Source organism: Phodopus roborovskii, unplaced genomic scaffold (genome assembly GCF_943737965.1).
Source record: "Phodopus roborovskii unplaced genomic scaffold, PHOROB, whole genome shotgun sequence".
Lineage (NCBI taxonomy): Eukaryota > Metazoa > Chordata > Mammalia > Rodentia > Cricetidae > Phodopus > Phodopus roborovskii.
Window position 1 is genome coordinate 16,361,216 of NW_026126549.1, and position 60,948 is coordinate 16,422,163.

At 40.9% G+C, this 60,948-nt stretch overlaps 1 pseudogene; it reads left to right on the forward strand.

Moving 5' to 3' along the window:
* Positions 1–30,354: 30,354 nt before the first annotated feature.
* LOC127234290 (S-phase kinase-associated protein 1-like) lies at positions 30,355–44,991 on the forward strand (annotated as a pseudogene).
* Positions 44,992–60,948: the final 15,957 nt, after the last annotated feature.

Here is a 60,948-nt window from a genome sequence, read left to right on the forward strand (position 1 = left end):
ATCTATCCACCAATGTAAAATGGGTGTATATGTTGGCACAGAAGTGATATGCAAATATATAAGTAAGATGGTGTGTGTGTGTGTGTGTGTGTGTGTGTGTGTGTGTGTGTGTTGGAGAGAGAGGAAGGGAGGGAGAGAGTTCTCACATACTAAAGCCCCAGAGGTCAACATCAGATGCCTTCTTCAATGTCTCTCCACCTTAATTTTTAAGGAAGTATTTCTCACTAACCCTGGAGCTCACCAATTCAGTCAGACTTCATGGCCAACAAGCCCCAGCATCCTCCAGTCTCTGCCTCCCCAGTGCTAGGATGACTGGCATTTACTGGCACACCAAGCTTTCAAGTGGGTTTCCATGCACACGCACACGCATACACATGCATACCTCCATACATATATACAACTAAAAATAAGTAAAGCTAGTTAATACTTTCAAGACTGTTTTCATTTCTTTCCTAAGTGGATTTAGCATGAAACCTCAATTGACTATGGGTTTCAGCCAGTGATGTCAGATCAAAGCAGAGACTTAAGATTCAGAAGCCAAATAGCTCTGAGTAACTAAATTCATAAGTATAAGCAAATATAAGATCTATTTGAATCAATTTATATTATTTCCTTTAATACTGATACTATCCTAAAAAGACAACATCCTCATCTTCATGTTCCTATCGAGGAAATTAAGCCTAGTGAAATGAAATGACTGTCCTAAAAAGCACATAGTCCTTAGCCAGCAGAACCAGAATCTGGACCTTTGTTCTCACCGATGAGTCTCTATGTCCATACCATAGCTTGTCCTGAGGCAGATCTTATCAAATCCTTAGCTACATTTTGTTTTGTTTGTGTTTTTGGTTTTTCAAGACAGGGTTTCTTTGTGTAGCTTTTGGAGCCTGTCCTGGAGTTCACTCTGTAAACCAGGCTGGCCTAGAACTCACAGAGTTCCATCTGCCTCTGCCTCCCAAGTGCTGAGATTAAAGGCATGCACCACCACCACCAGACTTTATACCATATGGATACATTTGAGAATTCAGTAGGATTGTATTAAAACTCCAAATTAACTGATTTGATTCAAAGTGTGTCCAACCATTCAACATTGTGACGTGATGTGGTCACCAAAGTTCAAGCCAGAAAACATCATTATCATGTTACCAAAAACAATGACTAAGAAAAATCTCATAATGTGTGGAATAAGTTTAACATTTTGTGTTGAGTTGCATGCACAGGTATCCTTGGCTGCATGTAGACTGTAAGTCACAGGCTAGACATGCCTGAAGGCTTAGAAGAAAGCTGAAATGAACAGAAAACTGTAGGTACCATGCAAAAGTAAAATTGTTTTTCATAGCCTAAACTGAAATCTATGTCTCGTTCCTAGGAGACAGGTGTCATACATCAGTCAGGAGTTAATTATCACATCTTATTTTGAAGACAAGTCACAAAATCCTATGAGCTTCAGACACAGTGTGTTTTCATATATTGGGGGAGGGGGAACAAAAAACTGTGACATGCCAAGGAATGGGAAGAAATACAGCACTAGTGTGGCATAAAGCAAGACCCCCTGCACGTGAAGATGACCACAAACAGGCTGCCTGTGAGAAGCCATTGACTACCCTGGTTACAAAGGTTACATTTCATTTACTTGAAACACTGAGATTTGAGGTATCTGATTTTTAAATTCACAAACACATAATGAGGTATCTTGGGGATTAGAACCCAAGATTCAACATGAAATTCATTCATGTGTCATATGTAGACTTTATACGGTATATTTTGACTGTCACTTGTCACATGGCAGTGTCAGTCTCTTCGCTTACAGCACTGTTCAACACTCCAAAAGAGTTTTAGATTTTAGAGCATTTCACATTTTCAGTCTAAAGTTCACAGCCAGCACCATGAACCGCTGTACCACAAAGGAATTGAAAATGTCTAGCAGAAAGCATGGATAGCAGTGACCCAGAAATGCTCTTCCATCCGCCACAGTAAGATAGTTCTCTTTAGATCCAGAGGGGTCTAGTGGCAAAGAAAAGTGCAGAGTCCCCATTGAAAGGTGGCACAAGTTTCCCGAGAGTCGAAGCAATGAGCTAAACCAAATATGGGGCCCTCACACAGCTGATCAATCCTACGTGACTGAATTGATCTCATACACAACAGTTTGGCCCTAACCTTCCAACCTACATTCCTGCCAACACACACAATGCCTGCTTGGAAAAGGACATTTTAATTCCATTTTAATACTGCTTCTGAAATTTCTTTTGCTGTGTGTGTGTGTGTGTGTGTGTGTGTGTGTGTGTGTGTGTGTGTGTGTGTGTTCCCAAGAGCACTGGAGTGTACATGAAGGTACGTATGTGTATACATGCAGGCCTGTCTCTATTCACAACCCAGAAGGTTCGGATTGTAAATGTGCCCCATGTCTGGTGTCTTATGCTGGTGCTGGTGTCTCTCTGTACCGCAAGCACTTTACCAATCCAGTCAACTTTATCAACCCACTCATCTCCCCACCCTTCTTTAGTGGGTTTGCTCTGTTGTTTTGTCTTGTGTTGTTTTGTTTGAGGCAGTGTCTCTCTATGTAGTCTTAGCTTGTCTGGAGCATTCTACATAGACCAAGATGCCCTTCAACTCACAGAGAACTGCTTGCCTCTGCTCCTTTGTGGGATTTTTTGTTTTGTTTTGTTCTATTCTATTTTGTTAACATGATTTCCTTATTGATTCTTTGGGAATTTCATATCATGCACCCCAATTCCACTCACTTCCCATTCCCCTGCAGCATTCCGCCATAAGAAAAATTTTTGAAAATTCAAAACAAAACGAATAACAAACTAACCAAAAGAAAAACCTCTTCACACCTCTTCCTTCATCCTAGTGGCACTGGGAACCTCCGTGTTCCCTTTTATCTCATCAGCTTTACTTGCCAATGCCCATTACAATGAGTTAGTCTGGTTCAAGGTCTCTGGTTTCTAGTATACCAGTATCGGTATATCCTCATCAAAACTCCTCTCCAGCATCCTGTGGCTGCTAGAATTGTGGAGATCCTTTGGGTATCATCCTGCAGGACCAGTCCCCTCATGAGTTCCAGAAGGTCCTAGATGGGGTAAATATTAGAATGGGCCAACCTAAGGCCAAGCTGTGGGCCTAGGTAGTAGCTGAGCTGGACATTTTAGGCCACTGACACTGCTCTCCCCCACCCCAGGCAAGGGGTAGAGCCAGCTCTCCCATATCCATGCCATCAGAGCCAGCTCTCCCATGACTGTGGTGAGGGATGTGGCCATCTCTTCTGAGTGCAGGGGGAGGGTATGGTGTTCAGTGAGGGTCAGGACCAGCTTTCTCAGGGCCAGCGAAGAGCAGCAAGGCTAAGCATGGCCCTCTGATTTCATCAGAGATGGTTCCTATGACCCCTATGGTAACATGGGCCACAGACATCAACCCAGACCCCAGCTGTGGCAGGACCATGGACCAGGAGATGGTTGTAAGCAGCAGCTCAGCCCAAACAACATTATGGCTCCGGGTGGCAGCACAGGCCACTCAAAAATCAGCATGGATCCAGTGACACAATCCTTGGATACCAATAAAGCCACAGGTTGTTACCCAGATCCTGGGCTTCCATGGGACCTTTGGTGGCATCATGAACCTTGGAATTCAATACAGACCCTGGCTGCAGTAGGACAATGGTCCCAGACATAGTCTTCGACAGCAGCCAGGACTGGATGTCACCAATGCACCAGGTGGCAGCACAGGTCACTCAGATTGGCATGGCTCCAACAGCAGCATGACCCTCAGATACTAATATGGCCCCAGGTGGTGGCCCAGACCTTGGGCATCCACATGGCCTACAATGGTAACAGGAACCTGGGACATTAACGCATAGCTCTGTTGCAGTAGGGTCTCGTCCTTTGTGTTTTTGAAGTGGACATAATTGTGGAAAAGCATGGGCACCTTAGGACTCCATGGGGCCCTCACTCAGCAACTGTGCACCTAGCTCTGAAACCTCTGCCTTCAACAGTCAATGTCAAAGACTCATTCAGACATCAGAAACCATGCTTATTCAGAAGTTGGTGTTACAGCATTGCTCCCTGAACTGAGGGGGTTTTTTGTTGTTGTTGTTGTTTTGTTTTGTTTTGTTCATTTTGTTTTGTTTTGGTTTGGTTTTTAAACCAAGCCCTTGAAGACCAAAAAACGCCTTCCTTAAGGCTCAACTTAATTTAAAGCCCAGAGGATCCACTACCCAGCCCTGTGCCTGCTTGCTTTCTCAACACTAAACACATGTTTTAACCAAAGGTACCAAGGCAATATGGCTATTGATTCTCATCTGCTCCTGAGTTCAGAAACCGCCACAGCGTGTACTTTAAGTGTTTGGTCCTCTCTGGGCTTCAAAGGTTCCCCACCAGCCGGCTGTGTGATCCTGGGCACCATCTGTGCCCGGGAGAGACATGTATTATTATCTGAGCTAGTGCTGAAGGGTTTCCAGCAAGACAGGAACCAGCTCAATGGAGAAAGGTTATACAGAAAAGCTCCTGCCAGCAAACTCACCGTTTCCCTCCCCCTCATTTGAAATTCATGAAGATGGAGCGGAGCTTTTGTTTTCCATCAGTGAGATGAGCCTTAATACACTCTTGCCAAAAGCAAGCTAACACGGGGTAATTGTTTTTCATCTAAATTGCATGTCCAACCCGCTTAGTCTTCAAAGAACATAGCCGCTAAAGCGTTGATACTCAACTGCTGAGTGACAAAGGAGAGGGCACGGAGCCCATGGGCATGATGAGAATTTTTAATCACCACCTATCTGTCAGTGAGCCCTGGAACTTGGGGCAGTGGGGGTGGGGGGAGCAGGTTATTCTTAAGGTAGATAAAGCTCCACAATTCATTTGAGACTCTCTCCTCTCTCTCTCTCCCTCTCACTCTCTCACTCTCATTAAGGGAAAGGGGGAAAAAAGAGATTTCGAAGGAATTAAGATTCCCCAAGGTGTTTTTAATATCTTCGCACTCCAGGGCCAGGTACCTCATGTAGCACTTTAAAGATTTCAAAAAATGAAAGGAAATGCCTAGAACACAGAAAACGAGATCTCCATCCACAGAAAGCATCTGCCTTTGTTTAACCAACTCTGTGAGCTTCACATCTAGACTGTTTCTAATCCTGATGCCATCTAATCATTCTTACAGATGTTTGCTGGGCATACACTACAGCCAGGACATTAAAAAAAAAAAAAGGCATAAACCATCTATGGCCCTACTTCTTTATATATTTCAAACTTCCCTGTGTCAATACATGAGTTCACTTAATTGCCTGTAGCCGCTGGATTTGGGAGAGTCTGTGTTCTGCAAATGAAAACCGTCCAAAGAAAGAGGATGGATTCAACTGCTGCCACCACCATCCTTCAGAGGTGGAGATGCGTAGAGGGCTCCCTGCCTTTTGTTATTGATCACTGTGTAAGCACATGCCCAGACAAAAGATTTGATCCTATTTATTGTGTTTGTTCTAGTTAATTTGATTCTTTTTTGCCGGGTTTAAACTTCTATTTTCTAATTACATTCCTGAGCACCTCCGATTCTACAAACACCTTTACCTGAACTTAGAAAATGTGGGTATAAAGTAAATTACATTAATGACTGTCAGTAAATTGCACTGCTCTCCTATACCACTGAAACCTCCCATGTTTTCTACCCTGGGCAGCCTGACAACTGACATATGCCCAGCATACTGCCAAGTGAGAGGAAGGGGGTCAGGGAAGCCACTAAGTGGGGATGAGGGGGATAATGTCAGCTCCCTAGCCCAATGATGAGGCCAGTCCCCCAAACATGAGGGCCTCAGAGCTAGCTATAGGTGACAATCTCTGATCATCTCTAACGTTTTTCTTCCAGTGTTAAAAATCTGTCATTTCAACCCTTATGCTTTCCTTTCTATTTGACCATTTCATACAGGTATAGACTAAATTTAAATCTGTGGTTATTTCCATGGCCAAATTACCCTCTCTCATGCCCTCTACCTTCTGAAATCACTTCCTCAACAAAGCCCCTCCTACTTTGTTATCTGTTCCTCACCCTACACCACCCCCAACTCTACCACTCAATATAAATGAGGTGGCTTCCATGAACATGAGTGAAGGGTTAAGCACTGAAACACAGGCAACAGAAGAATATGACTGACATCCCTCTCCTCAGCACCCATTAACTGCCCATGGTCCCTCAGTGACGGGGAGGGCCTCATGAATCCCCATGCACAGTGAAATGATGATGAACCCAATCTCATGTGGGTCTCGTGCAGATAACCACAGATGCAAAGAGTCTGTGGCCGGGTCTCACATAGCCCTGGCTGGTTTTGAATTCATCATGTTGCCAGAAATGGCCTCGAACTTCTAATCTTCCTGCCTTCCATCTCCCGAATGTCTGGATTACAGGCATGAATTACTACCATTCCTGCTTCAAACTCAGGAGTTCGCTTATGTTAGGCAAGTACTCTATCAACTGTACCACATCCTCAGCCCCTGTACATTCCTTCCAAAAAGAGAATTCATTTTCAGCTTAAGAATTGTTGGAACTGCCTTCCTTTTGTGGGTGGAGAACACAGAAAGAGCACCATGAAAGCCTCAGGCACACTTTGGGTGCGAGGTGGTAGGGAGTTGCCTGTCCACCAGGAGAGCCACCATGTACCACTTTCGTATTTTCACACCTAACAATGTGGTGACCACTTCCGGTATTTTGTGTTGCAGCTGAAGAATAGGAAGTTGTCACGGGGAGATGCTACCGGCCAGTGTTTGAGAAGTAGCCACAGCATATGAAGAACCATGGTGTCTGTACTACCACAATGGCACAAACGACACGTACCACAAGTACCAGGACATGACCAAGGCTGGCACCATCACACAGTGCTGCTGAGACACGGGTCCCTGGTACTGTGCTGGTGAGCTCTTCTCCATCAGAATCATGAAGGCAGAAGAGATTACAGTGGGCAAGAGCAGACAGACAGCTGTCAAACAAGTTCCCATTGCCCCACTCTGCAAAATTTCACCACCAAGAGGTCCAACACTTTCTTCTGACCCCGGAGATCCGCTGAATGAGACTACGGAGTAAGCATAAATAAATAAAATTCAAAAACAGTGCGCCCCTCTTAGTTAAGTCTGGTAAAGAACTAAATGAACTATGCTTATGAGTAAAGTAGGTAACCATGCCAGAAAGCGGTGGTATTATGTGAGGACTGGGAGTATAATACATAGCGTACTGTTTTCATTCAGATCTTCATTAGCCTCGCTATAATCTAAAGTGAAAGATTTTGCTCACTACTCAATGGTTTTAACTTTTTATGGTTTTTAGCCAGATCTTGCTGTGTGTGCCAAAGTAGCTAGGATGGCTTGTATATGCTGTTTTTTCCAACCCCACCTATCCCTTATGACACAGTGAGGAATGTCACAGCCATCAAGACCCATGTGCTCTTCAAATGAATAACTCAGCTTGCATCCAATCAGGAAGCTGATGCTCACAGATGTAGTGTCAAACAACTCAGACAAACAAAAATTATTTGAGTGTCATAAATTTTTGTGAGGCACCCATAGCTTTGGACACAGCTTGATGAAGAAGATATGTCGTGTTGCCAAGGCTACCTGTTGGCTGTTTTCCCTCAAACGTTTCCTGACTCCATAGGCTGTTTTTGAACACAATGGCAAAGATGGCCCCTTGGAAGCTCTGGTTTTAAGTGGAGGCCAAGCAAGAAAAGACCATATACCAACTCCGAATTATGATCGCAAGGTCATAGTTTCTGGCTATCTTTATATCAAAGTAGAGTAAATTAGGAGCAGAGCTAGCATTGCCTAGTGATTTAGGGAACCAAGATGAAAACTCCCAGCTATTGTGACCATGACAGCACTATGGGGGCAGAGCCTCCATTCAGTCTCCAAAGGATAAGCTATTTCATGACATTTTTAATGAGTATAATTCCCAAATCCCCCTGCAGAAAGTTTGCAGAAAGACAAACTTACTAGACTTTGATATGTACAAGAAAAAGAGAGTATTTGGAAACCCAGTACTGCAGATCCCACCCCGGTGCTTCAAAATTCCTTTGAATCCTGTTACGCCACCAATAAAAAGAGACCGCAGAAGAGAGCAGTCCTCGGGCTCATTTCATTTCAAGTGTTGAGCTGTAATGGGTCCATGTAATGCTGTCTTTGCTGTCAGAACCCTGCATAGAGGTTGTTTGTCTGCTTGAGTTTAAGCTTGCATGATCTGTTTTCCCACAACCCAGAGACAGACACTGACCACCAAATAAGTTGAAAACACTCTGCGAGTGATTAAAGCATTCAGTTTTGTAGAAGGCAAGTAGGGGAGCTAGTGGGTCATTATCCTGAATCCATCGACTTCTGCCAACAAATCAGCAAGCATGCAGGAAGCAACCCAGCCCAGCTTCAGTAGGAACCAAGTGACCGTGTATTGATCTTCTGTCCACCTGGGTCACAGGAATACCTGTACACATTAAGTAGGGGAAGGACTAAAAATTACATTAATTCAAATGGCTAAATCAATATTTAACAACACAGTTAGTGGTAGTTGACCTTAAATGCACCCTTAATCAGACAAAGGTGAGCCAGGCCAGCCTCCAGTGTCTGCCATTCAGAAATGAATTAATGCGGAAGAGATACATTAAAGATTCCTACTAATGCAGGTGCCTGTTCAGCTCACTCCAACTACAAGGAGAAGGTCAGAGCTGCCCTCTTCACAAAGACAACTGGAATTTTACCCATGTGGTGCCGGGTCTTGGTTTGTCACCTCTCTCCTGGTCTCTGGATTTCAACGGCCTTGATCTCCACAAGCTTAAGAGCCCAGAAAAAGATCTCTACCATGATTTCACCAGCAAATGATTGGTAAATATCAGTGCTAGCCCTGCACCCTCAAGCATTGTCTTCATAAACAAGTGTAGATGTTACCAGTTGTCACCCAGCCTACTGCTTCATAATGTCTTTCACATATACTTGCACATAAGCATACCATCTACACTGTGCCAGCATCGAATATGACTGAGCTAAGTTCAGCTACATTAAAGGGAATGCAGAGAAGGGGTAAAAATCGAGGCAATCTTTTCAGGATGTCAGGAAAGCATTGCAGATGGGGTGTGTTCTCAGACTCCCAGATGTGAGACTGTTTTAAATTGTCTCAGTGCCCATAAAATACCTTAAGCGCAGCAGCACTTTAGTTTTCACTACTAAGGAATTGATGGTAACTCCAAGAAAAAGGTCAGTGTAAGACTCTATTTCAATAGACTGCAGGCAGCGGCGGGCTCTGTGGAGTTCACAAAGAGCTCAGGAGAGTTTACAGGATAAGGTGACCTAAACAAGCCAGGGTCACTGGTGTGTTCCCTTTGCATCCCAGTTTGGCTGCGAGGACAAATGTGTGATAATTAGAAAGCTCTCCTGAAATGCCTCCCTTTGATTTGTTATTGGGTTGTAGCTACTGTTCCTCTGCAGCCTTGCCTCTCTCAGGTCTGTCTGCTGGTTGCCATGGTGATGGGGTTCAATGTATCCTATGAGCTAAATCAGCATTCTGCCACCTCCAAGCTGCTGGCAACAGAACGTCTGAGAATTGGGCAGCAAGTGTTGAGGTCGAATGTAAAAGCAATCGCTTGAAAATATGATCATACACTTGAAGGGGATGGGAGACAGTCCACAGAAAAAGATCACAGTTTCTTTGTCACTGAAGTATGGAATAAATATCTGATCTCCCATAGGGCCAACCATAAAAGCTCTAGGCAGGGAGAAAGAACTGGCAATATGACAGGCTCTTTAGCTAATACACAGACATAAAAGGAAGTTTGTAACTTGACGATAGCCTCAAAATGCACAGCTTCTGGGAATTCCCTCTGCCCAGGGAATCCCACACACAAACCAGTAGGCATGCTCTCCTATTCACACAGCCTCAATCTAAATATTTACTGAGTTCAAGACAGCCACACTGTAAAAGAAGTAAAGCTATAGTCACAGATGGCATGCTATTGAGTACAGAAAGTCTTAAGACATTCTCCAATAAAAGCATTCCAAGTATTAAGTTCTTTCAAAACAAACAAATGCACAGCAATAAAATTATGAAAGTGATCTCTATGTACAATTGTTACATTTGGAATAAATAATGTAACAAGAGAAACAGGAGAGATGGCGGAGATGGCTCCATGTTTGTTCAAATGCTTGTCCCACAGCATGAGGACCAAAGTTGGGATCCCTAAAAACCACGTGTCGGGTAGAAATGGTAGCCTGCCTGTAATTCCAGCCTAGGAAGACAGAAGAGGGAGTCCCCAAAGAGAACTGGCTAGTGAGTAGACTATCCCACATTGCTAATCTCTGAGCTTGAATGAGAGGGCTGTCTTCTCTAAATAGGATGCAAGAGTGATCAAAGTTGATTACCAACCTCAACCTCCATATCCCATACATGTATACCTATACACATATATGCTCATACGTAGGCAAACATGCTATACATCAAAAAAGAACAAATGGGAGAAAGTGAGATCAACAAATCATTGAAAGAAACTAAAGGATGCACAAGGGAAAGGAATTCCATGGTCATATAGTAAAAGGGTTAATATCAAACTAAAGGTCAGTTCTCCCAAGTTGATGAGTGCTATGCCCACCAAAATACTAGCTGCCTTTTAGGGGGACATTGGCAAGCTGACTTTAAAAACTACATGGAAATGCAGGGGACCCAAAATATCCTGAACTAGAGATATGGTTCAATTGGTAGAATGTTCTATTATGCATGAGACCCAGGGTCCAATTTCTACCACAGAAATTGGTACAGTTACATAAAACTGTAATCTGTAGGAGAATTAGGAGTTCAAGTTTACACTTGCCTGTACATCAGGTTCAAGGCTAGCCTGGGCTACATGAGACAGTGTTTTTAAAAATAAGTGTATAGTACCAAAGAAGTGGCAATAGTCAAGGAGGTGTAGCACTGAAGCACTGACATTAGGACAGATGTACAGATGTTACAAAATGGCAGCTCAGAAGTAAATTCTATCTTTAGGGCCCATTAATATTTTTAAGAGAAACTAATACAATCAACAGAGGAAGCATAGGCTTTTATCTCTTTCAGGGATGGGGGCAGCATTACTATGTAGCCCTGACTGGCGAGTGGCTTGCTGAGTACACCAGGCTGAACTCAAACTCACCGGGATCTGCCTGCCTCTGCCTCCTGAATACTGGAATTAAAGGCATGCACCACCACATCCAGCAAGAACAGGCTTTTCAGTGGATCGTGCTGGGCCCAAGAGGCATCCATCATTTTTTAAAAGTGAATTTAGACCCCTATTTTAAAACAGAAACAAAAATAATCCAGAGTAGTTCAAAAACCTAAATTAAGAACTTAAACTATACGTTCTTAGGAGAAAATATAATCCCCCATCTCTCTGAATAGGGCAATGGTTTCTTTAAAATGGTATTAAAAACAGAAGGTACTACAGACTACAGCTAGGATATCTGAATCTTCTTCGAATCCCCCAAGACAGCGCCCCTTACCAGCAGGAAGTAGTTTGGAAAGAACGACGCCCAAATTCCCAAATATTGTGTATAAATGTTTGTTTTCATTTAATTGGACTTTGTTATATAAAATTAAATAAAAAAATACTCTATATGCATAAAAAAATAAAAAAAAAACAGAAGGTACAGATTAAGAGATGACAAATTGGTTGTCCAAAGTGGGAACATTTATGCTTCAAAGGACACCATTAAGAAAGCAAAATGAAGGACTAGAGAGATGGCTCAGTGGTTAAAAACACTGCTCTTCCAGAGGACCCAGGTTCAATTCCCAGCACCCACATGGCAGCTCACAACTGTCTGTAACTCTAGTTCCAGCATATCCAATGCCCTCATACAGTCTATATGCAAGCAAAACACCAATGCAAATGAAATAAAAATATATTTTTAAAAATAGAGAGAAAGCAAAATGACAAGTTGGGTGTGGTGACATGTGTCTGTAACTCCAGAATTCAAGGGCTGAACCAGGAGGATGGCTAGTTTGAGAGCAGCCTGAGCTATGTATCAAGAATCTGTCTCAAAAGATGGGGGGTTGGATTAAGTGAAAAGACAGCCTATAGATATAATGGGAGGAAATATTTGCAAATGCATGTCTGACAACTTGAACACTGTAAAACTTTCCATACAATGCGATGCTAAAAAGACAAAAATATCTAAAAGACTTGAATAGGAATTTCCTCAATTACCCAATAAAGACATAGTGAGATGTTCAACATTGTTAGCCCTGATGGAAAATAGACAAAAAGAAACACACACACACACACACACACACACACACACACACACACACACAAGAATAGCTGCAATCCAAAACAATAGCAAATTTCACATAGCAAGGCAGAGCTTCATATATTGCTAGTAGGCCTGAAAAATACTGTAGTCAGCTTGGACAACAGTTTGGCAGTTACTTAAAATGCCAACCATGCAGTTAGCACATGTTCCAACTCTCTACTTCTAACAGAAGTGTTTAAGACCATTAAAAATTTGTACATAAATGTCCATTGTAGTATTATGTGGAAGTGCCAAAGTAGAAATAACACACCCGTCTACCTAACTGATGGACAGATAAACACCACTTGGCATAACCATATGTTGGAATATTACTAGACAGGAAAGGAGTGACTTTCCTCTGCTGCAATATAGGCAAACCTTAAAGATAGGCAACCTCTTCTAGAGGTTGGATCTGGAACACTGCACGGAAGGGTGCTGGAATCTTTAAGAGGCAGGGCCTTTCTCTCGTTTGTTCTCTGTTGCTGTGATAGACACCATGAACAAAGCAACCTGGAGCCATGGAGCTCTTATTTCAGCTTACATGTCACAGACCACCATAGAAGGAAAGCAGGGCAAGACCTCAAGCGAGAACCCAAAGGCAGGAACCAAAGCAGAGCAGGGAGGAGGCTGTTTACTGGCTTGCTCCAGGCTCACGATCACCTGCCCATAATGGCCTGGGTACTCCTACAGCAATTAGCAATAAAAAAAAAAATGCATCTCTCCCACCCCCAAGCATTCCCACCAGCAATTATTTGAGATTCCTCTTCCAAGTGTGGCTAGTTGACAACCAAGATTAGTCATCCTAAGCCTGATGGGAAGTTATCAGGTCAATGGGCATTCGTCCTTAAAGGGGACAAGGAGACTCAACCCTTCCTCCTTCCCTTCTCCTCCTCACTGTCATGTGCCTATCATAGGCCCCAAACAACAGATCCAACCAATCACGTGAACTCAAACCTAAAAAAAAATCCTAGGCAAAAGAATCCTTCCATACTTTGTACATACGTTGATTATCTCAAACATTTGTTAGAATGACTAACTCAGATGTAGACCTGTTAGACAGTGCAGAAAGGAGGCTGATGGCTTCCTGGAGGTAGGGAGCAGGAAAGGAGAAATGTTAACTGCTAATATATTATTGCATTGCTTGGAGGTGGAGAGCATACTGATGAAATACCTCAAAACCAGACATGTTGACGATGATGGTTGCTCAGCTTTGAATCCATGAACAGCTCAGAAAGGCATCCTTTCCAGGGTGAGTTGTAGAATGTGAGCTGTATCCTAATGACGTCATTAAAATCTAATGGACTTACACTTACTCTTCAGTAATTACAGGGATCAAGATAAACTGGAAAAGGCTAGTGACACTAGTTCATCTAAGAGCTCACGCAGAATGCAAAGAGGGGATTGTTAAAGAAAGGTGTTTCTGCTTATTTTCAACTCAAATATATTCGAATGCCAGAAACCACAAGGACTTCATTTCTGTTCAGCAGCTTAGAAACAGTTGTTTTCTACCAAGTTCTCTTTTCTCTTCTACAAGCACAGTGTTACCATCTTCAAGAAGGGAAACGGTCCTCTCTCTATCTGCCTTCCAACACAAGATAATTGACGAGTCATTTGGGAGTCGCTTAAGCTAATTCGTTTAAAGATGAGTTGTCAGTGCCTTCTCTTATAGTCATTTCCAAAGAACAGCCTAACTCCTAACCGGCTTTGAATTTGAGAAAGAAACAATTAAATTGAAATCTAAGTTTCTGAAGCAAAAGGCATTTCTGCGTTGTCTTGATGGGAGCATGAAGGTCCTTGTGCCTACAAATCTCCCAGGAAATCAAGAATGTTAAATACCCAGGATTTTCCTTTCAATGGGAAGTTTCAAAGAAACTTATAACCTGTTTATTCCAGAAGGCTTGGGATTGGAGGTGATTAATAGCCTGGTGATCTGCATTATATATTGGACCAGGTCCTATCAAACTCCTACAACCAGGACAGAGGTGGCTTGTAATCTAAATGACACTTAAATTACCTCTCCATCCAAAGGCTCATCTAGGTTCCCACAGTCAGGACCAGAGATGCCTAATAGTTTAAAGGATCCTCACATTATCTGTATAGCCAGGGGCTCCCCCAAGCTCCTACAACCAGAACCAGAGGTGACTAACAGCCCAAATGACCTCTACACTATGTGTGTGACCAAAACCAGACCAGATCCTCCCTCAGGCTCTTAAGCTAGTACAAGTCACCTATCTCTAGAACCCATCTTCTTGGAAGAAGTGACATGAACTTTGAATTAAATTTTAATATAATTATTGCCTCCTTGTGTGCCACAATTTATGTTACACAAGGAAACATTTTCAAAATTATATTGTGTTTAAATATGCTGGCAATAAATCTCCTGGCATCAGACTCGCCAGAAGTTTGGTCCAGCCTAGTAGACCAAGTCATGCTGAACTGAGTTTTCATTTTCACCTCTTTATGAATAATTTTGCTGTGACATCTCCAGGAACTCCCCGTTGTCTAAACAAACTCTCAACTCACATCATGAACTGCAGGCTTGAATTCTTACAAGGCCCAAGCAAGATCCCTGGAAAGGGGAGCTTGCGGAGTTCTAAAAATATGGGGAGCATGACCTGTATATTAAAGGGGCAGCTATCACTAGTCATAGCAGACAGTCACCCTGCAGAAGTGTCAGTCCAGAGCCATCAATTTAGTTTATAAGCTACCAATTCAGATATTTAAGTAAGAAACTTAGTACTTAAAGAATTACAAATGTTTTAAAGTACAAGTGATCAAAATATACCTACACATGCCAAATTCAACTGTCTTCAATTTTGCATCTCTGTATACATACACCACTGTGCTAAAAAAAAAAAAATCACTCATATATCTAAACCAATACTAGATCTTTATTTTTCTTTTCTTGTTGTTGCTGTTTTTTTTTTTTTTTTTGTTTGTTTGTTTTTGTTTTGAGACAGGGTTTTTCTGTGTAGCACTGACTGTCCTGGAACTCTTTTTGTACACCAGAGACCAAGCTGGCCTTGAACTCACAGAGATTCACTGACCACTGTCACCTGAGTCCTAGGATTAAAGGAATGCACCACCACACCCAGCTTGGATCCTTTTTTTTGTAGAAATATCCATATGCAGTATGTATATGAAAACACATATTGGCATAAAAGTTCAAATAACATAGCTTTTAGCTTTTGATTCAGATTCTAAAAGAATTGTTGGAAGATATTATAAAGATTAAAACAGAATAGAGACTGATAAGGAGGAAGATGTTCACCATAGCATTAATATTCATAATTAAAAATTGGGGGAAATGCCAAAATAGTTGTGATTAATTGCATTTTATAAATCATAACATGGACCATAGAGAGGCCATTGAATTTTAATAGTACAGGAAAACACAATGCATTGCTGAATGAATAAAATCAGATATAGTAAACACAATGTGTTCTCAATTACATGAACAGTTACATATTCTTGTGTTGGGGTAACATGTGAGCACATGTGTATGCAAGGGTATGCACACAGGCCAGAGAAGGATGTCAAGTGTCTCTCTACTGCATTCTCTTGAGATAGGGTCTCTCCCTAGACCTGGAGGTAGGCTGATAGCTCTAGGGATCCTCCTGCCTCTGCCTCCCACTGCACTGGAGTGACAAACATCTGGCTAGGGGGTTTGAACTTAGGTTCTCACATGTGCATAAACAAGCGCTCTTACCCACCAAGTCATCTCCCCAGCCTCAATAGCATATTTTTAAAAAAACTAGATGGTAGTTATGCTAAATGTTGAAAAACAGTCAAGGATTACTTTCTATAAGACTATTTTTTCCTAATTTATTTCCAGATTTCTTACAATTACAAAAAAAAAAAAAAACTAAAACTCAAGGACTACTACATTTTTTATCTTGTTGGTAATGATGTCTAAAATAATCAGAAATTATTATAATAATTATTTCACATTCATTAATTGATCTGGCTAACAGGCAGTTGAAGATGTCAGGGGTAATAATGGTAATAGTAATATGGTCATGTAAGTCATGCACATAGACCATAAGCAACATGTAAATTATGCATTTTACCCTTATCACAATTATGTCAGTAACCTAATAACCCCTACTAGACACTTCATAGGGGAGGCCTTGGTCAGTAGGAGAGGAAGTAGCCATGAATTCATGCAAAATGAAAAACAGACTGTCACTAGAAAAACAAATCAAGGGCGGTAGGTCTACAAAACTTCAGCATAGTGTTTTACAAACAAGTCCCAACATGTGCCAAATAAACAGTCACCTCTGGCTGTTATGTATAATCCAGAGGGTCACCATTTCACTCTTAACCAAGAAGTAGCACTGTGTTATTCTAAATGCAACTAAAAGTTAATAGTATCAAGAGACTTCAACTTCCAATAATGTCATGGCATGAAGGCTAGTAGGAATTTTCTATAAAAAGCTAGATAATATTTTTTGCTTTGTAGGCCATATGGTCTCAGATATAACTACTTTTTTAACCACAGAAACAGCCTTGTTGGGAAAAGAGAGAGCAAGAGGGAGGTAAGGGGTGTATGAGAATATGATCAAAAAACAATGTGTACCTGAATGAAATTATTGTGAGGAAGTGCATTATTATGTATAAATAATATATGCTAATAAAAATTTTAAACCCTTAAAATACCTTTATGTATGCATGCAACTATTATTACATACAAGGTTGTTCATATAACATCAAAAACTAATGCAAACAATAAAGTTCCATGACTAATTCAAACAAATAACTTTATTTGGGATATTATTCATGCTAAAAAAGGATAAACAAGATGGATATTGTTGTGTACTTATCAAACTGTATCTGCATAAACAGGAGATGAGCAGAAGTTGGCTCACAGAGCCAAGGATGTTTTCATATTTAATACACTAAATCTCAAGTAACGAAAGCAAGCTAACTGAATATAATCATTTCATCCCATGAGGTAGGTTGTTAGGCAAATCAATAAGCTGACACCCAATGAGGATAGAGCATCTGGAAGAGAAAACAAACCCATGCAGTATTCCATCTCTGGCAACAGGGGAAAGATGAGGAAGCTCTCACGGTTGTGAGTAAGAAAATGGCTGAGGAGTTTGCCAATTTTCTATAAGACTGATAGATATCAAAGTGTGTGTTTTTGGTGGTGGTGGTGGTTATTGTTGTTGAGACAAGGTTCCACATCTGTCTTCCAACTCCATATGAACCTAGAGGGCTGTGAACTCCTAATCCTCCTGCCTCCACCTCTCGGGTACAGGGAATATGCTTATGCCACAGGTTTTCCAACCCCTCCACACCTTCCCAGGAAATTCTGTTTTCCTCTAATTTTGTGTGCCATATGCAGATGTTAAGTTAATTACATTGTATGAAAATTATTCATTCTAGAAATTCAATATTGACTTTCCTGGCAACTAAGAGATTAATATTGTCAAACACAAAGCACAGAATGATTGATTTTGATTGATTTTGATTTTGTTGCTCTGTTTTGGTGATTTGAGGAGGTTGGATTTTTTTTTTCTTAATGAAAACTGACCTGTTCCTCTATCTATTCATTAAGATCTTGTACTAACTGACATGTGTTGCAAACAAATCTTTTGGGGTAACTCCTTCAAAGTAAACATTTATTGACATGTAGAAGTCATGAGTCTAAATGCATAAACCATAACACTTGTGCACATCACATAGCTTGATGAATATTCACAAAGTAAATATACTTGGAGTTCCTAGATCTTAAACCAGGTTGTTATGAGCTCCTCAGAAGCCAGTCTACACCCTTTCTCCCAGAATTATGTTCTTTCCTTCCTTCACCCTGTAACCAGTGTAGCCACTCTAATTGTGGACACCTTGGACAAGTTTTGCCAGTTTCAAAGCTTCCTGTGAGAAGGCTCACACTGCTTATCATATGTAGAACTCCTCACAGTGGAGAATCCCCTCATACTGCTGTCTTAACTGTTCCTCCACTCGAATTGTCATGTGATAATCCATTGGTTCAGTGCCTCGACATCACTATGTCCATTCTACCACTGATGGGCATTTGACCTAAGCAGTTTCCAGTCTTCAGCTATTGTGGACTATGCCACGATGTACAAGGACCAAAATGCCTACTGGGTGCACATAACATACATTTCCATCATAGGGACATGTGAAGAACACTGGCTGATTCTTTGGCTAGCATCATGAATTTCCTATGTGCAAAACAATTTACTTCAATCTGGGTACTATGATAGCATTCACTTTCAAGTCATGAATGCAAACAGGAACCTTTTCTTCAGTGTCAAGCTTTGCAGTTGGGCTATGTAATATCATTCCCAACAAGGTCATCTATTCTGAATTTTTTTAAGTAACAGAGAAGTCCCACTAACTTTCATTCCACAAATGGGAAGAAAACTGAATGAAACACCTAGAACTAATAGATTTTTATTTGCAACATATGATAACACTTATAAAACATTAATTTAACAAAGCTATTGGCAAAATTCTTCTGCTAATGGAGCCAGTACTATAGAAGCCATTGGTGAACTTTTCTATCTACCATTAAAAAAACACAATTGAAAAAGACCAGATAAGTTCAATGACTCATTTGACCTGAGAAAATTCTTTCTCCTTAGACCAAGGACAACTCCAGGCTTCCAAAACTGCCAGTTCGCGCAGGTCTGTGATTGTCTGCTGGCAGGTGAGACCTTCTGATTTGCTAGTGGTCAATGGTACCACCTGTAGCATTTGCCACCTAGACAATATTAAGTTTCCTAAGAAAATTTTAGCATTTACCATTTAGTACAACTATGCTCCCATTCCCTGGAGCTCCTTGATGACTTCAGAGTTTGCTGCACAATTGCTTATGGAATTATTAGAACACCACATACAGATTTATAGAACAAAATGAACAACAAACAAACTCCCTGTACAAGACCACCCAGGACACTCACCAAATGCACTTCCTATTTTTCCAGTACCAGTTTCATGGGCACCTAATTCATCATTTCCTGCTGGGCAACAGACTAGTGACTTCATGCTGTCCCAGATGAATGAATCACTGTCATTGCCTAGCTTACTAATTATCAAGTAAAAGGTACAGCCCCTAAATACTTCCCCTACCCACATCCAAAATAGCCAACTGCTCCTGGTCACAAATAAGCAAGGACACTTCACTTTTAGCAGGGCTCCCAGCATGCTTCTCTCAAGGGGAAACATAAGACACGTTGTTCCACTACTCTCTGTACTTACTGGTTTTATGCATCAACTTGACACAGGCGAGAGTCATCAGAGAGAAAGGAGCCTCAGTTTAGGAAATCCCTCCAAGAGATCCAGCTGTAAAGCATTTCCTCAATTAGTGATAAAATGAGGTGGGGCCCAACCCATAATGGGTGGTGCCATCCCTGGACTGGAAGTCCTGGGTTCTATAAGATGATAGGCTGCGCAAACCAGGAAAAGCAAGCCAGTAAGCAGCTCCTGTCCATGGCATCAGCTCCTGCCTCCAGGATCCTGGCTTGTTTGAGTTCCTGTCCTGACTTCCTTCAGTGATGAATGGCAATGTTGAAGTGTAAGCCAAATAAACACTTTACACCCCAACTTGCTTTTTGGTCATGGGGTTTCATTCAAGCAGTAGAAACCCTAAGAGTCTCCAAGCTGGATGGACCCTTTAGAAAGCTTTCACAGAGGCTGAAGAGATGGCTCAGAAGGGCATAGCAGAGCCAGCTTCTGTGTGCTGTGGAGCAGCTTCAAAACCTGAAATGTGTCCCCATCATTTTCAGCAAACATCTCCATCCACTGTGCTGTGTAGCCACTCCTATTCCAGACACGCAACTAACTCTTCCACAGTAGGAGCCAGGATGACTTTGTCAGAGCTAAGCTGGTTGTTTGGATGAAATATTTAGAAATACACATGAACAAGCTTTCTTAATACATTCACTCTCTTTTTGATGTATTGACTATTTTCTCCAGGCTGCCTGCTATCTCAATCCAAGGTCAACATCACCTTACTGAAAAGTCCTTGAGAATACCAAGATCTGCTTTTCCTGAGAATATTCAGAAAGGCAGGAGAGAGCCTGCACCTGCCTTTGCCTTCATGAGCTCAGAAGCTGTCTGAAATGCCTTCTAGAAGCTTTCTGTTTTCAATGTTCCTCAATACTCAAATATCTCTGGTTCCTAGCTTGAAAGTATTCTTTCTTTCTTTTCTTCCTAGTTTTGCGTAAGTTGAGTCTCACATCCTCTGCTAAAAAAGAAGTTGTAACAGAAGTTTATTGGGAAGACATCAGCTTTCAAATATCTAGCAGAACCACATGAAAGAAAGAAAGAAAGAAAGAAAGAAAGAAAGAAAGAAAGAAAGAAAGAAAGGAGGGAGGGAGGGAGGGAGGGAGGGAGGGAGGGAGGGAGGGAGGGAGGGAGGCGAGGGCGAGGCAAGGCAAGAGGAGGAAGGAAAGAGCATTTCAGTCTCCCTAAAAGAACTTTTCGCTTGCCTGAAAGTAGATGCACTTTTTTTTCTCTTTGAAATGGGGTTTCTTTGTAGATTTGGAGACTGTCTTGCAACTTGCTCAGTAGGCCAAGCTGGCCTTGAACTCACGGACATCGACCTGCCTCTGCCTCCCAAGTGCTGGGACTAAAGGTGTGTGCCACCACTGCCCAGCTTAAGTAGAATCACTTTTAAGTGAGGTGCCCGGAGATCACTGAACTGCTCATGGACTGTATTACATTGTTTCCCAAGATGTACTTTTAAGAAGCATCTTGTGATTTGTGTACTTGTGACCAAAGTAAAGATGCCATGAAGCATTTTCTTCAAGGGTAATTTATATTCCATTTTACATACCTAGGCAAATTGTTATGAACACAGATGAGGATGGGCAATAAAGAAAGAAGTAACATCAGACCTGAGAACTGGAATAGACCAGCTTTATAACTTCTAAACCATTTAGTTAACCATGAACTTATTTGTTGGGATCCACTTGAAAATTTTGCACTGACATCATCTTTCTTCCCAAACTAGACTGGGCTACTTGGCAGGATGTGTGCCCTTTACATCATTTTGTGTCTTTAATGCATGGTAAGCTTCTGGGCACAGAGTTGGAATGGAATTGAATCTGAATGATTGACTTATACCTCACAACTTGATAGCTATTTCTGGAGAATAAGCCCATACAGTAATAGCAAGGAGAGGCGAGTGTGTCCTTAGTTCCCTGTGTTTGTAGGTTCACATTTAATAAGGGCAACCTCTCAAGGGCATCTCTCTCCACTTTGAAAATCACTTGGAAAATATTTGGCACCTGCTTTTGGAGTCAGTATTTGACTTAAAGGGAAAATGCTAATAAGTTCTCTCAGATTCATGTTGTGGATTTTCACAGATCTATTATGCTGCCATTAAAAACAAAACTACCTCACACTTTTGCAATTGGCACCTGTGCATTGAATCAGCCCACCCCTCACCTTGACTCCACACAGCCTTACCATTAAACACCTAGGTTACTCTGTAGCTGTAACTATTTGATTGCACCAAATGCCCCAAGGTCTATAATCCCCAACAATTCAAGTTTCCTGGACTCTACCTCATTTGCTTTTTATTCATCTTTGAAAACACCTCCCAAATGCTTCATCATCTGTCATTTTCCAAAATGGGATATGAGCTCATCCACTATTCAACCTCCTTAATATCTTGCAGTGTCTCGAGCTTTTCTATGTAAAATATTGAGGAATACTTTAAACAACACAGAAAAGGAAAAATACCATATTTTACAGGGCAAATGTGCCTGAAAATGCTAGCTATTCTCATGCCATCATTTAATCATCTCAGCAACCCATTCTGTTGCTCCCTTTTAGAAGGGGGCAAAGAGCTGGATGGTAGATATGACTGGGGCTTCTCATGAAAAAGATGATGCCCTGGTGGGGAATATCCTTCTATTCATTTGTTTCTCTTAATGGTTGGCCAATAAGGCAGGAAGATAGGTGGGGCTAGGAAATGAGGAGAATTCTGGGGAATGTAGGCAGAGGAGTCACTATGAGGGACTAGGAGGATAGGATGTGCCAGGCGTTCTCCAGTAAGATAAGGCCATGTAGAAATACTTAGATTAATATAAATGGATTAATAATTAAGACAGAGATTGCCAATAAGAAGCCCTAGTCATTGGCCAACAGTTTTTATAACTAAAATAGTATCTGTGTGTTTATTTGGGTCTCAAAAGAGTGGCAAGACCAGGCAGGAAAGAAAATTTCCTCAACAATGCCCAAATGGCTTGATTTGCCTGGGATGCTGTGTCTCAGTCAATGCTCTATTGCTGTGAAGAGACACCATGACTATTAGCATCTCCCATAGAGGAAAACTTTTTTGTTTTGTTTGCTTGTTTGTTTTGAGAGAGGGTTTCACTATGTAGCCCTGGCTGCTCTAGAACTCACTCTGTAGACCAGGATGGCCTCAAACTCACAGAGATTCATCTGCCTCTACCTCTGAGTGCTGGGATTGGATTAAAGGCATGTACCACCACTGCTAGGCAGAAGAAAACATTTTATTGGGGCTGGCATGCAGGTTCAGAGGTTTAGTCTGTTAGTATCATGATGGGAAGCATGGTGGTGTGCTGATAAATGTGCAACTGGAGAAAGAGCTGAGTTCTACATCTGGATTGGCAGACAGCAGGAGGAGAGAGAGAGATGCTGGCCCTGGCTATCCAAAACTACCACCATGGGTTAGCAAACTCTTTAGCTTGCTCATTTCTGCCCAAGTACACTGATGAGGAAGTATCAGTCAATCTTCCCATGCTAGGGGGACTGCTTAGTCATCCCAGTATTGGCCTTATAAGCATGAGGACTTTTGTTCAATCTCTCATAACTCATTAAAAAAAAACCCTGAGCATGATGGTGTTCACTTATGACCCCAGCAGCTCCCTTGGGTTCACTGACTGATCACCACCTATATGATGTCATGTATTCAAACCAAACCCATGTGAACATGCACACATACACACACACACACATTTACACTTTACTTTTTAAAAAGTTATCTCTCCCCAGTACCCTTGTGTCTTATTTCTTAAAGGGCAAGAGCTACAGAAAGCTCTCCTTTGGAGGACTGAACTGACATCATGCACAATAGTCAATTTCTCATAGACTGTTTGGTAAGAAGAGATCAAATAGCCTAGGGCTGCAGCAGTGTTGGGTTAGCTATGCCAGTGTGGAGGAGATAGATGGAACCATGGATTCTGTGTCACCCTGGGTTGTGCAGACATAGGGGGCTGTGTTCAGAGAAGATTCTCCAAAGCAGGCATTGTTTTAGCTCTGTGTGTGTGTGTGTGTGTGTGTGTGTGTGTGTGTGTGTGTGTAAAACACTTACCAAGGGTAAGAAAGTGACATTACATTTTTTTCCTTTGTGAGTGGCATATCACTTTGAATATTCACACATACACACACATATCTTTGTTTGGTGACATAAGGATGATGCTGAAGATGGTCATTTACTTGGTAGAGTTAGTCCTGGAATATTGGTGTCAATTTCAATATATTGCTTATCCAATTTCAAATGATTTATAGGAAAAAAAGTCTTTTGAGTCTGGAAACGTTGTGGTCTAAATTTTCTAACATTTTCTTTTTAAAAAATTATCTTGATCAGAGTACATAGTAATTATTTTTCCCATGCTGCATTAAAAGTGACAGTTTAAAAATGTTGGACAGGAAGATAGGATTTAATGAAGGGCATCTTTCCTCACACTGACATGGATGTTAAATCTTCTTTTTTTTTTAATTCTAATATGGTCTAATTACTCTAATTTAAAATTCTGGGTATGCATGTTTTATTCATGACTTCCTGCATGATTGGGAAAGTTTGTGCAGCTCCTCCAAAGCCCTAACTTTGGAACTAAAACAAATAATGAAGCTATCATATCCTCCAAATGCTCAGATAGATGAGACTTTTAAAAGACTGGGTAATTGTGAATCAAGGCCTAATCAGCTGCTGTGAAATGAGTTTTTAATTATAACATTTCACCTGATATGCTGGAGTCCATCAAGGTTAAGAGTGACCTCACTTAAGCTCTGTCTAAAAGGGTAGAAATGTTTTTCTTTGGGATGATACATCACCTTCAGTATTCAGACGCTAAGTTGTTCCGCCCAGGAAAATACTCCTCAAAAATGCTCAGCACCTGGTCCTACATCCCATGTAAGAAATACAAAGTGCCACTTGTTTTTCTCCCACCACAATGTATCATTTAGGCAATGGGAATGCTGGCCTCTGAATCAAAACATCCGCCTATGGTCAATGGAAAACAAGCTCACATTATCTGAAGCTGCTTACAAATGTTTGAAGACAGTAAAACTGGGTTGGTGCCCAAAGTGTTGGTATTTAGATGGCAGAAATCTGGACTAGAACAACCAGTTTTGTTTCAAGTGGCTAAAGATAATAGAGATTTTCTAAACTGGAGAACGTGCTTGCACAGGGCCTTGTGAGCTGCCAGACTGATTCTGATTGATGTCAAGTTCAAACAAACTTCCTTTTAGTAAGAATGAGTAAGACACGGTATAGACTGTTGGCCAACCTCCTGCCTTGAATGGAGACTCACATGTGCATAGTCTAATCTCTGATAGATTCACATGTGCATAGTCTAATCTCTGATAAGCTCACATGTGCATAGTCTAATTTCCAATAGCTAAATAAGAAGGAGAATGTTACATGACAGAGCCAAAACAAAAGAAGACCACTTTTTATTTCAACTCTGTTGCCACCATCTTTCCTTTGAATAAAAGAAACCAAAGTCTGTGTTCTGCTTAGAAATAAGCATTAACATTATGGCCTCAGCAGAGTTTCTCTCTGAAATGACTTTAAACTGATTCTAACAAAATTCTTAAATGCAAAACAGGGCTAATGCATTTAGCCCAGCTGTGATGCATTTGTAAGGCAAGCGTAAAGACCTCAGTTTGAGTCCCCAAAACCCACCTAAGACTGGATCTGCTAGCACACTTCTGTAATTTGAGCACTCCTATTGCAAGATGGAAGCAGACAATGAAGACACCAGGGAAGCCCACAGGCCAGCTAGCCTACATGCCCAAAGTGAAGAGTAGACTGTCTCAAATAAGTTGGAAGTCAAGGACTAACTAACACTCTGTGTTGTCCTCTTACCAATACCATGTATGTCATGATACGTGTACTGGAGCACACATGCCCTGCATACCCTCCACACACACACCAAAAGAAAATTTTTTGAAACTTGAACTGTCTGCTTCCTTAACGTGTATGTGAGTGTGTGCATGTATATGAAATCAAACACAGTAGTCACAGATGTGTGCATTATGGTTCTGTGTCTATGCCAGGTTTTCTCTGTGGGGAATATAATGCTTGGGCCCTTTTAAAAACAGCAAGCTGGACCCTAAATCAGGAGTTACCTGTAAGACAATTGTCATTAAAATCCTGCCCTAGAGGATTGAGCTACATGAGATCTGATTGCATTTAGTAGCTTGACATGTCTCTGCTGAATCTGTCATCTCATCAGCATGCAGGTTATCTTCTCTACTCACATCAGAGTGGGCTTGACCTCTAATTGAGAAGTGTGGAATTGTGCCTCCCTTGTGCCTCTCTGTCACATGCTTAGATTCAGCTATTAGAAAGATCACCTGAGCCTTACACAGCGTTTCCAAAGCAGAGCCAGCCCTTGGTGATTTAGCTCTTAAGAATTGCTATCTATAAGACTGACATCTCTTCCATGGGAGATAAATGACAGCAGAGCCAATAGACTTACTAGAGATAAAAATAATAACAGCTAGCAATTATTGAACAGTTTTGAACTGCCAGAGCCAAAGCTAACTGCTATCTGAGAGTTTTAACCTGTCCGTTAACCTTAGGCAGCTAGATGAGGATGCTACGGTTATTAACCCCACATTTACAGATGTGGAAACCATGGCTCAGTGTGGTTATTTAACTTGAGAAGTATCATAAGCTTCATTGATTGAGTCAAGACTTAAATTTTAAGGGTGGGGATAATGGTTCAGTGGGTAGGAGTGCTTGCTGCACAAGTATGAGAAACTGAGATCAGATATCCCAAACCCATATGGGAAGCCATGTGTAACTCCAATTCTAAGGGATCTGACTCCCTCTTCTGATAAACAAGGGTCCAGGCATGCATGTGGTGCACATACATACATGCAGGCAAAACATCAATAACCATAAAGTAAAAATTAAAATTAAAAAATAAAATACATTCTCTGGTGTGCTCAACTTGCCACATCAGCTAAGACCATTCCTCACAGACATGCCCACGGACTAACCTAAGATAAACAACCCCTTGCTAATATTTTTACCCAGGTGATGATTCTGAGTGTGTCAAGTTGACAAGTATATCATTGGGTGGGGGGGGGGGGACAGGGAGTGACTGAAACTCTAAAACCCATATTTAAACCATGTGGACCCAATTTAATCACAACTAGAACACTCCCCTGTAGTTGACATGCAAGCTTCTAAAGCAATTAAATTGCTACCTCGTCGAGACAAAAATAAATCAGGGGTGATTTCACTAGCTTGTCATGACACCAAGCCCAGGATGGGTCATGACCGGTGTCAGTCTTTAGTGCCCTTAAAACTATCAGAGTTAACTGGCTATGTTACAGTTGCTATTTTAACGTAAGACCTGAATTTCTAACAAGGAAGAAAGACTGACCTAAAACCTGACTGAAGTTTTTTGCATTCTGTTACTCTTTGTCATGCACTGATGCCAAGTTCAAGCTCAGAATTTCTATGATAGAACTGATAAGGATGTTATAAAGCCAGCAACAATAACAGAATTAAAGATTGTAGGTAAGCCATACTGACCACCTATATAATTTAATAGATATTGCTAAATATACTGTACACAAAGATATACCTATGTACACAACACTGAGCTACTAGGGTGAGGGGTGGTTCACAAGTACAAACCAACATACAAACAGAAGGCACCTGCTGCTAAGGACCCAAATCTGTCCACTCTGTTGCAATGTATGTATATTGCCCTACTCTAAGAAAAACTGTAGACTCACATGCCATCAGCTCTAGCTTTTGTCAGCATCAGCCCGTGAAGGACTCTTTTGCCATGAACACTGAATATGGTAGTAGTTTAAACTGATACCAGCTGTGCCCTGCTGAAGCATACCTAGTAAAGACAAGAAAAATCCATCTTAAAATGGAGATCACTTTATGTAGCTAAAAGGTATTTGTATGGCTGAATCAGAAATCCATCAGTCCATATACTCCATAAAATACTCAATGGAGACTATTGCTTCTTGGCACAGTGGCTAAGCCTCACCAATTCAGTCAATTAATATTTACTAAGTACTCCCTATAAGGAAGGGACAAGACAAGGGAAATACCAAACTCAGACAGGTTCCCTATTCTCAAGGCAATTTCTAGAGGATAGCCCATCATTAAATATTATTGGATTTGCTCTCAACATTAAACTCAACTATGTGCTAATTCATCTAGATTTCTGCAAAAAGAAAGATGGCTGCTCCCTTTTTGGTCATCAGAAAAATACAAATCGGAACCTTCAATCAACTTCAATCAACAACCAAAACAGAAAACTCCTGTTATTCACAGGATAAGGACTAAAACTAAAGATCACTGTGCTAAGCAAAATAAGCCATACTCAGAAAGACATATCTTTTGTCTTCTCTCTTCAGCGGACATGGAGGCCATTAGAAAGGGGGATATGAGGGAATAGGAATGGGACAGGAAGAGAGGAGAAAGTTGAGTATGAAGAATGCAGAGGGGGTTGGCAAAGAGAAGCTGAAAACCCACTAGTAGGGGCCAACTAGGAGTGGCTGGCATGGGTTCAGAGACGCTCCAGCACAAATGAAGGTGACCTGATACTCATAATAAATTGGACCTATCAAAGGATAAGCCTGAGCAAACCCATATTACACAATGATGCAAATGCCTATGATACAGGATCTGGATTACACAGCATTATCATTGGTCATCTAAGCTTTTCCTGGTCTTTTTACTCCCTACCCCTTGAAAATGCACTCTTCTTTAAATATTATTTTATTATTTATTTGTGTGTATATACATGAGTATGCAAGTGTCAGAAGAAGGCACCAGATCCCCTAGAGCTGAAGTTACAAGTGGTTGTGAACCCACTGGGAACTGAACCTGGGCCCTCTGGAAGAGCAGCCCATGCTCTCAAGTGCTGAGCCCTCTCTCTACAACTAAAACTGCATTGTTTCTTAATAAAAATTCTTTGAATTTGCTTACTTTAAAAAACACGTCTACTACAAACCCTTCACAGGCTTTAACCATTTTTGTACTTAAACAAAGAAAACAAATTTTTAAAATTGCACAACAATCCACACTAGAGTATTTTTAATGTCAACTAAATGAAATTACTGCTTCCTCCCCAAATCTACCTCTTTGTGGCTGAGTGAATGGAATTGCCTGAAATTCAGAAGAGTGTTGATTTCAGAACAATAATTAATATGCAATGGAGTTAATCAGTTTCCACAGAACTATAAATTTCATCCTAAAATAAGTTGTTGAATAAAAATATCTGACTGCTCAACTGCTCAAGATTTTAAAATTTGGATTTTGTTTTCTGTTATTCATCTTAACTGAGAAAAATATATTCTCTCAAGTGCTAGACACTTTGAGATGAGGAGGAGCAAATGGAATCATTTGGATCTTTACAGGGGTCAAATTATACATCAAGCCAAGCATGAAGTCCCTTCACCATACATTTCATAAAGTTAAATGGCTCTTTCAAGATTATGCTGACAATAAAGACTTCAGTCTTTGTTATAATATAGTCTATGACCTCACTAATAAGGATAATAATGTATCATCAGAAAATGCTGTTAATTGAAAACTGTAAGTCTAATTAACCAGGAATGTGACCATGCAGAACACATTAATAGAATGAGAAGATTGCATTGTACCAACTGCTACCAAGAAAAGACTACAAGGACAGTCCACCAGCTCAAAGATGCATCAGACCCATTTCAGCAAAGGTTATGGATCTTATTTTCCTTTCACAGCAAAATGACTTGAAACTCAAAGAAGAAATTCAAGCTGGATTCAAAAGATGGGTCATAAGACAGCTACAAGGAATCTGATCTATAAAAGGCTCCTCAACACAGTTGAAACACATCAGAAATGTGCCATTTAACTCATGTTTGCAGGAAAGTTTACATAATGGTCTCACTCCCAATGAATTAAACAGTTGCCCTCTAATAAAAATATAAATGCCCTGTCCTAATACTCAGCTCCCTGGGGACTGTCTTGTGATGGAGACATGCATGATTTGACTTGGGGCCACTACAACCCTTTGCCTCAAATCCAGAAACAATCTGCTGATGGTTACCCAAAGTTGGCAGTTATGGCCAAGTAAGAGTCAACACTAGAAGAACATATGGCTGAGGATATTCTATGGAGAAAGATCAGTCTACCATCTGAACATAACTTCTATGCCTCCCAAGAAGTCAATTGTATAGCAAACCCTTTTTAAACCTAACAAACTTCACTGTAGGAAAATGAAAGACACATTACCAATTTTAATTGAATGTTAGGATAGCATACTGACAGCACACACTAAAACCCTCTCTCTTCCAGTAATCAGCACTTAACATAGTAAAATGAATACAGTTGAAATGGGTAAAATATATATATACATATAATTTACTTAAAATCAAGAAAACAAGATCTCCATGAAATTTAAAGGAGAACTAAGTAATGCTCTCAAAGGATTTTGGGAATGCCCATGAGGTATTTAAAGTAAAGCCTTGGTGATCTAATAAGATCACTAGCAAACTTCCACAAAAGTCAAAGTGTGTAATTAAAGCTAGCAGGCAGATGTGTGCTACTTGTTCTTCCTACATATCCTCCATTGTGGCTGTGAAATAAATATTCCCACAAGGCATAAAACCCAGTCCTGGCCTTTGTAGAGTTTGGAAACCATGGTCACATAAGCTGTGGCTGAGATGACAAGGATTTGGACACAGCATTATATAAAGTGATTCTCTTCATTGAGACATACGTATCTAAATTTGATTCTATTAAATAAAATTAAATTAAAAGATAAAAGGCAGGTAGTGGCCTTCTCTTTGGTATTTCTCAACTTAACTGAGTGCTGCTCGTCAGCCTTGACCCAGCACCATGCCTTCAATAAAGTTGCAAAGCTCTGATGGAGAGATATTTGAAGTTGATATAGAAATTGCCAAACAATCTGTGACCATCAAGCCCATGCTGGAAGATCTGGGAATGGATGATGAGGGAGATGATGATCCTGTTCAAATGTTAATGCAGCAATTCTAAAAAGAGGTCATTCAGTGGTGCACCCATCACAAGGATGACCCTTCTCCTCCTGAGGATGATGAGAACAAAGAAAAGCAGACAGATATTTCTGTTTGGGACCAAGAATTCCTGAAAGCTGACCAAGGAACACTTTTTGAACTTATTCTGGCTGCAAACTACTTAGACATCAAAGGTTTGCTTGATGTCACATGCAAGACTGTGGCCAATATGATTAAGGGGCAATTCCTGAGGAGATTCGGAAAACCTTCAATATCAGAAATGACTTCACTGAAGAGGAAGAGGCCCAGGTACACAAAGAGAACCAGTGGTGTGAAGAGAAGTACTGCGCCTGGCACTGTAACACTAGAAGGGTTGTTCTAAACGCTAGCTGCGCTGCTTTGTTTATATTGTTAATATTAGAGACCAGTAGACAGACACAGCCTTGTTCTCACTGCATGTGTAGTTCCAATACAGATCTGACCTATGGCTGAGTTTCTTCGATGAGCACAAGTTTCTTTCTTTTTTTTCTTTCTTTCTTTCTTTTTTTTTTTTTTTTTTTTTTTTCCCATGATTCTGAATAAAACTGTACTTTGGGTTCTCTGTGAAGAAAAAAAGATAACACAAAAAAATATATATAAAAATCAATTCAACTACCTTTGTTCTCTATCGTTAAGTAATGTTTGAGTAAGATTCTAGTGTTGCCCACTAACTAGTGCTTGCAGAATGTGTTTTGTTTCAGATACTAAAAAAGAAATGGACACAGGTATTCACCCTAAATTTACAAAGAACTAGGATAGCAGGTCTTGCACACAGTCAAGAAATGGTTTCAAAATGGAACAGCATTCAAATCTCACCCTCACTCTATACCAAGGCAGGAGTAATAGGTTTTGACAACTCAGTGTTAGTTACAGCATGTTCACAAGCATGGCTGTGTACCCTGTCAGACAAAACAAAGCTGGAGCCACTGTTAGAGAAAAGAATTTCTTCTTTCTCTGTTTTTTTTTTCTGGCATGTGCATGACATATGCATGTGTACATGTTGGTGTGGGTCTGTATACACATTTATGTGAATATGAAGGCCAGAAGTGTCTTTCCCCTTCAGTGTCCTCCTCACCTTTAGAGGCAGGATCTCTCACTGAATGAAGTCCATTGACTTGGCTAGATTAGCTAGCCAGAAAACTCCAAGGGTCTTCCTGTCCATACCTCACCAAAATGCTAAGATTAAAGGTATTGGACTTAACTACTTATGCAGTTGCCAGGATCCAAAGTCAGGTCCTCATAAGCTTGTACCTTACCAAATGAATCATTTCTCAGCACCTGAAAGAGAAAATACTTATGAAACTCTTAAATCACCATGTTTTTGTTAAAATGTTTAAAATTTATATTTTGGGTAAAGGTCCAAAAGTCTTACCAAGATAATCATCAGCAAAATAACGAATTTTTACACTACATCTATCTGTACAAGAAAATATATAGAAAGATTGCAAGAAGCTTCAGGGTTTCTAACATTTATCCAAAGATCCTAAACAATCCACCATTGTTTTATGATTCCTTCAGCAATGAGCAAAACTCATACCAGGAAAAATAAACTGCTTACCTAATAACTAAAATTAAAATGAGTTTTCCTAATGGGCTAAAAGATTAAAATAAATATCTCTAAAAGATATGAAGATTAGTAGGGAAAGGGCTCATGAGCTCCTACCCCCAATTGAGCAGCTATCTATGAACAGTTAATGTCTGCTAGAGGAAAGAGAGTCAGTTTTTAAGGGTGTAGCCCCTGATGGGTTGAAAGTGAGCTGGTGGATGGCCTCACATGGTCCATAGGCATCACAATGTGGACTCGGTAGGTTGTTTGGAGGAGGAAAGCAAGCTGGAAGAAGTAAGAATTTGGGTGGGGAGATCCAAGAGGAGTTAGAAGACAGAAGGAGTAGAGAGTGAATATGATCAAAATGCATTGCATTTGTGCATGAAATTCTCTAAGAATGAAATTATCAGGGGGGAAAAAAAGGTTAAAGATAGACTTACAGGCTCATAAATTAAAACCCAAAATAGTAATCAGTCAAGATTTTGTTTTCGAAACAGAGTTTCTCTAAGTAGCCCTGGTTGTCCTAGAACTGACTTTGTAGACCAGACTGGCTTCAAACCTGGAGATCCACCTGCCTCTTCCTTCCAAGTGCTGAGATTAAAGTTGTGCACCACCACCACCCAGCTGTGTCCGGAGTAATTTTGTGTCAGTTTGATATAAGATAGAGTCATCTAAAAGGAGGGAACCTCAATTGAGAAAATGCCTTCATTAAGATTCAACTGTAAGGCATTTTCTTAATTAATGATCAAAGGGAGAGGGCCCAGCCCATTCTGGTCCTCGGTACTATTCTGGTCCTCGGTACTATAAGAAAGCAAGCTGAGCAAGGCCTTAAGAGCAAGCCAGTAAGCAGCATGCTTTCATGGCCTCTGCATCAGCTCCTACCTCCAGATTCCTGCCCTGTCTGAGTTCCAGTCCTGACTTCCTTCAATGATGAACATGCTATGAAAGTGTAAGCCAAATCAACCCTTTCCTCCACAAATTGTTTTCACTCATGGTGTTTCACCATAGCAATAGAAACCCCAACTAAGACAGACTATTTTAATAACTGAAATGTAAGACTTCAGAAATGATTCTGTGGACACAGTCAAACAGAAAATTATTAAAGTGAAAGGTAACACTGGGGAAATCTCAAGCATATTGTAAGAGAGGAGGTAAACTCTTCAGCATATACCCAAAGCACTCAATATGCTCATACAGAGGTGTTTTTCTATCCTTGTTTACACTCATAATATAACATAATATAATAATGTTCACTCATAACAGCCAGAAATAGAAAACAACATAGATGAATGGATGATGAAAATGTGGTTCATTTACACAATGGTATACCAGCCAGTTGTTAAGAAAAATAAAATTCTCAGGTACCTTGGTGGATCTAGAGGGGGGAAAAATGATCCTGAGTAAGATAATACAGACCCAACAAGACAAATACTGTATTTTCTCTTACGTGCCTATGCTAGCTTTTCAGTTTCTTACATGTGCACTACAATCTGAATAACCTCAGAGGTGAGATACCCAGGAAGGGACCAGTGGGGTGGGGAGATATCTCAAGGAAGGAGAAGTAGACTATAGTATTATAGAAAGATAAAGAGTAAACTAGAATAGAATTAAGTGGGAGAGGAGATGGGAAACTAGGGTAAAATGAGAGAATATGAGGAGGGACAACTACCACTAAGGGCTTTTTGAAAAATCATATGAAAACCTACTACTATAGAAGCTGCCTAAAATATACATATAGAAAAAGAATGCAAATGAAATCACCATATGATAGGAGAGATAGTGTCCCAACTAAACATCTTATGCTACCAAGTAGAACCTCCAGTGCAATGGGTTTTATCTTGTTGAATTATTAGCTAAAGGGGTTCCATAGACACCACCACCACCACCAAACATCACAAACTATTGCCAAATCTATTGGTTCCTCTCCACAACCTGATTGTGATGCCCTATTGCTGAAAACAACACTTCCTTGTGTCATCAAACACAGAAATCACACTGGTATCCAACTAGAAATTTCACACCTATTGACTAGTGTTCATGGTATAAGAAAGTATTCTGCATACTACCAGAAGAGAAAGTTAACCATCAATACCATCCAGTTATAAAACCTACAACCCACAATAGCAACCTGCTTGCAAGATACATTGTTGTAATAGTGGCACAAATGTTAAAGTAATAACCAACACCCATTCCATGAGCTGGAACCAACACGTGATATTGCTAAAGTGGCCAAGAACTTAACACCAAATAGGTCATGGACCTAAAGGAAAACCTACTTCTATTATTCTGTTAAAGAAACATGTCAATAAAATGATTCCTGATGATGTTTCTATTACCATTGATGAGTGCATTGCTCAAGCATAATCAGAGAAGCTTTTCCTTGAAGTAGATGGAAATTTATCACTAATACCCACAACTGGACAACTTGCATAGAAGGAGAGACTTTGGAGCACTCAGTTTTAAGAAGGACTTTGCCAAACCCCTCCCCAAGGTTCAGATATTTAAGTAGAAGAGGAACAGAAAACTCCAAGGAACTAGTGTCTTCCTACACAATAGGACTGATACACATTTGAATTCACGGAGACTGTGGCAGCATGCACAAGACCCACACAGGTGTAAGCCAGATAGTGTCCCAGCACTGAGAGGGGGGAGTAGACTTGGGATGCCACCCCAAACCAAGAAGTTATTTGCAATTGATACCTACTGGCAAGTGGAAAATTAGTTTTCTCCAATGGAATGTTACTGGGTAGATAAACCACACTCTAGGGCAGGCCCCAGGCCCAGTAGTTGACCAACACAAAACAAAATCCATGGGTTAGAGGATGGTTGGGTGGTTGGGGGGCTCTTTTGGTCTTGGTGGTTCTTTATTTTGATTTTCATTTTTGGTTTTTTGTGGTGGATTTTTGAGAGAGAGAAAAAATTGAATAAGTAGGAAGATGGGCAAGTGAGAAAGATCTGAAAGGAACTGGGAGTGGGGATAACATGATCAAAATATATTGTATGAAAATAATAATTATAAAATAAGAAGGTAGATAGAAAAAATATTTTAAAAAGTCTTAACATTAGATAGATAGATAGATAGATAGATAGATGATAGATAGACAGACAGACAGATACATAGATAGATACATAGACAGCACAAAAATATGCAAGGACTAGGGAGAGGACTCAATGGATAAACCATCTGTCGCACAAGTATGAGGAACAGAGTTCAGGTACCCAGATAAAGCCTTGTGTCCCATAGCTTGCATCCATAATCCCAGCACAGATACAGTGAGATAGGCAACAGAAACAGAAAATTCCCCAGGATCTCATGGTTCAGGCAGCCTGGTGAACAAGACTTTGTCTCAAGCAAGGTAGAAAGAAGGTCATGAGTGACCTTCCATACATGCACCATGATACATGCATGTCCACATGCACACACAACAAGAAGATAATCACACTTGGTATATATCCAAGGGACCCTGTATCCTATTAAAGAGACACTCGTTCAGCCATATTCATTGACACTATTCACAACAACTAAGAAATGGAAACGACCTAAATGCCCATCAACTGTTGAATGCATAATAAAAATGTAGTACATACATACTCACAATGGAATTCTATTCAACTATAAAGAAAGAGGAAATCATGAAATTTGCATATAAATGGATGGAACTCAAAAATATTATGCTGAGGTAACTCAGACCCAGGAAAACAAGCCATAGTCCCAGATCTTGAGATTTGAGTAAGTAACCTAAAGTAGTCAGAGAATACAGGAAAGTAAAGGGGTAACATACTAGAGGGGTATAGAAAGGTAGATAGCCAGACAGAGGTGTTATGGGAGAGCTGGGTCTTTAGCTACGGACGGGATTTTAATTGGAGAGTGGGGAGGGAGGGCATTAGAGAGGGAGAGGAAGGAGGAAAGATAAATAACAATTGGGATGTTTGTAAAAATCATAGGGAAACATTCGTTTATAAGCTTATTTAAAGTGTAAATAATACAAATAAATGCATGTTCGAAGTTTCTTTTTGCAGCTGATGGAGACCACTACAGAGATCCACAACTGGTCAAAAGGCAGAGAATAAGTGACCATGAGATGACCAGCTCTAATGAATATAGCTATAAAATAACCCCTACAACTAAAGCTTAGAGACCATCACAAAGTGGGTGCAAAATTTCTAAGATCCAAGGGACCAGGATGCCTGTGGCTACATAGTACCTTCTAGGCATGACAGGGAAGCAGTACCCATACGAGCCAAACAATATAACTGCCTAAACAAGACCTACATTGTGACAGCACCAGATGACATCCACATGTGGATGTGGAAACTTTTATAAGGTCTAACCCCTGGATTAATAGCTACATGCAATGAATGGCTGCTGAGAGATAGAGGGCCAGTTTTTCTCATGAATGAGCCACCAATATTATCAGATCCCAGGTGGTCAGCACTAAACACACGTCTATGAGAGTAACACCAAAGGCACTCAGAGTTATAGATAGACGATAGCTAGATAGGTAGGAATATACATATACATACATATATTTATATTCATACACACAAGTCTATATGTAATAATAAAGAACAAGAGGTCAAATTTGAGTAGGAGTGGGCTAGGGACAAGGGAGGAGTTGGAGGAAGAAGACGGAGGAATAGAATTTGATGTGAAACAGTACTCATGTGTGAAATTCTCAAAATATATATAATCTACATGAAAAGATAATTACAGAGAACTACATAAAATTAAGAAAGATGTGGCTAAGTGACAGGAAAAATGAACTTCATCTCAAAGTCCATACCTGAGCGCATCATTAACAAAGCAAGATGTTGCCACCCTCCCGACTGTTCCCATGCTCTAGCACATGGCACACTGGTGAAAATGCTTCTTTTGAAGCCACAGCTCTTACTGAACAGCTACTACATGCCCCCTCCATCTATGGAGGGATGGGAGGAATGAGAGCACAGCCCTGACTTAAAAATTTCCACATGCTTTCAATATGGAAAGGTTTTGCCAGGCAAATGGCCACCAGCTAGACTGCACACATCTTAGAATATCAGCATCAGGAAAAGAAAGATATCAGTAGCAGAAGTTAATGGAGTATTTCCACACTTGTACAAGGAAATACTGTGAAGAAGATGGCATTATAAAGTGAAGACAAAATAACATATTTCAGATTCAGAAGGGCTCACCAGAGAAATTTTTACTATCTACAGACCTTCATTAGTGGTGCTCTCTGCCAGCAAAAACAAGAAACTTAGAAGTGGAAATGGGAATCAACTGACCAAGAAATTGATAAACTATAACTGGAAATTAACTGTATTGACTCTTAAAATAACACAAGTTTGTGTTAGGACTTAAATTTTACCCAACAGTCCTATACAGTGCTGGCATCTAGTGGCCTGTAGAGACTATAAGACTTCATGCTGTCTATAAGGGGCTGGGACTAATAAATAACTTTAGAATTTAAAGGAGAGCATACTTGTATTGGACTAATTAGAATTCAATGTAAAAATAATGGAAGATGTGAAGAGGGAAAACCACCACTGAAAAAGTAAACTGACATGAAATCCAGAAAGAAAAAACACACACACTTTGGACAATGAATGTGGGTGTCTTCTGCATGTATTCAGGATGCCATCTGGTAATGAGCAACTTCACAGTTGTGATTAAAAGGTGGTTCTGGATAAATTAGAATGTCATACTGAGTTCCTATAACGAGTCTTTTATTTTGAGTATATGGGAAAGTTTATTCAACTTTCAATGGAACATAATCTGTTGATATTCACAGTAAAGAGTACTAGGCTCTTCTTCCTACATTCCTGCGAACAGGGTGCTTGCTTGCTTTTGTACCTTTGGACATCCCTTCTAAAGTACATGAAGAGCAGTTCACTTCACCTGTCAATGGAAACCAGCACCTTGTGGGAGTGAGGTGAGTTTGGACTGCTGATCTGCATTCCCAGCCTGAAACTCTTTTCTTGTCTAATATCATGAGTCAAGACAGAATCCTTGTAAAGCCTCCTTATACAGCCCAAATATCCCTCATGCGATACCAAGTTTTAGGACTCGGGATGTAGCTCAGTTGTAGTGCTTGCCTAGCATGTGCAAAGCCTTGGGTTCAGACCCCAGCAATATCGGTATGGTGGTGCATACCTGCAATCAGGAGACAGAAGCAGAATCGGAAGTGCAGAGTCACCCTTGACTGCATAGTGTTTGAGAACAGTCTGGGGTATATGGGACAAAGAAAAGTTAAAGGGAAAAAATGGAAGGGGAAAGGAAGGAGTGAATTAATATACCAAGTTTCTGTCAAAAGCAACTTACAATTTAAAACCTCCTTTGTTTTATCAGCCGTCATTGCTGGCTGTGTTTGCACCCACATCCTCTTGTAGTTCCCAGAGGTCTTAATGTCCAGCTGTATCTCCAGTACTCTCAGTGAGTTATAATACAATCTCCACTTGCACAGTCACATGGAATTCAAAGCTCCTCCCAGACATGAATTAATACAGCCATTCTTTGTGACTGACTCTTCCCTAGTCAAATTTGAGAATGAAAGAAACAAAAGAGGTTCAGGAAAATAAGATAAGTATGTTAAACAGCTTGAGTGTTATCTTAGTTAGGGTTTCTATTGCTGTGATGAAGCACCGTGACCAAAAAGCAAGTTGGGGAGGAAAGAGTTTATTCAGCTTACACTCCCATAGCACGGTTCACTGAAGGAAGTCAGGACAGGAACTCAAATAGGGCAGGATCCTGGAGGCAGGGGCTTATGTAGAGGCTGGGGAGGGATGCTGCTTACTAGCTTGCTTCCCTGGTTCATTCAACCCCCTTTTCTATAGAATGCAGGACCACCAAGCCAGGAACAACCCCATTCACAATGGCCTTGGCCTACCCCCCATCAATCACTAATTTTAAAAATGCCTTACAGCTGGATCTAATAGAGGCAGCCTCTCACCTGAGGCTCACTCCTTTCGAATAACTCTATAGTTTGTCAAGTTGACGTTAAGACCAGCCAGCACAGATATATATAATGGATGTCATGGTCATACCCAGAGATTCCCATGTCCTACAGTTTAGAGAATATATTTTTTAAAAGCAGAAACATAAAGAGCAGTTCCGATTCCTCGTGCAAAACAATGTCTGTTGAAGAGCTCAGGAGGGAAAGGTTTCACATGCTTGGAGGAAAAAGTGCAGCTAGAATTTGACTTTTGAATAAGCTCTTCTGTGCAAATTGCATCTGTGCTTTGTTCTAACTGAAAATGGTGGTGGTAGTGCACACCTTTAATCCCAGCACTTGGGAGATAGAGGCAAACTGGTCTCTTTGAGTTCAAGACCGACCTGGTCTACAGAGCTAGTTCCAGGACAGCCTCCAAAGCCACAGAGAAACTCTGTCTCGGGAAAAAAGAAAAAAAGAAAAAAAAGGAAGGAAGGAAGGAAGGAAGGAAGGAAGGAAGGAAGGAAGGAAGAAAGAAAGGAAGGAAGGAAGAAGAAAGAAAATCTTCCATGGAGAGAAATATGATGGAACCCAGAGCCCATGTCTTCATTCACAAGGTCATTTCCAGCAGCAGCATTTGCATGGCTTCAGAAAGCAGAAAAACAAAGAAAATTTGTTTATAATATGAAATTAAGTTCATAAACTTTAATGGTGATTTGGTGATTCTTCTGGGGACAGAAAATAAATCTGCTTTCAACAGAACATGTCCAAAAAAAAAAAAAAATTACCTGCCATTATGAGGATTACCTACCTGGATTTTCAAAGCACTGGCTTTAGAGTTTTAAAACTTGGCAAGATGCATCCGTTCACAACACACCATGTTGTAAAAGGATCAGAAAGGTTTCCCATGTTCCATATGGAACAAAACAGAACACAAACTTGTTTCCTATTTTTTTTTTTCATCAGCCTTCATAATCAAAAGGAGTATAGCTTTTCTAGTTGTCTGAACAGATAGCATGAGAATCTAGAATCAGCTGAAAAACTTGCTTGGGTTTTGTTTTTGTTTTTGTTTTTTGGGTTTTGGGTTTTTTGCATATTTAAGAAAATAAAAGATTAGCCATCTTGGATTTGTGTGTATTTATCCATATAGTTTGGGAAGATGTGCCAGGGTTAGCAGGTGTCACCTACCAGGGTCAAGCCTGACTTTTCAATGGGAATGAGGCATGGGCCAATGAACTCTCCTTTCCTACTGTTCTACTCTTTGAGTACATAAACAGTTTCTGGAAAAGGAAACATCAAATGTTTCTCACAGAAAAGTAAAAATCATTGGAGACACCTTAATTAAAAAGATCCAAGTCAAGATTTCAAAGGCACTGTCTATTTAGACCTTGTTTTATGAATCATAACACCTATTTAAAAAACTAAAATAAAATAACAGGCTCCAAACAGTATATCATGAGGGAAATCACTACATTTACAATTTAAATGAAACTTGAGTTCTGTGTTTCCAGCATGAGTTCAGTTTCACTATGATCGTATTCCAAGCCTTGTTCACCTCGATTTTGTCAGTGAACCCTAGCCTATTCCTTTGATTCAGTACAACTGTTCTGTTCAGAGCCCACCAAACGCAGTGCTTCATTAAGGGGCCTTTTTTAATCAGTCACCAAAAATACCATCTGCAGAGAGCTGTCCTTCCTCACCGCCATCAACCCTGAAGTCTCTGTTTCTCTGACATTCTCATTGAGCTATTAAATTTGATAAGCGTCAGTTGTCAGCAATTCAATTCTATTAGATGATAATGCAAAAAGTATGGTACCCTCTTTCAGGAACTTGCAATCCAGGACTACAGTGTCCTGGTGACCTTGCTGGTGGAGCCAAAGGACTTGAATCCAAGGTGGCCCCTCTATGTGCTAAGCACAGTAATACTAGCTTGCTCTGGGGCTGACCTCAGAGCCTTGTGCACACTAGGTAAACTCCCTACCAATGACTCGGTTCCTGGTTCTGCCTTACTATTCTATTTTGGTTTTGTTTAGGAGGTTTGTTATTGTTGTTGTCTCCTTCTCCTTTCCCTCCTCCTTCTTCTGACCTTCTTCTGATCTTGTGCTAGTTTTTTGATGACAGGCTCCATTGAGAGCCCTTGAGACATGGCGACCATCAAAAGTGACCGAGGAGAGCAAGGCAGAAGCCATGGTTTCTTGCCTTTCATTGTCACCCAGAAGTCACATGCTTCCATTTCTGTCACACTCTGTTCTTTAGAAAAAAATCAAAATCTGGCCTATAGGGGGAGATTTGTTTCCACCTTTTGAAGGGACAAAATTGAGAAGAATTTGTGAACATATTTTTAAATCACCCCAAGAGAAAGTTTAAATGTATATTCATGAAGAACTGGTTAAATTAAGTGTGGCTCTTATCTCCAAAAACTTTTATGGCATATATTTCACCTGGAGAAGGAGATTTTAATTTTCTGTGTATTTACTTGATCAACAAAATGCATGTTAAAGAACCATTTTTTTTTCTTAAGTTTTAAAAATAGATATGGTTGAAAGATGACCTGTATGTTGCTCATTCCCTACGACATCTTGAGGTGAATGTAGTTAAGACATCAGTATGCATATATGTAATTATTAATAAAGAATTGACAGCAGATGATATCCAGATAAGAAACATAAACTGAACAGAATGGCAAGGCTGGCCCCTACTTTGTAAGGGACATGTGCATTATATACAGACATTCGTAAATACAAAAGAAAGGCAGAAACTGTGATACCTAAAAAGAGTCAGAATGATGAGAAAAACAAGTTTATGCATTTTTATCTATAACTTAAATTCCATATGTACATGTTTTCATTTTTATGTTAAAGAAAATAAATACAAATTAACATTAATAAAAAGCAACAAAAAATGAGCAAAGAATATGAAACACTCATTTTCAAAAGTCAGTAAGAATATAGTCGCGGGGCTGGAGAGATGGCTCAGTGGTGAAGAATACTGGTTGCTCTTCCAGAGGACACAGGTTCAGGCCCTATCACCCACGTGGCAGCTCACAACTGTCTGTAACTCCAGTTCCAGAGGATCTGACACCTTTACATCAATGCACATAAGTAAAGATTAAAAAAGAAGAAGAACCAATAAAGGGGAAAATAAAGGTATATAGTCAGCTGCCAGCTCCCAAATAATGACAAGGAGACTTTTTAATCAATTGTGAAAGCTTGGTCTTAGCTTAGGCTTGTTCCCAACTAGCTCTTAAAACTTAAATAAATCTGTTTATTTTAATCTACGTTCTGCCGTGTGGCTTTTTACCTCTCCTCAGTGCCATCTGTCTGACTTCCTCCAAGTCTGACTGGCAAATTTCCCACATCTCAGATTCTTTCCCAGAGTTCCTATCTCTTCCCAGAAGTCCAGCCTATCCTCTTCCTGCCTAGCTATTGGCCATTCAGCTTCTTATTAAACCAATCAGAAAATGGCTTAGACAAGTGAGGAAGGACATAGACACCTCCTCACAGTGAATAAAAAGATTATCCCAATACAAGAATATTTCATGTTTCACAAACAGGCTGGCCTCAGACACAAAGTGATCCTCCTGCCTCTGCCTCCCAAGCACGGGAATTAAAGGCATATGCCACTCTGCCTGGCTCCAATACTTTTTCCTGTTCAATTTCACTCACAGAAAAAGAAACATAAAATCAAAACTATGTAGTGACCACTTTTCACTCCATGTGGTAAATACACTAAAGTCAGATAACATACTGTTTTAGGACAAAAGGCAACTTTCAAAGTTGTGAAGACTGTGAATAGAAGCCTGTGGAAGGACATTTAGCAATGCTTAACAAAACAACCATGAACACACCCTTTGACTCAGTTCCCCTTTTAGAAATTTATCTTCAGATGTATGCAAATAGCATATGCCCAGGATATGATAAATAACCCAACAGTAACAGAAACTTACCACCAGTAAGACACAAACCTGGATGACTGTGGAACAAAGTAAAAAGACTTCTTTCTGCACATCATTGTTGCTTTTGGCGCATGTTAATGCATTGCTTACTAAGCTCAGGTAACATGAGATGATGATGATGCCCTGTGTTGGATACCATGCTTTTTTCATGTTATTTAATTCTTGGTTTGCAGCTGAAGACACTGAGACCCATATACATGAGAATAGCTAAAGTCTCTAGTCAGTAGCTAAGCTGGGCTAGTTGCGAGCAGTATGTACCAGATGCTCTGCCATTTGGCGACTAGACTATGAGATAGTGATGTTGCTGTCAGGCAACACAAGTGTGGGTGTACATTCTCCAGGGGAGTAGGTAACTACTGGTAAAAGAAGCAGTCTTTTCCAGTGGCACTGTCTGGAGACCAAAACTAACTGTACCCATACAGTCTTTAAAAGTCCATTAGGATTGTTGCCAAAAGAGACGGGTTCTAACATGGCTCTATGCACCACTACTTTTAGTTTCTCAGGCCTTCATGTCTATGTACAGGAGGTGAACTGAGGAAGTGCCTGTTTCATCTTTGAAATCCAAGCCCATCTAACCACCCAGTTCACCTGAAACATCACTACTTCTCCAGTATTTCTGGGTTGATGTGTTCACTAAATTCAAACCAAAATATTTATTTAACAGGGCATAACATATTCATCTTTGCCCTCTCCAAAGAGAAAATCCCTAATATATTTAAGACAGCAGTGGTTCAAGCCAACCTGATAAAGATAACAAGTTTCAGGCCAGCCACAGCTACATAATAAGACCCTATCTCAAACAAAGTCATCAGGGCTGCTGACTACCCTATCCTACAACAAGCCTTTTTCCTCACTGTCATACACTCTACATGCTGCATCCTCAGCCTCCTGCCTGATGGTCACTTCCAAGGGCCTGGTACCTAGCCACCTCTTCATTCATCCATCCACTAATTCATCCAAAGCACCATTAACTCATCTCCAATGTTTCCACACACTACCCAGAGTATTTAAAAGGAGACAGAAAGTGTCTCAGAGCTAGCCAGCTCAATACCCTTGAAGGTCATTGAGGACAGACCCCCTCCCCTTCGTCAGCAGCAGCTTATAAAAGATAGGGCTGAGACTGAAGAGCTCAGAAGAACAGGCTGTGACTCCATGGGGTGGGGAGAACCAGCGGGGAGAGGGAGATTAATCTGATCAAAATATATTACATACATGTATGAAAATGTCACTAATGAATTCCATTATGTATGATATATGTTAATTTTAAGAAAAAGAAAGTAACAGGATCTGAGTCGGTCCCTTGACCTGGGTAGAAAGAAACACATCATGACCAGCCTAAGATTAGTAGAAATGATATGGGTCTGGTCAAGAAGACAGGAATATCACCTTCACAGCTGGATGTGGTGGCATGCTTTTTCAATCCCAGCAGACACAGAGACAGACTAATTAATCTCTGTAAGGAAGAAGCAGCCTGATTTACATAGTGACTTCAGGCCAGCCAGATATTCAGAGAGAGTCCCTGTCTCAAAACAAGGTTGTATTAAAAAAAAAAAAAAAAAAAAAAAAAAAAACAGAAAGAATTCAAATAGTGTTGCACTAAGGTCTGTGTTGATGTCCGAGACGCCTGTTATTATCAAAGGCCAAGCTGGTGCTTGGGGTCTGGAATGATATCTGGTACCATGCTGGTATCCAAGGGCCATGTGGCTGCTGAGGCCATGACAATTTGGGAGGCCTGCTCTGCCACCAGGGGCCATGATGATATGCAAACCCAAGCTGCTGCTGATGGCCATGTCTAGGTCTGTGGTCCTGCTGGAGCTGGGGTCTGTGTTGATGTTCATTGCCCATGGGACCCACATGGACCATGTGTCAAAGTACCAGGGCTGTGTTGAGCTACCTGTGCCCCTCACTAGCCCTGAGAGAGCTACCCACCTCACCAGAAAGCTGATCCTGCCCCTCACCTGGGATGATGAACCTGAGGGCCAGGTCACAGGAAAGCTGGCTCTACCTCTTATCATGGGCATGGGAGAGCTGGCTCCACCCCTCACCTGACAGGGAAGTGGGAGGAGTAGGGGGAGGAGGGATGTAGAGGAGGGTTGGGGACTGCTCTCAGCAGCCAGGACTGAGATATCACCCAGGCACACATCCAGGGTTTTGGGTTGGCACTCCCCAACATCTATCCAATCTGTGACCCGATGGAGATGGTAAAGGAACTGGTCCTGTGAAACCATAGCCACAGGATCTCCATGACTGGGGGCAATAGCAGAATATCGAAGAGGAGTTTGGTGAAGATCTAGCATTGATGGTGTACCACAAGCTGAAAGCCTTGAAGCAGACCAACAACACATTACACAGTGAGCATCTGCAAGTAAAGTAAACAAAGGGTACACTGCGTGATACACGATTTGTTTTGTTTGTTTTGTTTTTAACTTTTATTGATTCACTCTGGATTTCACATCATGCATTATGATCCCACCTGTCTCCCTATCACCTCACATCTGCCCTCTGTCCTTGCAATCTGCCCCCCCAAAACAAAACCAAATTTAAAAGAAAAACCAAAAACCAAACAAAACAAAAAGAGAGAGAAGGATCTTGTCGTAGTAGCTGTAGTGTAGCACAATGAATCCCACAGTTTTCCCTTTAGTCCATTCATCTTTACTTGCAAGTGTTATTGCCACAGTCATTGGTCTGGCAAAGAGGTTTTTTTTTTGGTTTGGATTTTGGGAGCCTGGGTGTGTGTGTGTGTGTGTGTGTGTGTGTGTGTGTGTGTGTGTGTGTGTGTAGTTTTGTTTGTATTTTAATTCTTATTTTTATTTTATTTTAATTTTCCTTTGTGGGGGGGGATGCTACAAGGGTGAAGGGTGAGTATGGAAGGACAGGGAAATGAATAAATAGGATTGGGTACATGATTTGAGATTCCCAAAGAATCAGAAAAAACAAACAAACAAAATCCCCCAGCCCCCAACTAAGTAACATTCCCTATTAAAATTAAAAAAAAAAAAAAAAAAAAAAAAAAAAAAAACTCCTCCTAACACAGGGCTTTCCCTTTCACTTTTATAAACTGCCATTTTCCTATGGGCCATGTCTGTCTCCTCTCTATCCAGTCCTTTGTCCTCTGGAGCAAATACCCCTTCCTCCTCTCCCTTATTCCCTTCCCCTTCTCCTTCATCCTCTATCTCCTGCCTTTATCTCTTATCCCTGCCCTTTTTCTCTCTGGGGCAGATAAATCTCCTTTGTGCTGAGGACTTGGTCTTGCAGGTCTTGAGCCAGCCCTGAGGTTCCCTACACTAACACAGTTGTGTTGCTAGTGTACATGATATCCCCATTCGATCACGTGGGGTGCGGCATTATGGAATACAGTCTTTGGGGCTGAGCATGGCTGTGCCTGCCCCTCTTGAACTCAGCAATTCTATCTTCATAAGAACGGTCTTGTCACTGAGTGGGGATAGAGCTCCTGAGGCGCCCTCCTTCCTGGGGATTTCTAGTCAGTTGATGGTTGTGAAGGGAGAAAAGAAACAAATTCTTCCGTAAGGTGGCCATGCTTCTATAATTAACTTTTCATGTTCCTATAGGCAACCTTAATGGCACTCATTAGGTCATGAATACACACTCGAAGGAGCGAGTCCAGACGGGAAGAGGAAAATGGCAGGGTGGGAAAGAGAGGGTAACTGAGTTCACTTGATCAAAATGTATTATATATACAGGAAAACTCGCACAATGCAAGCCACTATTGTGTATAATTAATATATGCTAAAGAAAGACATTAAGAGAGTGTTTATATCCAAATGGGCCTGCCCATCACGTGGGCAGGAAAATACCCTTTGGGGGAAGCTACCAATTCTAGAAACCTTAGAAATGTATAAACCGGGCCTAAAATGCAGCATGCTATTTTTCCTGTTGCTGGGATGAGACACAGACAAAAGCAACTAAAGAACAAAGGGGCTTATTTTCACTCACAATTTGAGGCCACAGTCATAGCCACAGATACCCTGGTGGCAGAAGCCTGAGGCAGCTGGTCTTGCAGGATCCAGTCAGGAAGTCCCAGTGCTCATGCTCAGACCTCCCCTTCCTCTTTTATGCAGGCCAGGACCCAGAGTCAGGTCTTCATGCCTCAGTTAACCAATCAAGATAACCCCCACAGGCAGCTCCCCAATAATGACGTGGAGACTCGTTATTAGTTATGAAAGCTTGGCTGATAGCTTAGGCTTGTTTCTAACTAGGTCTTGTAACTTAAATTAGCCCATCCCTTTTAATCTATGTTTTCTTACATGGCTCCCTTACGCTTACTTTGTAATGCCATGATGCTGGCGCTACATCTCCCGGTGACCCCGCCCTTCTCAGGGCTCTCCTGCCTAGCTATTGGCCATTTAGCTCTCTATTAAACCAATCACGGTGACACATCTTCACACAGTGTAAAGGAATATTCCACAACACATGCTCAGCCATTCTACCTTTAGCTAAATAACCTCTCACTAGCCTGGGGGCTCGTCTCGGGCGATTCTGGACCCTGTCAAGTGGGCGACATCAACCACCACAGCTTTGTTGGTACGGTGCTCCACTGTTCCCTCTCACGCCTGAGGGTGCTCCTCTTTCTAGTAAACTCTATGTATTGTAAGGTGTAAGGTTTTTTCCGCCTGCCGCCTCCCGGTCTTGTCCCGCAGCCGTGCCAGCCCCAAATAATACACAGAGACTCTGTATTTGATACAATGCTGTTGGCCCTGTTACTTGTTTCACAGAGACTCTGTATTTGATACAATGCTGTTGGCCCTGTTACTTGTTTCTTATCGGCTAGCTCTGCCTTAATTATTAACCCATTTCTGCTGATCTATGTATTTCTCTTACCGGGGAGCCGGCGGCATACTGCTTTCTTTAGACTCTCCATCTTGACCCCTCCTTACTACTTCCTATTTCCTCCTTGTCTCCTAGTCCCTCCTATCTTCCTTTCCTATTGGCCAACAGTGTTTTATTATTAACCAATATGAGAAACATATACAGAATGACATCTCCCATCAATGTATCTTCTCTTTGGTGTGTCTCATTTAAAGTTGGTGATCAAAAGACTCAGGAACTGAGGGGACTTCAGAGTGAGACAAAGGACTTCAAGTCAATTAATAAACCACATTACAGCTGAGTGGATGTTTGTCTAGGAAGATGAGAGATTTCTATTCCCCCACCTTACCCCACCCCCTCACTGCTTACAATAAAACCCATTATAAAAGATACAGACATTTTAGCTTTAAGATGGGGCCTTGAATTTGGAATTTGGATTGAATAAACCATTCCTCATAGATTCCAACTAGTTTTATGTCCAGTACAGTGACTATCTGGGGATCATAATCCATTTGTTCTGTCACCAATTCTAAAGTCCTAAGCAAAAAAAAAAAAGCACAGAAAACAGCTTCCTTGCTTCTAATTAAAACATTATCTCTATCTCTATACTAGATGGACACAAAGCCTCCAAATGTCCTTACCATTTAAAATCCCTTTATCAACAGTATGACAGAAAGCAAAGACATTCACACACCCCTGAGGCAAGACAGTGAAAATCTATTACTGTCCTGTGTGCACAGTTGCAGATAGCTGCTGGTCATGTTTTAAGCATAGACTCAGGGAGTAAATCTGAAACTGGCCACATTAGTCACTGAATAGTAAGGGGATATATTGAGAATCTATCTGAGAATTAAAATTCTCCTGCATGTGATGTTAACAATGGTATGATTCCACAGCTGTGGTAGAGCACACCTTTAATCCCAGCACTCGGCAGGCAGAGGCAGGTAGATCTCTGTGAGTTTGAAACCAGCCTGATTTACAGACTGAATTCCAGGACAGACTCCAAAGCTACAGAGGAACTCTTTCTTGAAATACCATTTTTAAAAATGGTATGACCCATTTCATTACCTTTATACCAAAGTCACACAGTCTCAGAAAGGAAAAACAAAATGCATGTTCTCCCACATAAGTAGTCTAGCCAATAATGCATATGTAAACAAATGTATATGCAGGTAAAGTATAATATGAAGAACAAAAAAGGTTAAATATGAGAGAATACAGAAGGATTGAATGAAGATAATGGACATGGGTAATGAAAGGGGATATAGAACTAAGTGTTTTTCTATTTCTAATCCTGCCATGGATTTTTCATTTCTAGCAGTGAATAAGTTCATAATATATATTCAACAGTGAAAGCATACAAACCAATGTACAGCTCCATAGCTTCCATTCCAAATGGCTATTTCAAGTGTATAGATGTTTGCTGAGATATAAAGACTTTGGGTCTGGTTAATTTGGGTGCATTTTTTTTTTTTTGCAACTTTTTCATAAAGTTTATCTAAAGGTTTTTGCAAAACAGCTTACTAAACAAGAACTCACAAACTCTATTGGTTTTACTGGGTACAATTTGCCTGTGGTCCCAATTGACATCTCTGGCCAAAGCCAACACAAATTCCTTTATTCCAGTCCTAACTACCAATGTCAACTCTCAAGTCACACAACACATATCACAGAGTAAGTGTGTGTGTGTGTGTGTGTGTGTGTGTGTGTGTGTTACAGAATGGTTGCAATGAGTTAATATGGCCAGAACGAGGCTTCACTGGGGCAAGCAGACAGCTGGTAGGGATGCAGAGGGAATCTCCCTAGGAACTGGCTCATGAATTCTGTTGAAGTCTGTTAGAGTTCAACCAACACTTAGCTGAAGTCAGAGAAGACCAGAAAAGAAGAGCAGGATGGGGTCCATACAGGCAAATGGACACTAGGAAGGGTGGCAATTTGTGTAGATCCCATCAACAATGGAGATCAAAACAAGCTGAAACCCTAGGATAGTCAGTAGTTTCATGCTTGTTGGTCTCTTACTACTCACACCAGATTGATGAATGACAAACTAATGGAGACTGTCACCATCATAGTATCAGTGTCCTGCTCCTTATGGGGTCCAGTTGAGGGCCTCTACATCTGCACTCAAATGAGAGGCAAGTGATGCTTAAAGATGGTGTCTCCTGAAGAAAAATTGTTTCAAGTATTTTGGTGTTTTGTTTTTGTTTTAATTATTAGTTGGTTTATTTGCTTAGCTCTAGTGTAGCCCAGGCTAGCCTTTAACTTGCTGTGTAACCAAGCATCATCTGAACTTTTGATCCCGCTTGTCTTCACCTCCCAAGTACAGGGATGATGGACATATGCCACCATGCCCAATTTTATATGGCCCTTGAGACTGAACCCAGGCACTACATAAGCTCCCTGATAATGTTTTGTTTTGTTTTGTTTTTTAAGAAGAAACAAAAATAGGTGAAAGGAATAGAGCAAATCTCAAGTTGACTACTAATTTAATGTGCTTTGTCCAAATCCAATACCAAGTTCACATCAGTCATAAGAAAACTAAACACAAAACAATTGAAATGAAATCCATTGTCAATGCTTTTGAAAGCCAGCAGGGACTAAACAACAGCCAGCAAGGCTTTGAGAACAGCAAGTTCAGTCAGAATGCAAATATACACTCCTGGAATGGGAAGGAGAATTGATGGCTTTGTTCTTATTCCATCCCACAGCAGGTATGCAGTCAAAACTACCTCCATTCCTAGGGTTTAAATATATGCAAACTTAGGCCAGGATTGAAAGAGATGGAGAGAAAAGTAAATAATCACTTTGTGCAGTGTTGAAGAGCAGTAGGATTAAGTTTTTAATCTGTTGATCAGCAGGATAATTCAGTCAGTATTAATGTATGTACTAAAATATGTAAATTTCAAATATCTTACCTCGGAAGTAATAGGTCAACGAGGAGATGATGATATAATGAGCTTGCTTTAATGATACCTAGTGAATGTTAAATAGTTAAAAATTAGAGGGCTTGAAAATCATATAAATAGATCCCTCCCGCATCCCTCCTCCCCCATATCACTAAACTTAAGGGAAAGTTGCCTCTCCCCTAATTGAAAATCATCCCTTCATAGGAAGGCCCAAGCATCATTGTCAGCTCTCTGCTACAACTTAAAGGAAAAAAAGAACAAATGAACCATGCTGTCTGTCTTGGGCTGTGTGTTTATTGCTTCCTATATTATACACAGTGACAAGTTGGCTCTTCTGCTAGCTAGAAGACATTCTAAATGTCTAATATGCATAGCATAATTATCACTTTTATTTTACTAAATATAATTTTCCTAGTACACATTACCATTTTATCTGGCCATTTAGCTACTGGTAATGAGTCTTCCTGAATCACACCCACAACCTGAAGATTTTCTATCTCGTGTTCCTTTGGACCCTTGCAAAAACAATATAGAATGCCTGCAGAGCAAAATTAGTCCTCAACTTAATTATCTTGCAGCCTATTTTCCGAGTTTAATTAACTTTCCTGAGTGGCTTCTACTACAGTGAGGACTAGGTTCATTCCTTCATTCTGTATTATTTAGAGGCATAATTTCTCTTCTCCCTAGGTTTCAAGGACACCACAAGAGCTACCTCCAGTCTTAATTGCCATCACAAATGCAGAGATATGAGACTAAAAAAAAACAGTTAGGCTTAAAATTAAGAGTGTGTTGCAGTGCATGCTAACACCGGGCTAGCAAGCTATGCCTGTGCTATGTATAAGCCCAGCTAGCCTCTAAATGAAATGACAGTAAGTATTGATGTTGCTAAGCAAAGTCAGACTACAGATCAAATTGTTGTAGATTGAGAATTCAGAAATGGAATTCGAGCCCAAGCCAACAGCCTCTACAAACCAAAACACAACCGTTTACACTAAAGATGCCCCCATCTCTGTACTCACAGCTCCTCTGAGCTGAGAAGACTGATTGTGGCAAGATACTCTTCCTCTTGTCTGGCCATCTTCACAGTAGTGGAGTGAAGAAAGGTTGTTGGAGAACAGCTGGTTGGAAACAGACCAAGCTGCTCCATGGCATCTGTAACAATGGCCAGTTAAGTGTCTAGAAAACTCAACGTTCCTACCACTTGGTTGATGCTTTAGCAATGTGTCACACAAAACACTTCCAAGGAAATAAGTGAGTTTATTCTGTGCCAAGTGGCCATGGCCTGAGAATCTCAAGCTACAATTACACACACACACCAAAAAATTCCTACATGAAAGCAGTTACATGAACGATGCAATTACCGCAGACAAGAGCATCATCAGTCAAGGCATTTCTATAAGGTTCACTGGTGACAGCATCAGGTAGACACATTATAATAGCAAAGCATATGAACAGGTTTCAGATGTTATTCAATGGTATTCTCAGCTTTGGAGTTGGTGGAAGCTACTGATCTGCTAGACTGATATTTTCCAAAGGTTGACCCTGATACTTTAAAGGATGATGTGTCAGGCACGGATGTGGGAAAGAAAAAAAGAAAAAAGGGGAGGCTATTAAGGAGGCTAAAGATAGCCCAAGATAATTTGGCTCAGAATCTACATTCCAGCTCTCTGCAGTTCTGATCAGTCCATTGGCCTTGTAGAATCTTGAACACAGCATGGTTTCTCAGGGAACTTCAGTTCACAAAAGAAGCCTTATCCTTCCAAAGAGCATAGTCTGTTGACCTCTAATGTGCTGGTGCGTTTGAGAATGGCAGGGAGGAGTTGTGAACAAGAAAATGAACTTGAAAAAGGAGATCTCGTATTAAGACACAGGTTGGAAACACCCTACCTAGAGGAGAGGAGAGGTTGTGAGGACCTCAACCTTGCTGCAAAGAAAAACTAAACAGACGAGGCAAGGGAACAGGAAACATCCGGGAAGTTCAGATGAGAACTGCATGGAAGGAGTCAGAATTTCTACAAAACTCTGCCAAAAACAAAGAAGAATCCAGAAAGACAGCAGGCTAGCCCCTGGGCCACCCTCTCTCTAGTTTCCAGATAACTCTTCTGCCTTTGCTCCTGTTAGAGGGTAGGAACACACTTGTCATTGATACCAGGGGGTGCCAAGTACCTTTCTGATCACACCAAGGCCACCCCTGACCACCTTTTCAGTCATTCGCTTTTCTTGCTGATTCAGTCACAGAGATGCAATTCTCCTGGGTTCAAAGCACAACTTCCATTTGTCTGTGTCACAGGGAAGGCAAGGGGATCGCTTACCTCATTACTACCTTTGCTCCCTTTTGTCCTTCCTCGGGCCTCTTTGAGCCAGCCAGCTACTCACAGTATCTCTTCTACTCCAACTTATCTTTTACCTGTGGTCACCTAAAACAGAGATGGATAGAAAGATACTGAGATGGATATAGAGATAGAATGAGGGTGACTTAAGCTAGGGTGGGTAAACAGATGCCATAGCAGCTCTGCTGACTTAGATCATGAACCAGACAGGAGTTCCCACCCATGCTCTCTCACCACAGAGAGGCCCAATTGGCCTGTGCTGAGCTGCCTAGCCTGCCTGAAAGCAGCCTTCCAGGAAAGAGTTTAATAACTGTACTCACCCTCTTTTGTTCGGAAAATTGCCAAGTGACCCCAGAAAACAGCCAAGTTCCCCTATTTATTATGATGTTTCTCTGGAAGCATCCAGATAGTCACACTCACACAGTATTGACTCCAGGAAAAAGCTGGGCCATCAGTCCTGATCCTAGTGGCCCATAGACCCCGGGAAACAGCAGCCCATGAGCCTCAGAAACAACTCAGTGGCCTTTCCCGAGTGGCTTGCTGCTAGGAGGGAACCAAGAAACCCCATACATTCTCCTGAGGTCCCCACCAAAAGAACCAAAAGAACCTGCTCTGTGTAGTATAGCTCACTGAAGCCCCAAAAGGGGCCTTTATAAAGACCCTACTGTTAACTTTCCGGTGTAGTGATACCCACGCTGAACCTGCTCTGTGTAGTATAGCTCACTGAAGCCCCAAAAGGGGCCTTTATAAAGACCCTACTGTTAACTTTCCGGTGTAGTGAGATACCCACGCTGCCGCACCTGTAGCACTGACCACACCCACTTGGGCTTGGTCACAGATGTGAATGTGATGGGGGAGTGGGGGAGGGGAGGCTAGGTCTGGGGCCCCTGGTTCTGGTTGGTCAGGTCGTGGAGAGCAGCCTGAGTGTGGATCCTTGAAGAGGAAACTTGCAGGTCATCGGTTTCTTATGTAAATGACTTTTCCCCCAAATAAACCTCAATTCAGGTTTCTGTACTGGCCTGCCCCTGGAGTTCTGACAGGATATGTCCTCAGCTGCAGCCACCAAGAGCACCACCTGTGTATATTCACTATGTTCCCTTTTAAAAGAGCCCTACCACCTCCTCTCTCTCTCTCTCTCTCTCTCTCTCTCTCTCTCTCTCTCTCTCTCTCTCTCTCTGCTCCCCTCTGCTCCCCTCTCCTCCTCCTCCACCTATCTCTCTGCTCCCCTCCCCCTTTTCTCTTCTGTTGCTCCCATCCCAGAGGCCTTCTTCCCACTCTCCTCCCTCCTTTTCCCATTCCCTTTCTCCTAATGCTGATGTGAAGAAGACTGCAGATACACACATGTCTATCTCCATGCACAAAACTTAAGTCCAAATGGATCAAAGGCCTCAACATAAATCCAGCCACACTGAACCTTTTAGAAGAGAAAATAGGAGGTACCCTTGAACAAATTGGTACAGGAGACCGATTCCTGAACATAACTCCAGGAGCACAGACACTGATATCAACAATAAATGGGACCTCTTCAAACTGAGAAGCTTCTGTAAGGCAAAGGACACAGTCGACAAGACCAAACGGCAGCCCAAAGACTGGGAAAGAATCTTCACCAACCCCACATCTGACAAAGGGCTAATCTCCAAAATATACAAAGAACTCAAGAAACTAGTCAACAAAACACCAAATAACCCTATTTTAAAATGGGGTACAGAACTGAATAGAGAATTCTCAATAGATGAATCTAAAATGGCTAAAAGACACTTAAGAAAGTACTTAACATCCTCAGCCATCAGGGAAATACAAATCAAAACAACTCTGAATACCATCTTACTCCTGTCAGAATGGCTAAAATTACAAACACCAATGAGAGCTTATGCTGGAGAGGATGTAGAGAAAGGGGAAACACTCCTCCACTGCTGGTGGGAGTACAAACTTGTACAGCCATTTTGGAGTTCAGTATGGCAGTTCCTCGAGAAAATTAGTCTACCACGGGACCCGACAATTCCACTCTTAGGCATATACCCACATGATCCATATCCATGCAACAAAGACATCTGTTCAACTATGTTCATAGCAGCATTATTTGTAATAACAAGAACCTGGAAGCAACCTAGATGCCCCTCAACTGAAGAATAGATAAAGAAGATGTGGTACATTTACACTATGGAATACTACTCATCGGAAAAAAAACCAACAGAATCTTGAAATTTGCAGGCAAATGGATAGAACCTGAAGAAACCATACTGAGTGAGGTAACCCAGTCACAAAAAGAAAAACATGGTATGTACTCACTCATATATGGATTTTAGACATAAAGCAAAGGATCACCAGCCTATAATTCACACCGCCAGAAAAACTAGGACACAAGGAGGAACCTAAGAAATTCATACAAGGTCCCTCACAGAAGGGGAAAAGAACAAGATCTCCTGAGCATATTGGGAGTGGGAGTGGGGCAGTGAGTGGAAAGGTAGTTAAGAGAAAGAGAAGGAGAGGAGAGGAGAACATGGGACCAGGAACATTGAGTCAGGGAACAAATAGATGAGAGCAATAAATAAATAAATAAATAAATAAATAAATAAATAAATAAATAAATACCATAATAGAGGGAGCCTTTATAGGTCTGAAGAGAAAACTGACGCTAGAGAAATGTCCAGAGACCTACAAAGCTGACCCCAACTAACAATCTGAGCAACAATGGAGAGGCTACCTTAAATGCCCTTCCCTGATAATGAGATTGATAACTAACTTATATGTCGTCCTAGAACCTTCATGTAGTAGCTGTTGGAAACAGAAGCAGACACCCACAGCTAAACACTGAGCCAAACTCTTGGAATCCAGTTGCAGAGAGGGAAGAGTGATAAGAAAAGGGGTCAAGACCAAGCTACAGAAACCCACAGAGACAGCTGATCTGAACAAGGGGGAGCTAATGGACCCCAAGACTGATAGCTGGGAAACCAGCATTGGATGGACGCAGACCCCCTGAACATGGGTCTCAGTTAGAAGGCCTAGGCAGTCTATGGGACCTCTGACAGTAGAACCAGGATGTATCCCTGGTGAACAAAAGGACTTTGGGAGCACATTCCCCATGGAGGGATAATTCCTTAGCCTAGAGAGAGGAGGGAGGGCCTAGTCCCTACTCCAAATAACTTGAAAGATTTTGATGATCCCTCCCAGAGGACCTCATCTTCCCTGTGGAGTCAAATAGAGTCTTTCTCTCTCATGCTGATTTTTAAATTACAATGCCTATTCTTTGTATCATAGTTCACTAAAACCCAAAAAAACCAGACTTTTATCTCCCAGGAGCAGCCAGGCAGAATTCTCTGGAAAGGCCAACCTCTAGAAGACCCATAAGTAGCTTTCCAATCCTGATATTCATCCAGTCTTGCTACTGGGCACTGTATTATAACCACCTGGGCATATCAGTATGCTTCTACACATGACCCTAAAAATTGATGGGTACATTGTATATCCATGCACATGTACACAGAGACTAGGTACACTAAGCTTGGCACTGCCATGAACCAAACCCACTTAAACAAACTGAATCCCACCTGGCAGAGTGCCCCCATAATGTCTACAGCTCAGGCCACTAAGACCCTTGCAGTCATCACCAACTTGATTATAGCTGAAGCTGATATATTGACCCTGCACTTAAGTGCACACATCTGGAACTAAAACCAGGCACACCCAACCAGGTGTTTAAGACACATTGCCTGCTAAAAGCCCTGGACTATGAAAGCCACTCTATAAAATTAATAGAGGTAACTCAACTACCAGACACATAATACCAAGGTATACACTCAAGAAGACTAAAAATACACAACAGGATGCAGCCATGGGTACACCATTATTCTATAGCAACAGACCCAAATAAATTGACGAATCACCTGAAAAATAATTCAAATAATTATTTGAAAGAAAACAAAACGCAGGAAAACACACACAGATAATTCCATGACAGCTGGAAGACAACACATGACATGTGTAGGAAATTCAGCAAAGAGAACACAATCCGATAGAACAAATCAGAGATCTTGAAGCTAGATAACTCAATAAATGAAATAAATACAGCTGATAGCCTCGACAAGATTAGCAGACAAAAGAATGTTTTGCCAGCTGGGTTGCACATGCCTGTCATCCCAGCATTCCACACACTAAGGCAGGAGGATTTCAAGACCGAGGGCAGTGTGGGATATACAGCAAGCCTGAAAGAAAGGCTGGGGCAGAAAGGAATGGAGAAAAAGAGGAAGAGAAGCACATGCGGGGCCTGGAATGTAGGTCCTTTGAAGTCATCCAATCACATAGAGGAAAAATGGGTATGTCTTTGTTTATGTCTTTTTTTTTTTAAGGAAAGAATATTAATGAACAAAACTTTGGAGACTTACTACTATGTGAGCAAACTTTTGCATGACAGTCATTCCAGAAGAAGGAAAGAGAAAAGGTGTGGAAGCTCCAGTCAAAGATATTGTTGCTGATAACTTTCAAACTCCCAGGGAAGATGTAAACATGCATCTCTCTAAGAATCTCAAGCAACCCCAAACTGATCTGTTCTAAAATCATGTTCTCCAAGCCCTCTGCAGCCCAACAATCTAAAGCACAATACAAAGAATCCTAAAAATGGTAAGATGAGCATCAAATCACCTCTAAAGTAATCTGTTAAATTAACAGACTGCTCTTCAGACATATCGGAGGCCAGAAAAAAATATATGATAATATATTGAAAGGAAAGGAAAGATTCCTGCCAAGGGTATTATACCTAAAAACCCATTCTTTAAAAATTAACAAGAGGCTGGGCATTGGTGGTGCACTTGGGAGGCAGAGGCAGGCGGATCTCTGTAAGTTCGAGGCCAGCCTGGTATTCAGAGTGAGTTCCAGGACAGGACCCAAAGCAATGCAGAGAAACCTTGTCTCAAAAAAAAAACAAAAACAAAAAATTAACAAGAAATGTTTTCTCAGACAAAACAAGAGCTGAAAGAACGTTCTATGCTTCAATAGGGCCCTTTGACAGCTGTTTAAGGGAAACCAACATCCCCAGCAAAAGAAAATAATTGCTCTTCTGAAAACACATCAAAGTAGAAAATATACCAACAAGAGAGAGATTAAAATATAAAACAATACCAGAAAGCATCAAAACAATGAACAGAGGATGAACTGAGGGACACACAAAATAACCAGAAGATAGACATTGTTAATAACCTTCAATATAAATGTTTAGTTTCTCCCTCAATTAAAATATACAACTGAGCTGAACTGATTTAAAAGAGAAAAGCTACACTAACGATAATTCACTTTCAAGAATTCCTTTCTCCTAGATACAGGAACAAAATGCAAATGAAGGAGTAGGAATAGAAACTCAGAGCAAGGGCTGGCAAGATAACTCAGTAGGTAAGGGGGCTTGCTGCTAAGCCTAACAACTTGACTTCAACCCCCAGTACCTATTGACTCCCATAAGTTTTCCTTTGACCAACGTAAGCATGCTGTGGAATGTACTCCCTTTCTCCAAATGAATAAACTAAATAAATGAATAAATGTGGTAAGGAAAATTTAAAGGAAACAGAAAGAATGAGTAACTCTACCTCTATCAGAAATTTTCAGTCGTAATGGAGATCACTGTATCACTACATAATGATAAAGAAATCAATTCAACAAAAGGAAATTATATTCATTATATATTGTATTGTTTTACATTATATATTTATATCACATATGTACATCACATGTTTTGTGTGTGTTTGTGTATTCCAATACTGGAAAATTTAGTTATACAAAGAAAACACTTTCTTTCGTGAATGGACAGTATAGTGATTTGCATGTGAAATGTCTCCCTTAGGCTCATGTAATTGTTCACTGTTTGGGCAGCTTGTGGAAACTGGAAAGTGGAGATTTGATGAAGCACAACACAGGAGATGGGCTTTGTAGCTTCACCCCCCCCCTCCTAGTCTCTCTCTATGCTTTGTGGATGACAACGAAAATGTGATCAGCCAGCTTCCCGCCTCTGCCACCAAACTTTCCTTACCTGTTCCCCTGCCTCCCCCACCATGATGGACTCTATCCCTCTGGAACTGTAAGCCAAAATAAACCTTTTCTTCCCTAACTTGCTTGTTTCAAGAATATTTTTGTCACAGCAAGAGAAAGTAAGTAATAAAGAATCTGTCTATCCAGATGGAAAAAAAAAAAAAAAGGTATCTTAGAATATCAAAAGATGGAAGAGAGGGAGGAAAGGAGGAAGGAAGGGAGGGAGAGAGGGAAGGAGGAAGGTGCTGAAGGAGGAAGGGAGAAAAAAGGAACCTAGTAGCTAAACTTCACTAGACTCCAAACAGACCTAACATATACAGAGAATTTCATCCAACAGCAGCAGAATATAAATTCTTATCATCAGCAGACAAAAATGCATATACAACAAGAAAGAAATAGATCCTGGTAGGCCACAAAACAAGTCTCAACAAATTCAAAAGAGATTGAAAATAAGTATCTTCTATGTGTACAATGAGATAAAACTATAAATCAACAGGAAATTTATAAAGTATACAAATACATGAGAAGAAAACATAGCTCTTGAATGGCCAATTGATCATTGAAAAAAAATCAAAAGAAAATTTTTAAGTTCTTCAAACAATAAAACATACCAAAACCCATGTGTTACAGCAAAGTGGTAATAAGTATCTACGTAAAAGGAAATATTTCTCCATCATAGGGATCATGAGGCCCCTCCACTCTCTGAGGACCTACAGATAGTTAATGAGTACTAGTGGATGGACAGAGATTTTCATTAGTAGTGTGCCCACAAATAAGTTACCCACACTCCTATAAACAACACTAACTCATTCTGTCCCACATAAACAAAAATAAAAAGTTTAAAGACATGAAAGCAGAAGGGGACCAGCTAGTGTCATGAATTACATGAGAAAATTAGACCACAGCAGTTATTTAGCCAATTAGGAAGAGAGAGTCCTTCATTCAGCCTGCAACCAAGAGCAGGCCTGAGAAAAGTCTTGGTGCTAGAGCTCTGGGTACAGCATTTTGAAAGGCAAAAAGCTCAAACCAACCACAGCGACACCAATGCCAAGCATAGGTCAGAATTACCTTGTATAGCAGCTATTTGGTTACCTTCTGGAGTTGTTTAGTCATGCATCTGGACTGTGGTCAGATGTCGTCAGAGTCATGGAGAGTCCCAAATGTGCTACCAAGTTGGATGTGGCTGCTGTTTTTATTTGGAAGGGAGGGGATGTCTAGGGATGAATCTCCAGGAAGTCACAAAATAAAATCAGAGCAGGACCAGGGCAAGATGGCATTACCTCAATCATTGCCTTGCACAGTGGGAGGGAATACATGGGGGCAATGAGGCAAAAGAGAGCAAACAAGGAGTGAATGTGATTTAAATTTTTTACATGTAAAAAAATTAAATGGAATATTGCAAATAACTAATGGGACTATTTAATGAAATAGACAGGTATTAACAAATCAATAGTAGTAGAAGTAAAGAAATAAAAAAGTAAAGAAAAAAAAATAAGGCTGGAGGTTAAGAGCACTGGCTGCTCTCCCAGAGGTCCTGTGTTCAGTTCCCAGCCACCACATGGTGGTTCACAACCATCTAAAATGCAATCTGGTGCCCTCTTCTGATGTGCAGTCATACATGCAGGCAAAATACTACATACGAAATAAGTAAATAAATCATAAAAAGAAAGATAAATAAATAAACAAACAAACAAAATCCCAGGCTTGGGATATAGCTCAGCTAGTTTACGGTGCTTGCCTGAACCCCATGAAGCTTTGGCTTCTGTCCCGTTCCCCCCCCCTGCCCCTCCCTTCCCCCCCCCAGTGGACCAAGTGTGGTGGCACATACCTTCCTTCATCCCTGTACCTGAGAGATGGAGGCAGTGAGGTCAGAAGATCAAGGCCATTCTCTGCTATCTCAAAACAACAAAGCAAAATTACTAATGATCACT